Here is a 72,089-nt window from a genome sequence, read left to right on the forward strand (position 1 = left end):
GTTTTTGTGTGTGAGGGGCAGGGTTTGTGGGTGAGGGGCGGGATTTTGTGTGTAAGGGGCGGGGTTGAAGACGAGGGGCAGGGTTTTTGTGTGTGAGGGGCAGGGTTTGTGGGTGAGGGGCGGGATTTGTGGGTGAGGGGCGGGGTTTGTGAATGAAAGGCGGGGTTTGTGGATGAGGGGCGGGGTTTGTGGGTGAGGGACGGGGTTTGTAGGTGAGGGGCGGGGTTGGTGGGGGCGTGGCTAGTCGGGGTTGAGGACGAGGGGCGGGGTTTGTGGAGGGCGGGGCTGAGGACGAGGGGCGGGGTTACGGCGGCGTGGCTTGCGGTGGGCGGGGCTTGTCTGGCACCTGGGGGGCAGGGCGTCGTGGGAGCGGAGACTGTCCAAGATGGCGGGTGTGGAGCTGCGCTTCGTCAGCGACTGCTCCGATGCCGAGCCGCCCGCACGCCCACTACTCATCGTCGGGCAGCTGCCCAGCTTGCAGAATCTGCAATGGTCGGCGATTAGCGGCAAGCTCTTGCCGCAGGTGACGGAGGAGGTGAGAGGCCGGGGCGGGGATGTGGGCAGCTGGACCTCGCCCTGAGATTGAAGGGGGTGAGGGCGGCCGAGGAGGCACCGGCCCTGTCTCCACGGGCATCACGGCCCTGTCTCCCCGGGCATCACGGCCCTGTCTCCCCGGGCATCACGGCCCTGTCTCCCCGGTCACCACGGCCCTGTCTCCCCAAGCATCGCGGCCCTGTCTCCCGCCGATCCCAACCTCACGCCGCCTGGAGCCGAGCGCTGCTCCCCCTCCCCAGCCCCGACCCGACCCGTCCCCAGATCGGAATTCAGCTATTTTAGACGTAGAAGCTACTATATGTAAATGACAACCATTGCACAGTATAGAATGAAATAAACATTACATGGGCTATAAATGGCACCGAAACAATCCATTCTGCCCAAACATCCTGTGATGGCGTTTATTCCTAAATCATCTTCCGACTTCAGGAGCTGCTATCAGAGGCCTCGTCTCCTCCTGACTGCTCGTTGATCTTCGCTATTTCTTCTCCTGGGTACCCTTACCCAACGCCTGGGTACCCTTGCCCAAAGTGCACATGTTATTTGCTGCAACCACTCCCCCTTCTGCAGTCACACCTCACTACAGCTAAGAATGGTTACTTCTGAGTTCGCTATTGAATTTACTAAGACTATCTTCTAATTATGATATTACCCGCAAGTGAAAACATTTTCGCTTTATCCTCTCTTATCAAAACCTTTCAAATTATTAAAGATTAGATCACCCTCATCCAGCTTTTCTCAAGAAAAGAGACAGTCGTTTCACCCTTTCAGATATGCACACCTTTCTCTCTGGGATAATCCTTACAACCATTGCTTTAATATTCTTGCTTGGAATTGGAACTGCACGGTACTCCCAACTATAGTTTAGAAGAAAGCAAAAGAAAGCAGCTGGAGGAACAAAGCAGGTAAGGCAGCATAGGTGGAAGGAAATGGACAGTTGATAGCTGACAGTTGAAATTTCTGGTTGAGACCTTTCGTCTAGGCTGAAAGAATGGTATGGAACTAGCAGTAACAATAGTTAGCAAGTGATAAGTAAAGTCACAAGGAATTACAGATGTTGGTATCTTGAACAAAACACAGATTGCTGGAATAATTTAGCTGGTCAGCCAGCAGCTATGGAGGATGTGGATAGTTGACATTTCGGGTCAGCACCCTTCTTCAGACCAGTAGGTGGAAAAAGGTGGCGAGGGGTTGATTGGCAAATAATAGTTGGGTAGGGGAAGGATCATGAAAGAGGCTGGGAGCCATTGGTGGAGATCAAAATGCTGCAGATTCTGGAATCTGATAGGAAAGGAAGGTGAAGAATGGATCTGAATGCAGGATGGTGGCAGGTGGAAACAATGAGTGAGCGGTGGGGAGGGTGTCCAGTGGGAGGAGATTGTGGGAGAGGCTTGAAAGATGCAGGATGATAGGGAGTTAGGATGGAGGATTAGGGGAGAGATAAAGGGACAAAGAGATGCAGTTAGATCTGTGCTCAGTACATAGAAAAAAAAAAGGTGCAGTAGTAGGTAATTCGGCCCTTTGAGCCAGCACCACCATTCAATATGATCATGGCTGATCATCTAAAATCAGTACCCCATTCATGCTTTCTCCCCATATCCCTTGATTCCTTTAGCCCGGAGAGCTAAATCTAACTCTCTCTTGAAAACATCCAATGAATTGACCTCCACTGCCTTCAGTGGCAGAGAATTCCACAGATTCACAACTCGGTACATTTTTTTTTCATCGTCTCAGTCCTAAATACAATATAATACAATACAATATATCTTTATTATTGTACAGGGGTACAACGAGATTGGGAATGCGACTTCCATTCGATGCAATAAATTAATTAGCTAATCGGTATTAATTTAAACAACCCAATGAAACAAATTAGAACAGTTTTAAAACAGAATAAAGTGCAAGTAGATCTGTGCCGGTTCACTGTGCGATGTGACCATCCGGCACAGCAGGACCGGTTCATAGCAGCTATGGCCCTGGGGATGAAACTGTTCCTGAGTCAGGAGGTGCGGGCGTAGAAGGCCTTGTAGCGTCTGCCCGATGGTAGAAGTTCAAACAGACTTGCAGGGGTGTGAAGAGTCTTTGTGGATGCTGATTGCTTTTCTGAGGCATCGTGTGTTGTAGATGCCCTCCAAGGCAGGTAGCTGTGTTCCAATAGTCCTCTGAGCTCTATGGACTACCCGCTGAAGAACTTTCCTCTCTGCCTCCGTGCAGCTGAGATACCACACAGGGATGCAAATGGCCTACCCCTTATTCTTAAACTGTGACCTCTGGTTCTGGACTCCCCCAACATCGGAAATGTTTTTCCTGCATCTAGCCTGTCCAATCCTTTAAGAATTTTATATGTTTCGATAAGATCCCCTCTCATCCTTCTAAATTCCAGTGAAAACAAGCCCAGTCGACCCATTCTTTCATCATATGTCAGTCCCGCCATCCCGGGAATTAACCTGGTGAACCTACGCCACACTCCCTCAATAGCAGTAATGTCCTTCCTTAAATTAGGAGACCAAAATTGCACACAATATTCCAGGTAGAATAATCCATTCTACTAGTTACATCCTCAAAAGATTCCAGAAGATTAGTCAAACATGTTTACATAATTCCTTACTTTTCAATTATGTCCTTTTAGAAATAAACTCAAGTGCTTGATTTGTTTCATTAATGGCTTTGCCAACCTGTGGTATATAATTTTTTTAAATGATTGTTATCTGTCCGGAGACTCAGTAGTTTCTCTGCCTTACTTAGACTTGCACCTTCCAGGCAATAACCTCTCTATTCTTCATGCCAAAATGTACCATGTTGGCATTGTTTACCCATTCTGTGTAGTGGCCACTTGTAAATTTTCCTTATGTTGACATTGCGTTGGCTATCATTACTCATTCATCATCCACAGCATGTCTACCTTTTCTATATCCTTGGTGAGGAAAGCATAATTTAATATTTTTGGCAGCTCCCTGTCATTACTTGTGATGTTGTTCCTTATGGGTCTTTTTCCATTCATTTTAATTGATGTGTTTCTAAATTATTGTCCTATTTTGTTTTAAATTCCTTTAATTTAATTTCATAATTCGTCCTTGCCTTCCTGCTTGTTCTTTTGACTTATCTCATAGAGTCATAGAGTGATACAGTGTGGAAACAGGCCCTTCGGCCAAACTTGTCCACACCGGCCAACATGTCCCCGCTCCACTAGTCCCACCTGCCTGTGTTTGGTTCATATCCCTCCAAACTTGTCCTATCCATGTACATGTCTAACTTTCTTAAACGTTGGGATAGTCCCAGCCTCAACTACTTCCTCTGGCAGCTTGTTCCATACACCTACCACCCTTTGTGTGAAAAAGTTACCCCTGGGATTCCTATTAAATCTTTTCCACTTCACCTTGAACCTATGTCCTCTGGTCCTCGATTCCCCAACTCTGGGCAAGAGATTCTGTGCATCTACCCGATTTATTCCTCATGATTTTATACACCTCTATAAGATCACCCCTCATCCTCCTGCGCTCCTAGGAATAGAGACCCAGCCTACTCAACCTCTCCCTATAGCCCAGACCCTCTAGTCCTGGCAACATCCTCGTAAATCTTCTCTGAACCCTTTCAAGCTTGACAATATCTTTTCAATAACATGGTGCCCAGACTGATCACAATACTCTAAATGCGGTCTCACCAACGTCTTATACAACTGCAACATGACATCCCAACTTCTATACTCGTATATCTCCTAATCCTTTTGATTGCTTTCCTGTAAAGAAAATGGTTACGGGGAATAAGGAAATGGTATAGGAGTTAAACATATTTTTACACCAGTCTTTACTGTAGAAGATACTGCGATACATTCATGCAGAATAATGCCAGGGAGGAAGTAACACTCTCACTGGAGACGTAGTCAATTTAATGGGAGTAATGCCTGGTTAGCCCCCAGGATACTAAACAAAATATTGCTTCTTTAGCGCATCAATTACAATCGTCCAAAATCTATAGGTTCCGGAGAAATGCCAGCCATTGTGATGGCCCTAATCAAAAAGTAGGTAAAGGAAGATCAGCACAACTATATTGTTGGTTTAAAAAAAGAATTAGGGAAGTGATAGCAGCACACTTGGAAAGTCATGACCTAATCAAGCTGAAATCATGTTTGTGAAAGTTTTTGGAGTTGTTTGGAAAAGTTCTGACCAACGTAATAGAGGGAAAACAGTGAAGATATTTGGACTTCAGGAAAACATTTGATGAGATGCATCAAAAAAATCTATGACAAGGTTATAGCCCTTGGAGGTAATATATTGGCATGGATAGAGGATTGGCTAATAGGTGGGAGATAACAAATAGTAATAAAGTAGGCCTGAAGAAGGGTCTTGACCCAAAACGTCACCAATTCCTTCTCTCCAGAGATGCTGCCTGTTCCACTGAGTTACTCCAGCTTTTTGTGTTTATCTTCGTAATAAAGTAGTTAGTAAACTGGCAATGTGAGGGTACCACAAAGTACACAGACGATACCAGTGAGGGTTCCACAAAGATTAGTGCTGAGACCTGACCTAACATTAATGAATTACAGGAAGGAAATGTGTGCAACTTGGTCAGATTTGCTGATTGCACGAATAAGTGAGTAAGCCATTTGCGAGGAGGATATGAGCAGTTTTAAGTGAGTGGCCAAAAAGTTATAACATGTAACATTGTGTGAGACAATGCGAAGTTGTTCATTTTGGAAGAAGGGAACAGTAAATAGGAGAAAGTTGCAGCACAAAGGGGTCTGGGCATCCTTGTGCGTGGAACACAAAACCAGAGCACGTGCAGCAGCTGGCTATGGAACGTTGGCCTTGTTTCCATATAACCATATAACCATATAACAACTACAGCACGGAAACAGGCCCGTTCGGCCCTACCAGTCCACGCCGACCACTCTCTCTGACCTAGTCTCATCTACCTGCTCTCAGACCATAACCCTCCAATCCCCTCTCATCCATATACCTATCCAATTTACTCTTAAATAATAAAATCGAGCCTGCCTCCACCACTTCCACCGGAAGCCCATTCCATACAGCCACCACCCTCTGAGTAAAGAAATTACCCCTCATGTTACCCCTAAACTTTTGTCCCTCAATTCTAAAGTTATGTCCCCTTGTTGGAATCTTCCCCACTCTCAAGGGGAAAAGCCTACCCACGTCAACTCTGTCCGTCCCTCTTAAAATTTTAAAAACCTCTATCAAGTCCCCCCTCAACCTTCTACGCTCCAAAGAATAAAGACCCAACCTGTTCAACCTCTCTCTGTAGCTTAAGTGCTGAAACCCAGGCAACATTCTAGTAAATCTCCTCTGTACCCTCTCCATTTTGTCGACATCCTTCCTATAATTTGGCGACCAGAACTGCACACCATACTCCAGATTCGGCCTCACCAATGCCCTGTACAATTTTAACATTACATCCCAACTTCTATATTCGATGCTCTGATTTATAAAGGCAAGGGAATGGGCTATAAAAGGAGGGAAGTCTTACTGTGACTGCAAGGCACTAATGGGATGACATTAAGAATACTGCAGACATCTTTGGGACCATATTTAAGTAAAGACATTATTTCAGTGGAGCGGTTCACAGAGGTTCTGATGATACCAGGTTTGCAGAGATTGTTCTGCAAACAAAGTTTAAACAAGTTAAACTTTGCTCATTGGAGTTCAGACGTATGAGAGGTTCTCTTGAAATGTAAAAGGTTCTGACTGGGCTGGGTAAGTTAAACACTGAGAGGATGCTTTCTCTCCTGGGTGAGCCCAGAATCAGACTGAGATGAAAACTAATTTAATTGTGTCTTCAGAATTTGTTGCTACAGAGAGTGGTGAGAGCAGAGTGTTTCTGTGGATTTAAGGCAGTGTCCTTGTGTTTCCGCTAGGCTGAGATCGATGAATTTATCATCTATAAGGGAATGAAAGGTTATGGGGAAAGTTGACTGGTTCACCAAGAGATGAAAGCGGAGTCATTTTTTTTTGTGGCATTTGGTGTGGAATAATCATTGGCAAGGACATTACTGTAAAATAAATTGTTATGGGGATCAAGGAAGTGAAAGAGGAGTTGAGCAGGTATTTTGCAAGAAACAATTTTTTGCATTAGTCTTTAGTGCTGATTATCCTATTTATACTGAATAATGCTAAGGAGGAATTAAATTCTAACACTAAAGAAATAGACAATTCAATGGGACGTTTCCCTGATAAATCCCTCCCATAGCTTGCATTGTAGGATCTTAAAAGTGCAGTTGAGTTGGTGGATTAGTAGTAATCTTCCAATAATGAGTGGAAGTGAAGCAGCATCCCTCTTTGCAACGTTTCTTGTTATTATTGTCAATTCCTTTCTGAAAGCAAAGAATAAATAGGGGATCTTTCTCACACTCCTCCGCTACTTGCTGCTTCATTACCTTTCTAATTCCACTCTTTTCATGAAACATTAACAGACAAAGTTAATGTGTACTCTGCTGTAAAGTGAGGGTTATAGAGGGAAGCTGAAAGATTGCACTGGGTCTGAAGAACTTCCTTTGTCAACCGATCATGTTGTAATTTGGTTTATGATATTATTATCAGTTCATTTGGACAAAGTGCAGAGATTTGACACATTCAGCACATGTATTGTCAGCACTTTTTTATGAGTATGGATGATGAAATGCAAAGATTTGTGTAATACTCATTTGATGAAGAAAATGTTGACAATTCATTAACAATTGGTCTCCTTCAGTGGATCTACAATATACCTAGGTATAACAAGAGAGAGAAAATATGTAGAGACATAACTGCAGATGCTGGTTAATAGACAAAAGGACACAAAGTGCAGGGGTAACTCAGCAGGTCAGGTATTATCCCTGGAGAACATGGACAGGTGATGTTTCAGATCGAGACCCTTCTTCAGAAGCAAGCGTTGTAGTCATCTACCAAACATGTTCAACTTAATCAGATCTTGCATTATTTTATTCCAAGATATGAAATCAGTCAAAATCTATCTTTTCTTCAATGGAAAGAATCATTACTGATTACTACCACTTCCAAAGGAGGTTGTTCCACAGATTGACAATTTGTTCTTTTTAATATTGTCATGGTCTAAGTTATACAGTCTGATTAGAATCTTAAAAACAACAATCATCTCATTCGAGTGAGAATGACCCCAATGTATGTAATCAGCTGCCATAGCTCTCTCCCACCATCTCAAATTATTTGGATTATCTGCACAGTTTGGGTTAAGTCATTTGTAATGAACTCGTACTGATCCTAAACTAAGCAGGTTTCTGAGACATTGGTGCTGTTGATTTTGTTAAGTTTAGTTGTTGAGTCACAAGGTCACTGTTATTCTTACCACTCCAGAGACCTGGGCAAAAGATACCCATTGCTAATCCAGTGCAGTACTGATTGAGCACTGGAAGCTTTCTCATGGATGATCTCTTGGAATTATTGTTTCAAGAAAAGTTCTCTCTTGTGATCTTGGAAAGTTTATTATTGAATCTGGAAGGCTGCAGTGTGGCGTGATGGAAGATGAGGTAGTGTGCTTGCATTGGGCCTTGTTGCAACAGTGCAGGAGGCCATGGTGAATTAAAGTGACAAGCACCTTTCTCTAAAAACGTTCTTCATTCAGCATACCTTGTTGTGTGCATGACTTTGTTGTGCGCAAAGTGGCTGCTGCGTTTTCATGTTGTTTTCACCATCCTCCCTTGGTTATGAATATCTGACCTAGGCACAGCCCATACAAACAAAAGAGTTTTTATAGGACACCGGAGGGTTGGATTTGCCAGCTGCTGTGGGGCTGCAGCCATCCGTCATGTGATGATAGTTTGTTGCATTATCGTTGCATCTTTCAGAGAAAGCTGACTGGTTGAGTTCTGCAGCGTCTGCAGTTCCTTCGTACACGGTTGAGTTAAACATCCTGGTTTAACAACAGGTTGCCCTTGGTTGACAAACACTTTTATTTCAATATACCTTGACAACTGGCCACATTTCCAACTTGCAAACTCTTTGGGTTCTAAACTGTTCTTTAGAAAGGAGCCCTATCATAACCTGGGGATGAACTGCATATTCTTTCACGACCACAAAATACTGTTGGAAGCCCTCAGTTAGAGAAAGACACAGATAAATGCAATTTATTTTCCTTTTACAGGTCTGGAAAACAGCACTGAATAATCTCAACCCCAACCCCACGGATAACTGCTCCTTGTACCTGACCTATGCCACAGTGGCGGCCCTGCCCTCTCGAGTCAGTCGACACAACAGCCCATCGGCGCCAATGTTCCTCTCCCGCCTGGTTCGAAGCTGCTTGCCTGGAGGAGTCAACCGTTGTATTGTCGTGAGTACTGATCCCAGAATAACATGTGTAGGAAAGAACTGCAGATGCTGGTTTAAGTCAAAGGAATGACACAAAATGCTGGAGTAACTCAGCGGGACAGGCAGCATTTCTGGAGAAAAGGAATGGGTGACGTTTTGGGGTCGAGACTGAAGGGTCTTGACCCGAAACGTCACCCATGCCTTCGCTCCAGAGATGCTGCCTGTCCCGCTGAGTTACTCCAGCTTTTTGTGTCAACCCAGAATAACATGGCAGTGATTCAGGAACACCCAGAGAGAAAAGATGTCTTCTTGGTTAGTTATATGACACTATCCCCTATTCCCTACTATCACCAACTCTCAATTTCTCCATCTCTGCTGCATTTGCTCCCAAGATGAGGTTTTCCATTTTAGGACATCTAAGATGTCCTCTTTCTTTAGTAAATGTAGTTTATCCCCTGCTGTCATAGATGGACCCCTCAATCACATCTCCTCTGTGCCCAATGGTTCTGCTCTTGCCCCCCCTCCCCCCAAATAGAACAAGGAGAGAATTCCCCTGGTCCTTGTCTTTCATCCCACCAGCTCTGCATCCAACACATTGTTCTCTAAATTTCCACTACCTTCAACGTGATCCCATCACCAGTCATATATTCCCATCCCCATTCCTTTTCACTTTTCCCAGAAACCACTCCCTCCCTAACTCCTTGGTTCACTCATCCCATCCCATCCAAGCCGGTTCCTCCCCAGGTTCTTGCCCCAGCAACCACAAGAGATGTGTCACCTGTCCCAAGGTAGACACAAAGTGCTGGAGTAAATTAGCGGGACAGGCAGCATCTCTGGAGAGAAAGAATGGGTGACGTTTCTTCAGTTTGTCTGCTGTTACTTGTCCCTATATTTCCTCCCTTGCCTCCATCCAGGGAATAAGTGCTTCCAGGTGAGACAGGTTCATGTGCACCTCCTCTAACCTCATCTACTGCACTCAAAGTGTTCCAGATGTGGCCTTCTTAACATTAGCAAGACCAAGTGTAGACCGTTCCGCTAACCACGCAGTCTCACCCTATCCCTTTCTTCTATCCATCCTTCTCCTGCCTTTTCTGCTGCTGAAAATGACTTTTTTTGTTTCTATTCGCCAGTTCTGACGAGGGACCCGGAATGTTAACTGTAGACGCACAAAACTGCTGATGCTTGAGTAAAAAGCAAAATGGTGGAGGAACTTAGTAGGCCAAGCAGTATGTGTGGAGGGAAATAGACAGATGTTGACCATGTGTGTGTCAGGACCCTTCAGTCTGATGTTGCCTGGGTACCTGAATTTTCTGAGTTCCTTCAGCAGTTTTTTGCTGAAATGTTAACTGTTACTTTTTCCACAGATGCTTGCTGGCCCCCTGTGCATTTCCAGCATTTTCTGTCAGCTCAGTGATTAAATTCTAGATTCCATGACTGGATTTCCTCCTGAGCAAATTGTTTTGCACTTGTGATATAGTATTAAGGCTGGAATATAATGGTAGCATGCTGAGAGAAGAATTTTCTTAAGCAATTCCTGTCAGTCCTCTGGGGCCTCTCTCAGTGTCCCCCCCCCCTCCCCTCCCCACCTGCCCCTGCATGGTGGTGCAGTTGTTGGTGCTGCTGCTGCCTCATAGCACTAGGCACCCAGATTCAATTCGATCTGACCTGTGTAATTGTCTGTGTGGAGTTTGCACATTATACTTGTGACTGTATGGATTTCCCCCGAGTCCTCTGGTTTCCTGCCACATCACAAAGGTTAATTGGCTACTGTAAACAGCAGCATTGATGTACAATTAGGGTCCAAGTCCATAATTTCATGAAAATGGCAGATACTATCGTGGCATCTAAGAGGCTTTCGGATGGCACATGCAGGAAATGGAGGGATATGGAATATGTGCCAGTAGTTAAGAGTCTGTCTTGGCTGCACTATTCCTGGGCTGTAATGTTTATGTATTGTGTACAGATTTGGTCTTTTTTTTAAAGAAAGAGGTGCAAGTCCTGCCCTGGTTTGGTATACCAAAGTGCAGCACCTCACATTTGTCAGAATTAATTTCCATTTGACATTCCTTGACCCACCTTCCTAACTGATCGAGAACCTGTTGTAAAGTCAGATATCCTTCCTTATTGATAACATATTTTGGCGTTATCTTTCACAATAAAGTCATAGAGAAATACAGTGTGGAAACTCACCGGCCCAACTTGCCCACACTGGCCAACATGTCCAAGCTACACTAGTCCCACCTGCCAGCATTTGGTCCAAATACTTCCAGACCTGTCCTATCCATGTACCTATCTAACTGCTTCTTAAATATTGAGATAGTTTCTGCCTCCTCTGGCAGGTTGTTCCAACATCCACCATCCTTTGTGTGAAAAAGTTACCCCTCAGATTCCTATTAATTCTTTTCCCCTTCACCTTAAACCTATGTCCTCTGGTCCTCGATTCACGTACTCTGGGCAAGAGACTCAGTGCATCTACCCGATCTATTGCTCTCAAGGCGGTCCCCCCATGCCTGATCCCCATTGTCCATTGTTCTACTCACCCCCCCCCCCCCCCCACCCCCCCAAAGGTGGTCCTCCCATGCCGGGACCCCGTTGCTCTTCCCCCTCCCGCACGGCGGTCCCCCTTTATTCCTTCCCTTAGCAGCTGGCCCGCGAAGCACCACCTCCGATCAGCGAGGTTCCGGCCCTCGAAGTCCGGGCTCCGACTCACGAGGCACTGAAGTCTCCAGGGTTATCTTTGAGGTGGTGCCATTTTGCTCTTGTCCATTGTGTCTGTATTAACATTAACGTTGATGTGATAGCAGTGGTGAAGGAGATTTGAAGGATTATATGGACTGTCTCCTACATTGTTACCAGATGAATAATCCTGACAAAGGGATGAAACGTGGACTTTTCCCAAGACTTTCTTGCAATCCTTTTCAGGGAAAAGCAGAGTCGAAGAAAAAAGCAAAAGTGCTGGAGGAACTCAGCAGATCAAGTAGAATCTGTGGAGGGCAATGGACAGACAACATTTTGGGTCAGGATCCAGAGTTGACTTGACTTTTATTCACTGCTGGAGCACAAATCAGCATCTCGGGAAGGGATGGTTTTTTAGAGGTTGGCTGCTGCCTATGTGATATCTGCTATTGGGAGAAATTGAAATAAACACAAACTAAGTATAACAAGACATGACATCATGGCGATGCACTTTTCTAACCTGGTCTGTCCCATCCTTTCAGATGGTTTGTGAGTATTCTGACGTTTTTGCTTCTGGCTGTGCGATTGCAAGGGCATTTCCGCTCTTTTCCCGCCGATCTAGTGCCTCCAGACGCACAGATAAACGTGTGGTTTCTGTGCAGTTCCTGCTTGTTGGACAGAACAATGGCCCAGTTGATGCAACAGCACTAGAGGTAACCAGTCTGAACACACCCCTGTTGAACTTGGTATCATGAATATGTTGGTGTTAGACCAACCTTTACCGTTATGTATAAAAATTACAATCTGATATTCAATCCTCTTCATCCAAAGAGTACTCTTTGATGTTCACTTTGTATCTATATAGTATTCCTAAATACCCACATTATCTTGTATTATTTTCTTCCTCATGCCTTTAACTACTGTTAGAGTTTAACATTGGCTGCTGGTCATTTATGGCTTACAAGGTGATCTTGAATCCACTATAGAACCTTACAATAATAGGTTCAGACTTAATAATTGCATTTTGACTTGTTTCAACCTGTGAGATGCTGACAGTTGAGTGGCATTGATAATGTTTCATTGCTGATGCACTCCTGCTGTGAGGAAATGGAGACCAGCAAATCATGTGTGATTTTTAGTTATTTAGAAATTATCACATTGGAAACTGTAATTTGGCTTGACCTGTTCTTATTGGTGTGATCAGTAGTTGCAATAACACTACCTTGCTAATCACTAATAGGCCAAAGCCCTGATACTAGGATTCTTTGAAGATTGGCTCCCTAGCACACTTGCAACTATTGGCTGTATGAATCTTGTTCAGGTTCTACAGTTTTGAAGTAATCCTGGATGTTTGTTTGGAAGAATGTAAGTCACAAGCCCTTCCAAATAAGGGATTCTGTGTAAATTTATGTGTAAATTTGGAAATGAATATCTGCATTGAATGTGTAACCTCCGGAAATGTCGGATGGGGTTTTTGAAAAGAAGATGTTTTGTAAATATTTATTACTTGAATAAAGTATTTTTTGATATTAAAAAAAGTGCAGAGAGTTAAGCTGCGATATGTAGCTTTGATAAGTGAAGTTGAAGACTAAAGCGCGTTTTCCTTTCGTACAGTGTTTAAGGAGTGCTGCAGATGGAATCCGACTGTCAGCCCGAATTGTGGACACGCCCTGTAACGAAATGAACACTGATATTTTTCTTGAGGTGAGTTCCCATGGGTAAATTCCAATTGAATGGTTATCCAGCTGTAGATGAAGAATCATGGCTGGAATCCATGTTGATCATTGGACAGACGTAAGGCAGGTTCGAGGCATCAAGGAACCAACCAGTCCTGATCTGTTAAAATTGCAGAATGGTCTTGAGGATCTGACTGGTACCTTCCTGTTCCCATGTAGTCCATTCTGTGTAGAGGAGAGCATTCATTTCAGTTACTGAAAATGAGTTATTGTTGCGTTTCCAAGTCTTTCACCTGTGCACATCACGATTCCAGCTGTGCTCACACTCACTATATTACTTATGCTCATCCATGGCAGTGCACCTCCCACTTGTGTACCTTCTGCCTCCAAGCTGTCTCTAAATAATCTTCACTTACTGAACCCCTCCACAATTTCATTTGTCATACTTTCCTGCTGTTTACTCAGTTTTCCATCTTTACTAACCCAATGTGCCATCCAGTATCTGCGATTCCCCCACTTTGCTGCGGTCTCCCCGCTGTGTCATTTAGGCATCCACCTGCGCTCACTACTGTTTACCCCAATCTCTCTTGCTCAACTACTTACTGTCTCATCTGATTCTGCTTGCCTATTTACCCTGCAGGTTGTTTATGACTCTGATCTAGCTTTCACCTTCCGGCCACATTGCAGTCCCTGCATGCATCAATCAGTTGGTCCTTAGGACAGTTTTGCGAGGTTATTGGACACCAGATGATATTTCATAATAGCCCTGCCTCTATTTTAACTTGACATCCACATACACAATCAGTCTGACGAAAGGTCCTGATGAAATGTTGTCTGTCTATTCCTTTCACAGATGCTGCCTGACCAGCTGAGTTCCACCGGTGCTTTGCAAATGCAAATTCCTTCCCTTTTAAAGAAGCCTTGCTGATCAATCATGGAGTTGTACCCTGACACTTTAGTTTCCAGTTTATGTTGCGGAGTCTCTAAATCTTCACACAACAGGGATTGAATATTTTGGCTTCCGGCCATCATGACTGTTCCACATCAGGCTATGCATTTATGTACCATGCCATCAACAGAACCCTATATTGGGATTTTATTCACTCAAATATTTCATTTTGCAGGAAATTAAAATGGTTGGGAATGCACTTGGAATTGTTCCCACTATTATCCGGGGCGAGGAGTTGAACGAACAAGGATTTGGAGGCAGGTTTTTGTTTCTTTACCTTATGGGCTTTATTGCACAGGATGTGAAGGGGGCTCCAGGATGCGATGCTTCATAATGTGTAGCTGATTCTAGGAAAGAGCAGAACTGCTCCGAGTTCTCCAGATTTAGGGGTTGTTTCTCCCGAGCTGTTATCAGGTAATTGAACCATCCTATAACCAGCTAGAGAGCAGTCATTGGAGACCCTCGGACTCTCTTTAATCGACTGCACTGGACTTTATTTTGCACTAAACGTTATTCTGTTTATCCTGTATCTGTACACTGTGGACGGCTTGATATCATGTATAGTCTTTCCGCTGACTGGATAGCACGCAACAAAAAAGCCTTTCACTACCTCGGTACACATGACAATAAACTAAACGAACTAATTAACACAGTAAATAGTATTTTCAGTGTGCATCACATAACATCCACTTACAATAGATACAAACTAATCTGAATCAAATTTTGTTTCATCATTTCTAGGCATTTATGGTGTTGGAAAGGCAGCAATAAATCCTCCTGCACTTGCAGTTCTCAGCTATCTACCAGATGGCGCCACACAGACCATTGCCTGGGTTGGCAAAGGCATTGTGTATGACACTGGAGGCCTGAGCATTAAAGGAAAGGTAGGAATGTCATAATGACGGGACATGCAGGTATGAGGTTAATGTTTGTCACTGCTGGGTGGTATACCATTCCTAATCCAGTTATGTTTACATCTGGGAGAAATGGTAATCTCAAGCCTGAGCTGTGGCTTCCCTCAGGAAGGGCAGGGCCTTCATAACTCATGTTGCCTACTGTCTAATTCTTCTGAAGTTGACTCCTCACACAGTGGGGGTTGAATGTTGGACTTCTAGTTATCATTACTGTACCAGGTCAAGCTTTTACTGTCAACAGAGCCTTTAATTGGGATTTCATTCACCCACATGGAATTTTGAAGGAAATTTAAATGTTTGGGAATGTCCTGGTGCTGCGCACACATCTGCTAGTGTACTGCTGATTTCATTTCGCACACACATTGCCACAGACAGCTGTGGAGGCCAAGTCATTGGGTATTTTAAAAGCAGAGATTGATAGCTTCATGATTAGTAAGGGTGCCAAACATTATGGGGAGAAAGCAGAGAATATGGTTGAGAGAGAAGAATAGATCAGCTGGCAGATTGAATGGCAGAGCTGACTCGTTGGGTCGAATGGCCTAATTCTGCTCCTATGTCTTTATGGTCTTTAATAAGTACTTCAATATTTAAGACTATTCAAGAGTATGGTCATGTAGGAGAAAGATTAGAGAGATCTGGGTGAAAGGTTTTGAAATTAATGCTTTTTTTTGTACTGTGGGTAAATGACTAAATGGACATTGGCTGCATGACCTGTTTCCATGTTGTAATTTTATCTATTCCTACCTGTGACATGAATTCCACCGTAGACACAAAATGCTGGAGTAACTCAGCGGGACAGGCAGCATCTCTGGAGAGAAGGAATAAGTGACGTTTCGGATTGAGACCCATCTTCAGCCATAAATTGCACCTTCTGGTGACAGTAGCTCTGCGGGACCTCCAAGTAGCTCAGATGTTATTGTGTTGTGGCTACTTAGCATTCATAGTTGCTGTTGGAAATGGGGACACAAGAACAGGGTGCAATGTTCTGATTATGCACATTCTTTATTAGACCACCATGCCAGGAATGAAGAGAGATTGTGGAGGAGCTGCAGCTGTTCTTGGAGCTTTCAAAGCAGCTGTGAAACAAGTGAGTGCTCCATTGTTTACATTTTTTTCTGCATCTTTGTATTTAGCTAAAATTCCTAGAAGCCAGGGATGTTGTTCATATTCCCTCTGAAGTTTCCTCAAGGCTGCAACATTTTGCTGATGTGAAGAGATCAAAACAGAACTGATCTGACATTTTAGCCAACGTCCCTCATCACAGCCCATTGACAGGGACAATGTCCACCACGTATTTGATGTTTTGTGGTAGAATATGATGGTTTTCCACTGCAATAGCACCATCAGTGTAAAGCAATGTTGATATCTAAAGCAAGACCAGAGACAACAGTTGAAAAGAAAAGTTTTGCTGGACTCCTGTGTTGATTTGACCCCCCTAGACTCGTGCGAGTAAGTTTAGACTATCGCATCCAGCTTATTCCACACAATTACTTTAAAAATAAAGCAGTTAAAAACCAGGTCAATGTTGAGGGAAAAATCCAGGAAAATTCACCCCATTCCGTTAAGCATTATTCCGAGAGGTTACACTGGCCCTAATGAATACCATAGAATATACCATAGAATATATTTGTATGCATTCACGTGCTAGTCTTACGTGGTCTTAACATGATTTCCAGCCATGTCTTTGCTTGATTCCTGTCAGTAGCCATTGGAGAGTTGCCTTCATTGTAACAGATGCCTTACAGAAGTTACAGAACCAAAAAATTATTGAATCATTGACCTGAAATGTTAATTTGATTTCTCTGTTCATAATTACATGTTAAAAGTATTCAGCATTATGTGCTTTTATTCCAAAAATGGTCTGTGTCTAACAACAGTGTCCCTCCGTTTAATGATTATACACATGTCAAGATTTCAGCTGCCTTGCTGTCAGAATATGTTCATGTAAATGAGGCCGTGGCACTCCTGCCAGTTATCAGCTAGGATCATTTATCATCATTTTATCACCAAGTTGGCCGCTCAAACTGAATAAGATTGAAATGAGATGAGCTGAATGACTTGGAACTGCATATGCCTGTTTTGCTATCAAGTTCAATTATGCAGAAAATCCATTGGCTTCGTAAACATCAGGTCAAGATGGGAGAAAACAGCAATTAACAAGAATAGCAACATGTGCTGTAAATTGTAACCTAGGCATTAATTAACACCAATCATCATAACGCTGAGTCAAACAGACCTCGTGTTAGATCTCTGTGAAGAAGCATTCTGTTCAGAACTAATCACGCGGTCATTTCAGCCAAGTGGTCATCAGTTCGTAAGAAACAGAAGCAGGTGTAGCCTAATTGGCCTCTCGAATTTTCTCTGCCATTTAATAAAGGCATGGCAAATCCAGTTTTCGTCACAACTCCCCTCCGAAACTCCCTGGTCCACTCGTCCCTTCCTACCCAAACCACCCCCTCTACTGGTACTTTCCCCTGCAACTGTAGGAGTTGCAACACCTGTCCCTTTACCTCCCCCCTCGACTCCATCCAAGGACCCAAACAGTCTTTCCAGGTGAGGCAGAGGTTCACCTGCATCTCCTCCAACCTCGTGTACTGCATCTGCTGTTCCAGGTGTCAACTTCTCTACATCGGCGAGACCGAGCGCAGGCTCGGCGATCGTTTCGCTGAACACCTCCGCTCTGTCCATCTTAACCAACCTGATCTCCCGGTGGTTCAGCGCTTCAACTCCTGCTCCCATTCCCAATCTGACCTTTCTGTCCCGGGCCTCCTCCATTGTCAGAGTGAGGCCCAGCGCAAATTGGAGGTACAGCACCTCATATTTTGCTTGGGTAGCTTACACCCCAGCGGTATGAACCTTGACTTCTCTAACTTCAGATAGTCCCTGCTTTCCCTCTCTTTCCCCTCCCCTGCCCAGTTCTCCCACTAGTCTTCCTGTCTCCGACTACTTTCTATCTTTGTCCCGCCCCCTCCCCTGACATCAGTCTGAAGAAGGGTCTCGACCCGAAACATCACCCATTCCTTCTCTCCCGAGATGCTGCCTGACCCGCTGAGTTACTCCAGCAATTTGTATCTACCTTCGATTTTAACCAGCATCTGCAGTTTTTTTCCTAACCACTTTCCTGTTACCTCCTTGCACACCTTACTCTCTTGTATTTCGTATGTCAATGGTTGTTTAGTTTACATCATTTCATTCATCCAGAATACAGCAGTGCATTGATTTTCATTTATTGTTGGACTGTCGCCTTCACCACTCCACCAAGTAAGTTGTTAATAAATGTTAATCACACCTTGTGGGGCAAAACTTCTTGATCAGAGTCCATTTGTTTTCATTTTACTTGAGCTTGCAAGTTCACCAGGAGCAATTAACAATTTGCAATCTTGGATAAGATTACCTCTTGTTTGTCCAGTCTTGTCATTAATTAGATTTCTGACACTAAAAATGTGCTTTCCTCTGCACGTGCATGCCCCCCTTGTGTTCTCAGTGTGTACGTGGAACTCAAAGTTCAATTTCTGCAAGATGTAAAATTCAATAAGATCCCAAAATTTCCATAACGTGGGTGTGCAATCTAAACGTTGTCCATTTTTAGCCTCCCAATGTGTCGATACACACTGAGGTTATCATCTCAAATTCTGTTTTGGTGCATGCCAATGAGAAATGGTGCTCTCTGCACCGTACCCTACGGAACCCCATTCACGACGATTCCTCACTCTACAGTAAAACCTAGAACAGAAGTGCATGGCTTTGTAATCTCCATCCATTTACTTTACCCAAACCCCAAATTCCATTTGAATCCTTCAATCTTTCTTAAAATAAAATAACAGACAGACCTTTGTCAGACACTGTTCCTTAATTTCTTTGGCATTCCATTTCATTCCTTAAAATTTCTTTCTTGGGATATATTTGAATTAGTTTGATCTATTGAAAGTTTGCAATTGTGTGCTCATCAATTGTGGTCAGAGTGAGCAGAAGGCTGATGTTACATGACAGAAGTAATTAATAATTGTGCTTATCTATTTCACATAGCAGGATCTATAGCATAACCTTTGTACTAATGTAAACTAGTATTGGAGGTGGCTAATCATAGTATTGAACAATTGAAATAATTCCTTACTTGTCAAATAAATATGTTACACCATTTGTTTGTGCTGTCTACTTTATATGACATTGTATACTCTGAATCTTTCCACTCAATCTCATCCTTTGGAGTTTACTAAGTTTCTGGTATTTTAAACATTGTTCCTTGTAAAGACAATGGCGTTCTGTTCTCGCAAGTTACTTATAATGGTTGTAACATAATAGACATATACCATGTGGCCCCGACATGCTGCTTTCCATGGGGATAATGTGCAATGGCTGCCAGCATATCGGTCACCATTTACATTATGTGGCGCAGTGACAATAATGTTCTGTTTGTTGTTACAGGGTTTTAAGGACAATCTGCATGCTGTGTTTTGCCTGGCTGAGAATGCAATTGGACCCCTAGCGACCAGACCTGATGATATACATCGGATGTACTCTGGAAAGTAAGGCAGACTGTATGGGGCAAACCGTCACTGCAAACAGTGTGGTATAAATATATGCACTTAGTTCATTGTAATTGTTTGATAGATTTTATGAAATTAGTTATTTCTTAAAGAAAACTTTCAAAGGAAATGTCCTAGGCAGGGAAAGGCATTTTTAGATAGAAATTCATCGTGAATCCCACAAGCTTCTCAAAGAGCTCCCCGCGTGATAAATCGGTATGTAGTGATTTGTATCTGAAGGCAAGGATCAATGGCAAAGATGCTGTTAGCTTGGTTACAATTGGTATTGGTTAAGACAATATTGGACAACTTGTAAGAAATGTTGCTCTTTCATTTGTTTGATGGCAGCATTGATGGAATGGAGGCAGCACTCTGGGACGCGGTGACTTAGTGTGGGCAGTTTAGAAACAGATGTTTCTCCAGATTCAGAATTCTACATTCAAATTAATTTGCTGCTTGAAATATTTATTGATATCGTGGGCACAGCCATGAGTACTGGCCTCAGTAACCTTTTACTGGCAATATAGGGGGAAAATCGCCAGTGAAAGAGCTTTTGAATGAATAGCCTAGGTTTAAGAGCAACAGATGATGTGGGGTGTGCTTGGGTCAATGTTAGATAGAGGCATGCACATGTAATAATGTTAAGGCCAGAGGAGAATTTGTATGGTTCAGTGTGTGGGTTTGAGTGGGGATTGGCTAAGGTGGGGTGTGTGTCTGTATTAGATGAAGTGGGATATGTGTGACTCAGTAGGACAGAGGGGTGTGTGTGTGTTGTTTGGGGTGAGTTGTGCATGTTGGTCTGGGTGTGGCGTGTACGTATTGATTAAGCTGAGGTGGTGTGTGCGTGTTGGGTGGGACGAGGCATGTGCATATTGAGGACGAGGCACATGTGTGTTGGTCAGCATCGCAAGTGCTTATTGGTCGGGGTGAGGTGGGGTGTGTGTATACACGAGAGTTGGTTATGGTGAGGTGTGTGTGTGCACGCTGGTTGTGAATGTATCGAACATTATTGTAAAAAAATGGAATGGCTTCTGTTCATGAGATTATAAGCTGCAATTTTAACATCACTCAATTGTTTAATAGTGCGTGGAAGGAATTGAAACCGCACTTGGATCAACTTTTTTTTTGAGCTACTCTTTTTGCCAATACTGCTTTAACACTATTTACTGGTCACTTATGTGTTTGGTTAATGAATGAATTTTCTTTGTCCAGGACAGTGGAAATTAATAATACTGATGCTGAGGGCCGCTTGGTGCTGGCGGATGGAGTTGCCTACGCATCTAAAGATCTGGGGGCAGATATCATCCTCGACATGGCCACATTGACAGGAGCGCAGGTACGTGCAGATCTCCTGATATGTGCTGCTGATAATTCTTGTCTATCTATAATTGGAACAATCTAGTCATATAGCAGGGAAACAGGCCCAGCCTGCCCGTGCCGATCAAGATGCACTATCTACTCCCATCTGCCCACATCCTTCTAAACCTTTCCTATCCATGTACCTGTCCAAGTGTATTTTAAATATTGTTATAGTACCTGCCTTAACTATCTCCTCTGGCAACTTGTTACATACACCCACCACCCTCTATGTGAAAACGTCACCTTTCCCCGTGGAAGTTAGTGGAGTGACAATCTCTAAAGGGAAGATGCTTGGGAAACTGAAAGGTCTGAAGGTGGATCGGTTACCTGGACCAAATGGACTGCCCCCCAGGGTCTGAAAGAGGTGGCTTTAGAGATTATGGAGGCATTAATTGTGATATTTCAAGAATCACTAGTCAGGGGTGGTTCCAGATGATTGGAAAATTGCAAATATTACTCCACTGTTCAAGAAGGAAGTGTGGCAAAAGCGTGGAAACTGTAGGCTGGTTAGCCTGACTTCAGTGGTTGGTAAGACCTGAGTCCATTAGAAAGGATAAGCATTCTGAGTACCTAGAAGCCCATGATAAAACAGGCCAAAATCAACATGGTTCTGTGAAACGGAGATCTTGCCAGACGGACACTTCACTTGCATGTAGCCGTCTGACCTAGAACTCTTCCACACTCCCACAGAATATTGATTATTGACCCCTATATCACCCGGTACTGCTGTACTAGCTGACTCCCGTATGCACATGCACACATTAGCAGTATTTTGGGCCAACGATGCTGATGATGGGCGGTGTTTTTGATAGTAGCTGGGTCAGTGTACTTCATTTATCGGAGGATAGAATCGTGTCATTATAATTTCTGCTTTCTCTGCAGGGTATCTGCACAGGGAAATACCATGCTGCTGTCCTGTGCAACACTGAGGAGTGGGAGATGGCCTGTGTTAAAGCTGGACGGAGCAGTGGAGACCTTGCCCACCCTCTCGTGTACTGTCCCGAGCTCCACTTCAGTGAGTTCACCTCTGCTGTGGCTGATATGAAGAACTCTGTCGCTGTAAGTGTTGGGAGTTTTGTGTTGTTCATTCCCCATGGTTTTTATTTCTCTTGTTGACATTGGAGAGGCGGGGACAAAACCTTAATCTGACTCCCTTGCTGGGTTTTAAACAATTTGTTTCTTTGACCCTTCGAGGATCCTGAGGCATCCCACATTGTTTCACAACCAGCTTTTTGAACAATAATCAGTATAGTTATGTCGAAAATACAGGAGCCAATTTGTTTACCACAAACTCCCAAAAGTGGCAGTGTGGTACCAGAGACTGTGCTGAGAGATGCACACTGAGCAGAACTGCAGGAAGATTCAGTCCAATCTTGTGTCCTTCTGAGAGGGCATTGGGACCTTGGCTATCATCCTTCAGAGGAGACATTACACTGAGAATGGAGCAGTTCCACGCCAGAGTGTCTGTCTGTAGGCAATAGCCCAGATGGAAAATGGGAGCAGCATTTGCCTTGGGATTTGATTCCAACTTTTTCCTTTCTCTCCGTCAGGATCGTGACAATGCTCAAAGTTCCTGCGCAGGTCTTTTTATTGGTGCCCACATTGGATTTGACTGGCCTGGAGTGTGGGTCCATGTGGACATTGCATCTCCTGTACACACAGTAAGTACACAGACCAGCTTTTGTAACATATAGCGTCTAAGAAACTGTAGGGACAAATTTAGTTGTAAGGTGGAGTTTTGTGCTGGAAGGGGACAGCAGTATGGAAAAGGTTTTGGTCTCGGGGCTGAAAACCGCCAACAAGGCCAAATAATGTAAAACCTAAACTTGTGGCGAACCCAGAGTAACATAATGCACCGAATGCAGAGCTGCTCAGTGGAGACAACCTACCACCTCAGCTGTGTGTGAATGGTCCTTGAGGGCAAGTTGAAAATCAAAAGAATTTCAAGCATTATCATTTATAGAACTGCTGGAATTATGATTTATTTCACTAACTTGCATTTCTCTAGTGCTTCTGACCCCCTCATCAAAATTTGAAAAGCACTGTTGTTTTTAAGTTATATCTATGTCCCAATCTGTTACTCATCCCTATTTCTCGGATAACATTTTTGTGTGCATTGCCATATTTTCATTTTCTTTGCCCTCTGTGCTTTGCCTCTCTGCATATCTTTCTTTGCTTGTGACTCTCAGCACACTTTTTAACTCCCTAGACTTGCCCCGAGCCAATAGCTAAAGTGTGGACCGTGTGGAACAGTGACCTGTTTGTTCTCTCTGCAGGGCGAGCGAGCCACAGGCTTTGGTGTTGCCTTCCTACTGGCCCTGTTTGGCCGTGCCTCCAAAGACGCCTTGCTGAACCTCGTGTCTCCGCTGGGTGCCAGTGCAGACACACACCTGGTGCTGAATGATGGTGACGGCGGCTTGTCCAAGCGTAGACGGTTGGTGTAAGGGAAGTAGACATCTCTACGTGGTCATGTCAATGATGCATCTCCACAAACCCATTGGCAGCAGTCCATCCTTCCAGGTGCAATGGTTCTCCTGTGCACTGCTTGTCCTGCTCTTTTTAAGGAGCCTGCAGGCTGGTCATTACCAGGGAATTCACTAACACTATTAGCCAGAGGGACAAACCTCATCTTGGTGTCGCTCTGACGCCCAGTTAATGTTTCTTAATCTAAAGGCAACAACGTTTAAGACCTCCACTTGAGGCGGAGTCTGTTCAAAGTGCCTCTACTTTGCATAAACGTCTCCTCCCCACCACTTAACTGTGGCGAGGTTTGGTAACAAAGTAATGAAATCCATTTAAAGCAAGCTGCCATGAGCTAACCATGAGGGTAGGTACCTACTCTACTCTACCCCCCTACTGTAATGCAAATTCACTTCCAATGAAGCTGACAATTGCTGTACCAATTCATTGACTTCATTCTTTTATAAGACATTGTTTAATTGAAGACAGCGAACAAATTTAAATGTTTGATCTTATTAAACCATTTGCACAATTTTATTGTTGTTAGCTACTTCTTAAATGGTATGCGTGTCATTTTTACCGATATAATTTCTTTAATTTGGAGCATTTGTCCATCTTTTCTGCACAAAGCCTGCCCTCCATTCAGTCTCCTGGTTCTGAAGTGTAGAATGATCACTGAAGGATTTACTTGTCTTAAAGCTGCAACGTGTTCCTCAAACTCTCGCAGTGCGGACCCCACAGGGGGAAGAGATAAGAGGTAACCCGCCTTGTCCACCTCCTGATATATAGTTTTTCTTCAGACTAGGTAAAATGGGTAGGATGAAAAACAATTGTGCCTGTTCAGGATTCATTGCAAGCTTGTCACGTGTCCACTTTGCTATTGCAAACAGGGCTGAATGTTAAAAATCCAGCAGTAAGAGCAACACAGAACCCATTTTAAAGTAAGTCAAGTCTCCAGCTTTATTTGTAGAAATGCAAGTTGTGCTGCCAGCATAGAAACGGCAATGAAAGTTGATCCATTAGACATTCCCTTACCCTGGATCCCCAAATACTGACTGACCGTTAATGGAAATTTAATTGTCTTTTGCTGACCAGAAGTACCCTCTTTTGGCCCATCACTGAAATGACAATCTGCTCAAATGTTTTGTAAAATTCATTAACTGAACGGTGTCACTGCAGAATAAACAACATTGGGCAGTGCCCCTGAGAAGGAGAGAGGTATGGCTATGTTGTGTGTCTCGTGCTGCCACTGATGCAATGGCAGTTGCTGCAGGTTTCCTGATGTGCCAGCTGGTAAATCTGGTTCCCTTCCTCCGATCCCACGGTATTATCCACAGTTATAACGAGTAAAATACGTTTCTCCTGGAGATGCCGTCAGCTATTGAGCCTGCAGCTTGGTGAGGCAGGTAGGCAAGCTTTTCCAAAGTGTTTCCCTTTCATCACTAGGTCCAACACACCACATCCATCTGGTGCCAGTGCTTAGCAGCAAATGGTCCAGTCACTGATGGAGGAAGAGAAATGCTGAAACAGGAGTTAAGCATGATGAGTTACAGCTGGCGTTGAATCCAAACCATTACTCATTTGCAGCAGTGTCTTTTTCCCTTATTTCTGAAGGGTTGTTAGATTCTCAAAGCATAAGACAGCACCGGCTATAAAACTGTACAATGGCTGAGGCAGAAGGGGGCTTGAGAGGTGAATATTGCTTGACCAATAATATTAAGGCTAGTTCCTGCCCACTACAGAACAGTTGCCTTCCGGGACATATCTGAGAAATAATAGGTTCAATCCAATGCGTTCTGAAGCAAGCAAACATGCAAATCTTTTCTCTCCTTCATGGCAATGCAACAAAGGAGCCAAGGGCTGGTATAAAGCTTGCCCAGTGTATCGAAGTTATCAGTCCTTTTCTGTCTGTAAAAAACAGTTCAGTTCATCCGTAATCACTCTTCTTTATCCCTGGTCCACTTGATCATGGTCTCAGGAGATCGGTAAAGGAAAATGAGTTTGGCAAAGAGTTGTTCTTCCAGTTCTAACTCCCCCATCTCACGGACCAGGAAGATATCAGTGCACAGCTTCAAAATTCGATCAGGGTTGGGCAGTTCCTCAAACATAATGGAGCGCGAGATGCCATTGAAGAACTCACGGACAAACTTCCCAATGACGAGCACCACAGACATGTACAGGCCAACGATACTGAGAGAGGGAGAGAGAGGGCAGGAAGATTAGTCAGTACATTGTTGTACATCATTAAATCATTGTAATCCAAATTGTAGAATACTTGGTGTCATTCTCAAGTAAACCCCAACTGAAACTAAATCAGTTTCCTTCTCAGCCCGTGTTTTTTTTAGTTTATTTAGGTGAAAGCACACTGGCATTGTGAAGTAGTGGCTGTACTAGAAATGTCAGAGATCCAGGCTCAATCCTGATCTCAGGTGATATAGTGTGGAGTTTGCATCTTCCCTCCAAGACCACATAGATTTCTACAGGTACTTCAATTTCCTCCCACATTCAAGGGTTAATTGGCTGCTGTAGATGATGCCAATTGGAATGAAACGGTCGAGGAATCAAAAATGCGTGAGAGCAAATTAACGTGGAAATAGGTGGAATGTATAGAGGCTGATGAGACTCCAATGGGCTGAATGGCTTCCAATGTTATTAATTAGAATGAAAAAGTTCTTGACTAAAGATTCAGGGTCCTGAGGGGTAAGATCAGCAATCAGGCTAGATATGCAATCTTTGAGAGGCATTTAGATTTTTTAATTATTTGCATTTTGACACTAAATTTACCACCACTGCAATTAGATGGCATTTTAGAAACTTGTTTGAACTTTTAATAAAATAAAATGCTGATTTAGTAATGAGAATGCATGCACCAAAATAAAAGGGTTTGTCAGTTGGTGTGAAACACACCACTTGCAGAATAAAATGTTAAAAAAATTGCTGATTACACAGGTATACTGTAGTTATAATTTAAAGGCCTTTGTTCAGGCAATAGATGGGGAGGGCAGGGGCTCCAACAAACAGTGCATTGTACAACCAACAAAATCATTTTATTCAGAAAACAGCCTGTTTAGAGGTTGGAACAACATTTCTCAATTTTTAATATTCTGATATTTTTTCAGGACTGCTCGATATACTTTACAAATTCTGTGCATCGCGGCATCTTTTGTGTATTTAGATTTTTTAGCTCTGCTTGGCATCAACTACAGAAATGTACACTGCAGAGGGCATGCATTTCACCACAGTATCCACACGGGTCAAAAGACAGAGTGACTTAGACTCATTTATTTTTCCAGCTTGGGCTATAGCCTCATATGTAACTGTTCCAAGTTCTCTTTTCCAGCTACTTTTCGACATGATGCCCGTGCCTCTCGTTCAGGCAGAATGTTTCAGACCCACCACTCGTGCGGGGAAAATAAGTTTTCCCATTTTCCAAATCTCCAATGAAACACTAACACTGCAGATAGAGGAAGCCCAGAATAAAAGCAGAACATGCAGCAAACACTAAGCACGCTGGGCAACACCTGTGGATAGAGAAATATAATGAACTTTCAGGTCAAAACCCTTAAGAACAGACACACATCTTCAACCAGAAGCATGAATACTGTTTCATTCCTCATGCCAGCTGGCCTACTGAATGCAGCATCTTCTGTTTTTGGACATGATTAGAGTTTGTGACTTTGAAGGGTCCTGACCTGAAATGTTACCTATCCATTGTTCTCCAGAGATGCTGCCTGACCCGCTGAGGTACTCCAGCACTTTGTCTTTTTTTAAACCTATGTTTGCAGTTTCTTGCGTTTGATCCTCTGTTTTTATATGTCCTCTCTACCAATGCATCATCTCAACAATGATTCATACATTTGTATCAATGTAATTTAATCCAAGTTTGGCCTTGCACCCTTCCATGCTCCTGCCTGTCCCAACTATTGAACTTGCTGTTATTGACTTCTACATCGACTTCCAGCCTCTCAACTGCCTCACACATACATTGGCAGAGCTATGAAATCCAATCTGAATTAAACCCTCCCTAGTAGCACCTACAAAGCTACCTCCCAAGACACTTGTCCCCCTCCAGCTCAGGTGTTACCATTCCCTCTTGTACAGGCCACCTCTGCCCCAGAAGAGATGCCAATGGTCCAAATTTCTGACTCCTTGCCCCCTATACCAAATCCTCATTCACGTATTCACCTGTCCTATTGTCCTCTCTGTCTATTCATTTCCTAATGGTCATCCACCTACTTTCAGCCTACATTTTAGATGTGACTACCTCACTATAATCCCATCTATGACACTCTCATTCTCCCAGATGAAACTGAAGTCATCCAGTTGCAGCTCCAGTTCCCTCATGTACTTCCCACATGTGAAGTCCTCAGTGATACTGGGTTTCCCCGACTTCCCACACGCTGCAGGAGCAACATAACACTGCCATCCCAACTACACTAAGACTAAAAAAGGAACGTACCTTACCATCGTCCTCTGCTCATCCTACTTGAACTAAAACCTTAATATTTATCTTCAAACATAGCACTTGGATTTCCACACAACCTCTCCCAAAATGGCCGCCTCCAAAGCATGGCCAGAGGTGGTACCTCCTCCCAACTTGGGTGCCAGAATTACTACAGCCTTAACTGAAAGTCTACAAATGGAAATCATTTACCCATATCCAGCCAGGAATCCCAGACTGGTGGGGCTGACTTTATCGTTGAAGATGATGAGTTCCATGTTGCTGCAACCCTGGCTTGCACAACGAGGACTCCACTCCTTGATATTCCACCACTTGCCCTCGCGTGATATGCTGTCTTGTCCCGCCTCTTCTTCTAACTGCAAAGAGATGTTCCTGTAGAAAGCGAGGTTGTCCTGGTCATTTTTAGAAGCACGCGTACCTGTTTGAAAGCAGAGCACACAGAAGATCATGGTTATACAATAATATTCTGTGTAGTTGCTACTGGTTCTCTACTCTAGCAAAACCATTGCGTGGTTAACCTCTGCAGCTTTGTACACAGCCAGACAGACGGGCACTCAGTTGAAGAACTGACACCAATAAAGGTTATATTTACTTGAAGCTAAATGTGTGAAAGAGTGGCTGTGATACTACACACTGGCAACGAGACAAGCACATTTGGAAATTCCAGGTTCTGGGAGTAAGGCTGGGTGAATTTGCCGAGGTTGGACAATCTTGGATTGATTTCGTGGAGTGTCCGATGTAAAATTATGAGGGGCAAAGATAGGGAAGACAGAGGCTTTTTCCCCAGGGTGGAATTGTTAAATATTAGAGGGTGAAGGGTAGATTTTAAAGGCGATGTGCAGAGCAAGGTTTTTTTTACACAGAGTGGTGGGTGCCTGGAAACGCTGCCAGGGGTGGTGGTGGAGACAATAGATAATAGGTGCAGGAGGACCTTCGAGCCAGCACCACCATTCAATGTGATCATGGCTGATCATTCTCAATCAGTACTCCCCCTTCCTGCCTTCTCCCCATACCCCCTGACTCCGCTATCCTTAAGAGCTCTATCGAGTTCTCTCTTGAATACATTCAGAGACCTGGCTTCCACTGCCTTCTGAGGCAGTGAATTCCACAGATTCACAACTCTCTGACTGAAAATGTTTTTCATAATCTCCGTTCTAAATGGCCTACCCCTTATTCTTAAACTGTGGCCCCTGGTTCTGGACTCCCCCAACATTGGGAACATGTTTCCTGCCTCTAACGTGTCCAACCCCTTAATAATCTTATACGTTTCGATAAGATCCCCTCTCATCCTTCTAAATTCCAGTGTATACAAGCCTAGTCGCTCCAGTCTTTCAACATATGACAGTCCCGCCATTTCGGGAATTAACCTAGTAAACCTACGCTGCACACCCTCAATAGCAAGAATATCCTTCCTCAAATTTGGAGACCAAAACTGCACACAGTACTCCAGGTGCGGTCTCACTAGGACCCTGTGCAACTGCAGAAGGACCTCTTTGCTGCTATACTCAACTCCTCTTGTTATGAAGACCAACATTCCATTGGCTTTCTTCACTGCCTGCTGTACCTGCATGCTTCCTTTCAGTGACTGATGCACTAGGACACCCAGATCTCGTTGTACGTCCCCTTTTCCTAACTTGACACCATTCAGATAATACTCTGCCTTCCTATTCTTACCACCAAAGTGGATAACCTCACACTTTACCCACATTAAACTGCATGTGACAGACATGACATAGCATCTAAGAGGCTTTTAAGAGAGGCTCAAGGATATGGAGGGATATGGGTCATGTGCAGGCAGAGATTTATTGAACTTGGCAAGGACATTGTGGGCTAAAGAGCCTCTTCTTGTGCTGTATTGTTTTATGTTCACTGAAACTGACTAAGATTAGCGCTGTAAACATGGGGGCCTTGTTCAGTGACAGCAACTTTGGCCCAAATGAGGTACACAGTTAAAGCCTGATAATCTTTCAGAAACACCGATGGTTCGACATCACCAGGTAATGTTTGTCGTGTTCTTTTGTGACTGGCCGGACTCGTTTTAGTTTAATTTAGAGTAACAGCGCGGAAACAGGCTCTTTGGTCCACCGAGTCTGCACCGACCAGAGATCCCCGCACACTTACACTATCCTACACACACACACGAGACAATTTACAATAATACCAAAGCCAATTAACCCACAAACCTGTACGTCTTTGGAGTGTGGGTGGAAACCTGAGCACACGGAGAAACCCATGCAGGTCATGGGGAGAACGTACAAACTCCATAGAGGCAAACAAGCACCCGTGGTCAGGATCGAACCTGGGTCTCTGGCGCTGCAAGGCAACTCTACTGCTGTGCCACCGTGCCACACACACTCAACTGGCCAAGATTCCTTTTACTGTGTTCTCTTTAAAAGTACCTGGTTCACTGCAACATTTATTATGTTATTGTGTACTCATCTGAGAAAAGTGTATTAAAAATGTTCTTATTTATTGGAGCTTTAATGGGAATCACATCCTACAGTCCAGAAAATTGGCAAATCCGGCACTGCCAAAATCAATCCAACGCCAGATTATTGGAGTTTTACTGTTTGGCAGGATGGGGAAATACAAGAAGGATTTACACCAGCTGAACTAAAACACACTGCGTGGGAACTACTGCAACTGTGGGCCATTGTGAGCCTAGTCCACCAGCCCTCATATACCCGAAGCAATCAGACACATACACCACATTACTAGGCAAACTTACTGGTTCAGCAGGAGAGAAAGGGCAGAGGAAGGAGTGGGAAGAGGGTCACTACCCAAAACGTCACCTATCCATGTCCTCCAGAAACGCTGCCTGACCCACTGAGTTAATCCAGCACTTTGTGTTCAACACATGCACTTGCAGATTTAAGGTCCCTGGGGAAACTGCCATGCAGGGTTCGCCATCTTGGCACGTCGCTCACCTAATCGTAGCCGATAAGCTGGCTTGGCTTCAGTCCCGTGTGTCGCTCGGATGTATTTTGGGAATAACCCCTCGATAACCCTAATTTGAAAGAGAATGCTTGTCAGTACGAATCTTCAATGCTTCAGTGAACAAAAAAACGATCAAGTCCAAGATTTAAAAAACGGCCGAGTTACCAGCAAACTTACTGGTTTGTATGGGGAGGGGAATGGCGAAGAGGAAGAGGTAGGAGAAATGGAATGGTCAATGGGGTGAAGGAGCAAGTGGGAGGAGAAAATAGGAAGGTGAGGTTATTGGGAAAGAATGGAGGGAGGAGGGGATGTGGAAAAAAGGTGAAAAAGAGAGTAGAAGATGTCAGAATTGGAAAGGGTGTCATGTCTGAAAGGAAGGTAGGCATGGTATAGAAGAGTGCCATGAGCAGGAAAGGTGAGAGTCAGAGTCACAGCATGGAGACAGGCCCTTCAGCTCAACTTGCCCACACCGACCAACATGTCCCATCTGCACTGGTCCCACTTGCCTGCGTCTGCCCCATATCCCTCCAAACCTGTCCTATCCAATGTCTAATTGCTTCTTCAACATTGCGATAGTCCCTGCCTTAACTAGCAGCTTGTTCCATACTTAGTGTGAAAAAGTTATCACTCAGATTCCCATAAAATTGTTCCTCCTTCACCTTAAACCCATATCCTCCGGTTCTCGATCACCCAACTCTGGGAAAGAGACTCTGCATCTACCCGATCTATTCCTCTCATGATTTTATACACCTCTATAAGATCGCCCCTTGTCCTCCTGCTCTCCAAGGAATAGTCCCCGCCTGCTCAACCTCTCCATATTGCTCACACCCTCCAGTCCTGGCAACATCCTTATAAATCTTCTCTGCATCCTTTCCAATTTAACAACATATTCCCTATAACAAGGTGCCCAGAACTAATCACGATACTTTAAATGCGGCCGCACCAACGTCTTGTACAACTGCAACATGACCTCCCAACGTTTACACTCAATACACTAACTGATGAAGGCCAATGTGCCAAAAGCCTTTTTGACCATCCTTTCCACCTGTGACGCCACCTTCAAGGAACGATGTGCCTGCAAGTGGAGTGCAGAGGCTTGGTGCTTGAGGACCAGACCAAGAGGACACTGGTCCAGATGGGACCTTGACCAAGTCTGGTCAGCCATGGGTGCCAAACGTTGAGGGATAGTACACAGTTGGTGAGGGAGAAGGAATGGATGTCCTTAACTGCAATGTTATTTGCAGAGTCTCCTCAAACTGCACAGGATTGGCGAGATTCTCCAATTGCCCACTTTTAATTAACCAATCCATGTTTTGCTCTTTTGGTTCCAGTGTACAGATGATAACTCAGTTCCGGTATTTCTGTGAGAAAATGTCAGTTGACCTTTACACGTCCAAACCAGGCAGCAACCCATCTTGCTGCTTTCTAATGACACACAAGGGCAGCAAAGTGTACACCCCTCTTCCCTTCCATCACATTCCCCAGTTCTTCATCCTTGGGTTTGTAACCTTAATGGGTTACGGGCACGGGTTACTGATTGTGGATGATCAGCCATGATCACAATGAATGGCGGTGCTGGCTCAAAGGGCCAAATGACCTCCTCCTGCACCTATTTTCTGTGTATGTTTCTAACTCTGCATTCCCACAGTAACCTTGCTTATCATGAATCTATCTACCATTACATAATGAATATTCAAGGACTCTTTCCAAGCCTTTACAGGAAGAATTTAAAAGGCTCATGACCGTCTGAGAATGGAAAACTCTCCTCACCTCTATTTTATTTAAAAATAACGAGCCATTCTTAAATTCTCCCTCGCGGAAACTTCCTTTCCACCTCCATCTTCTCAGAACCCTTCAGCATCTTTCACGTTTCGATCATGGACTCTCTCACTCTGCACACTCCAGCAGATACAAACCTTGCCTGCACCACCCTTCCTCCTGAAGAGTGAAGAAGGCTCTCGACCCGAAACATCACCCATTCCTTCCATCCAGAAATGCTGCTTGTTCCCGTTGAGTTACTCCAGCATTTTGTGTCTACCTTCGGTGTAAACCAGCATCTGCAGTTCCTTCCCTCACACCCACCCTTCCTCCTAGTTCCCATTCCAGGTTCCAGGTCAGTCCAGTAAACCTTTCCTGAACTCTTCCAAAGCATTTAGTTGAGGAGACTCCAGTTCTGCTGATCCCACCCACACCCTTTACAACTACCTTTTTAATATTCAGAAACAAGGAACTGCAGATGCCGGTTTACAAAAATGACAGAAAGTACTGGAGTAACTCAATGGGCCAGGCAGCAATTCTGTAGAACCTGGATAGGTGATGTTTTGGATCAGGACTATTATTTAGACTGGTTGTGGTGGTGGTGGGGGGTGGGGGGAAGCTGGAGGAGAGAAAGGGCAGGACAAAACCTGGCAAGTAATAGGTGGATACAGTCAGGATAGTTTATTGACAGGTAGATGGGAGGACAAAGGCCAGAGATAAAAGGACAGAAAGTGTGAGACAAGAGGACTGAAGAGTTATGAACCGTGAAGCTAGAGGAAGGAATGTAGATGTAGAGGGAGAGGGAAGAAATAGGTGCGAGTCCTGGTGGGACACAGGGGTGAGTGGTGGAGAGGCAGGAGTGGTGGAGAGGCAGGAGTGGTGGGGAGGCAGGAGTGGTGGGGAGGCAGGAGTGGTGAGGGGAGGGGAGGCAGGAGTGGTGAGGGGAGGGGAGGCAGGAGTGGTGAGGGGAGGGGAGGCAGGAGTGGTGAGGGGAGGGGAGGCAGGAGTGGTGAGGGGAGGCAGGAGTGGTGAGGGGAGGGGAGGCAGGAGTGGTGAGGGGAGGGGAGGCAGGAGTGGTGAGTGGAGGGGAGGCAGGAGTGGTGAGGGGAGGGGAGGCAGGAGTGGTGGGGAGGCAGGAGTGGTGGAGAGGCAGGAGTGGTGAGGGGAGGGGAGGCAGGAGTGGTGAGGGGAGGGGAGGCAGGAGTGGTGGAGAGGCAGGAGTGGTGAGGGGAGGGGAGGCAGGAGAGGGGAGGGGAGGCAGGAGTGGTGAGGGGAGGGGAGGCAGGAGTGGTGAGGGGAGGGGAGGCAGGAGTGGTGAGGGGTGGGGAGGCAGGAGTGGTGAGGGGAGGGGAGGGGAGGCAGGAGTGGTGAGTTTGCTAGTTACTTAAAAAAAGAACAATTCAGCGTTATTACCGTTGGGTTATAAGCTTTCTAAGCAGAATATAAGGCCCTGTTCCTCTAGTTTGCGTGAGGCCTTGGAAGAGGCCCAGGACAGACAGGTCAGTATTGGAATGGGAAGAGGAGTTAAAATGGCTAGCAACCAGTAGGCCTTGGCGGATCGAGTGCAAGTGTTCAGTGAAATGGTCGTCGAGTCTACGGTTGGTCTTGCTGATGTACAGGAGGCCACATCAGTACCAGCAGGTGCAGTAGATGAGGTTAGAGGAGGTGCACGTGAACCTCTGCCTCACCTGGAAAGCGTGCTGGGGTACCTGGATGGGTGTAAGGGGCTGTGTTACATTTGCGGTTGCAGGGAAAAGTACCTGGGGAGGCGGTGGTTTGGGTGGGAAGAGTGAACCGAGGAATTGCGGAGGGAACAGTCTTTGCAGAAGACGGAAAGGGGTGGGAAGATATTACCGGTGGAGTCACATATTTTTCCCTTCCACTCTCTCCTGTGACCCGTGTGGCGGAGACGACACGGTCGGGGACGAGCTGTCTGTCCGTGGGCGTGGGGAAGAGAGTGGAAGTTTTGTTGCCTCCATCACAGTGAAGGGGTGTTTGGAGTCACTGTGATGGACGTTTGTGTTGGGGTCATGTGTCTTGTGTTCTTTTTTTTTGTGTGACTGCTATGTAATTTCGTTCGGTACCTTGGTACCGAATGACAAATAAAGCTCTGTATTCTGTATTCTATTTCTCACACCTATTTCTCCCCTTCCTCCTCCCCTCCAGCTACAAACCTTCCTCTGGCTTCACAATTCGCAACTCTTCAATCCTTTTGTCTCACACCTTGCCTTTTCCTCTCTGGCCCTTTTCCAACCATCTCACTATCAACCCCATCACCTATTAATTGCCAGGTTTGTCCTGCCCCTCCTCTCTCCCATCTTTCCTCTTCCCTCCGCCCCAATACAGTCTGAAGTAGGGTCCCGACCTGAAACATCACCCATCCATGTTCTCCAGAGATGCCTGCTGCTTCACCTGCTGAGTTACTCCAGCACTTTGTGCATCTTAATGATAACATTCAGTTAGGTTTTCTAATTACTTGTACACCCACCTCTCCACTCTCGAAACCCCTCTGTTCCCCCTGATGACCATTTCTCCATGGATCCAGAATACCCTCTCCATTTCTTGTTTCCCTACACCAAAGTCCAAGCAGTTCCAGGATGCAGAACACCAGTTAAAAGAAAAATTGACAATTGGTTCTTGCCGATTATACCAGACCTGTTTTGGAACTAATTTGGAAATTTGCATGTCCTCTGAATTACATATTTAATTATCAGGAATGAAATAGTCGAGGTTTTTAAGAGTTTAGTGAGCTGTAAGAAAGTGAGACAGAGACAAGAAATGAAACAAGAGTGATAAAGGAAGACGGGGCAAAAGAGAAATACTCTTAGAATGAAAGGTGAGCAAAGGGGTGAGCAAGTGGGAGAATGAAGGAGGTGGGCAAGGCAGATAGAGGAGGATGAGAGGGATGTGGAGAGATTGAAAGATTGGGGAAGGAGAATATGGAAAGGTAAAACAAAGTAGGGGTACATATTGTGTTAGATGGAATCAGCACAGAAGGGAAGTTAGCACACAATTAGTCTCAGAGAAATTATTTAGTTGGAAATGGGAACAATGTTAAAATGTTTTAATAATGAAAGCAGCATATTTGCAACTTACACCTTCTTATGGACTCCCTCCAACAGTTGAATCAACTCCATTCTGACTTTCTTGCCTGTGCAGAGCACGGTGTGTTTGCCAAAGGTCTCTGGATTCAGCAAGAGAGAAGCATTCCTGCAGGAACACGAGGCACAGGAATCAGAGCAACAGCAATGGGAACCGACTTGTGAGACAAGCTCCCCCAGGCGTGCAGTTCCACTGTCGGAACAGACATGTGAAAGACCCCAGCGTCCGCAAGATACAAAATAAACAACTGCAAATCCTGCCTTCTGCAAAAGCAAGTGACGTGGGATACCCTTCCATGGGCACTGGATGGATGAGATACAGAGTACAACTCCCTCCACAGTGCCTCAGAAATGTCCAGCAGGTGAAATACAGAAACAGAGTGACAGATCCTCTGCCCTGTTCCAACAAATATTCCCAGGACGGGTAGAGTAGGGGTGAGCTCCAGAGTGAAGGGCCCTCTGCACTGTCCAGTTACCACCTCCAGGACAGGTAGAGTAGAGGTGAGCTCCAGAGTGAAACTCCCTCTGCACTGTCCAGTTACCATCTCCAGGACAGGTAGAGTAGAGGTGAGCTCCAGAGTGAAACTCCCTCTACACTGTCCAGTTACCATCTCCAGGACAGGTAGAGTAGAGGTGAGCTCCAGAGTGAAACTCCCCCTGCACTGTCCATTAACCATCTCCAGGACGGGTAGAGCAGGGGTGAACTCCAGAGTGAAGGGCCCTCTACACTGTCCAGTTACAAGTGGACCACATAGTCTGGCCTTGATAAATTCACTCAGAGGGTGGCAGGTATAAGGAATGAGCCACTAGAGGAAGTAGTTGAAGCAGGTACAATAACAACATTTAAAAGATACTTGGACAGGTACATGGATAGGAAAGGTTTGGAAGGATACAGACCAAAATCGGGAAAATTGGACTAGTTTAGATGGGGCATCTCGGTCAGCATGGACAAGTTGAGCTGAAGGGCTTGTTTGTGTGCTCTGTGATTTACTTTACAGTGTTGATACCAGACACTCGTTCATGTAGGATTACTATTTGGATAGGGGATGTCTTGCCTACAGATCCAGCTCTGGCGAATGATTTTTTTTCTTGCAGCAACACCGTGAAAGCTACTAACGCCACACTATGTAACAGTGGCTTGTGCCAATAGTGCTCTTATTTAAGTTGGGAGAATGCTGGAAACCACAGGCAAGGACTCTTCACTTCTCCGTCCCCTCATTTCGCTTGTTTGGGTTTAGTTGGCAGCAGACTGTGCCAGTGCCAGTGGGCATTTCCCCAGCTGCTGCTCACCTCAGGATGGTCCAGTGCAGGTGGACATGAACCTGTGACGAGTTGATTATTTCCTCCTTCATCGCCCGGAGGCTGGCCGGACTGATGCTCCACAGCAAGTTGGCATCACTCTTCATGTGAGCTACTATTATGTCTTCTGGCGTGTAGGTCACTAAAAACTGCATAGCAGACTAGAGAAACCAGAAAGAGTGTTACAAAATGCGCAATAACTGACTCCTGCCACCTTCATTCTACCCACACTGCCCTGAACACCAGCTGTCATGTTTCTGTTAGCTTCACATCACATAGAGATCATCTTAATCTTCAACTTAGCCAAGTTTCCTGTCATCGGTAACACAATTTCCCACATCTGAGGAGAAGCAATGAGAACCAAAATGAATAATTGGCCAAACTTTACCCTGGGTTACAGCGCAATAAAAGACACCCAGTCTGTAGAACATCTGTGTATGAGGACTCACAGGCTCCTAATTCACACTAAACCTTGAGTCTGATTTCCCACATAGACCTCTTGTGTGGCTCTTGTGAAGACCATTTGAAAGCCCCTCTCCATCCACTGCTCCACTCTGATCATCTGCTTTACTTCAACAGAGCACTATCGAGCCACTCAGAAATAATTTGGCTCTTTTCTATTAAACAGACTGTTCTACACAAAAGCTCATCTTACTTTGTGAGTTATGGCATATATTGAAGGTGTGTGCACTGTGAAGAACATGCCCGACTTGTGTGTGGTGTTTGGTGCTCAGTTGTGCCGAACAATGCTGCTAGCTGAGTATTGTCTGCCTTCACTAAACGATGTGTTTGCTGCAGCCTTGTTCATTCACCTCCGCTGCCAACTGCAATACACAGGAGTCTGTGCATCCACACTGGCATGGATGGTTCAATGTTGCTTCAGGACTGAAGAGTGGGGGTGGTTCTCCCAAGGTGGAGCAGCAACGACATCAGGTGCTGATCGGGGAGCTCGAGTAGGTTCACCCATGACCCCAGGAGCCTGGAGCCACTGGAGATCTTCCTTGGCGATGAATGTCCTCACATTCCCCAGGGAAGGACAGAACGAAGGTTGAGCACTGATGACCGCAGGCAGTGTTTGTGATGTGGATATGGTGGGGAGCTCGAGAGACCCGAGCCGTTTCAGCCACTGCCCTGTTCATGGAGCCAGTGGAAATGTTCCTGAGGTGAAAGGATGTTGTCAAAATTCCAAGAGAAACAGAACAAAGAAATGCACTGAATATAGACACAAAATGCTGGCGTTGCATCAGTCTGAAGAAGGGTCTCGACCCGAAACGTCACCCATTCCTTCTCTCCAGAGATGCTGACTGTCCCGCTGAGTTACTCCAGCATCTTGTGTCTATCTTCGATTTAAATCAACATCTGCAGTTCCTTTCTACACAAAGAAATGCACTGTACGTGAAAGAGACACTTTCCCTGGCTGGAAAACATGAGGCATTGGTCAGTCTACCAGCACCGAGCACCATGGGTGAGGTCTCAGATGAGGGCACAGTGGAGGCTTTGAAAGAACTCGATAACCGAGTACCTTCAGAGATAAATGAGCATGACAAGTTCAGAATGTGCAGGACAGAAGGGACGGCTGGTTTAACGCTGTTGTCAGACAAAATACGCTGATCGTTCTGGATAAGGCACAGTGGGGTGGTCGAGTGTGGGCTGGTAAGTGAAAGCATTCAGCTGAGACTTGAGCAGAGGGGTCACCAGTATAGTGGTGCCAATCAGGAGTGCTTTGCTCATGACACGATTCCAAGATGGGTGGGATGGAACAAGCCCACGGGGCCTGTCGACCTTCTTCAAGTGAACCTAACACAGAGGTTCAGCGGGAGAGCACCTGTCCATGTGAATGTTACGGGTGGGAGGCTAGTTACGTGGGTGCACCCTGCCAGGGGTATCATGGCAACTGTTGAAGGGGTCTGGAGATTACGGGCGAGATGCACATTGGTTGACCAGATAGCTTCACCTCACTGTCGTACCGATGTCCCAAGATGTAGATCCCAGGATGTAGATCCAGCAATTGGCCAGATACAGTTGCTTGGACTGAGGGACAGAGTGAGGCAGGTGAAGAGATTCAGCTGTGGGGGATCACTGCCCTATCCCTTCTGTCCACCCCCCCCCTCCCCTCATGGACCACTGTTCAGATGGGCTGGAGGAGCTCAGACACAACATAACCTGGGTCACTTTCTTCACCCAAAGTCAATGGTACCTGGTCCACGTCCAGAGCAGGTGGTTGAAGGAGCAAGTTCGGAGATGAGGGCTCCCTCCACAGAGGTAGGTGCGGCAGGGAAGAGATGGGCAGTGACACACCAGCAGCGGTCGAGATGGGGTCTTGTGGTGACCCTTCTGGAGAAGAGTACGAAGCCCAGATGAAGCAACAATGCAGCAAACATGAGTGCGTTCACAAGAGGAGGCGAGAAAGAGCAGAGGCAACGACAGCAGTGGCTGTGGGCCACAGAGACTGCCTGGCCACAGCGTGAGACTGAGAACAGGGTTGAGTTGAGATCAGACAGGTTGATCTTCCACACCGTGCAGGTGTAGATGGAACAGGTAACAACAATGATGATCGCACCTGCCAGGGTATGAAGGGAAGATTAGCCGAGAGATGTGCGGAGTTGGACCGTTGGACTGTGGCACAGAAAGAGCCGCACAGGTTTGCAGTTCTGCAGGGCAGCCGGTGAAGGAGGTTCTGCAGCAATGTGGCACTTGGGGAGCTGTGGCCCATGGAGGATGCATCTCCAGAGGCCACCACTGGGGGGCAGGCAACGTTACAGCCAGTGCAGGAAGGGCAAGGTATTCTGGAGTGAGGAGCAGTTGGGGCCTGACCAGCAAGCCACTGAGGGAGCTGTGACCAGCACTCTGTTGCACCAACGGAAGCTCTTGCAGCACTCTGATGAAAGCAGTTTGGGAGAGGAGTCTGCCATTTGTTTGCATGAGTGGTGGCAGCTGGTCGCTCCACCAGCGTGAAACCAGCAGCTGTACAGGTGAAGAGTCCACGGATGGGGCAGAGATAAAGAACCCTTTTGTGAGGAGTTGTAACAACATGGGCAGAATTGTCAGACGAGTCTGGTGAATGAATGGGGTGCTCAATGGAATTCCAGATTGGGCAGAACAAGGCTCAGACTGAGATGGATTCCTGGAGGATACATTCTGGACACCCTCAACAATGTTGTGTTGAGCCTGGACAGATGTTCGTCCAGCTCAACGTGGACACAGTGCACCACAAGAGGCAGGGAACACTAAACCTAGGCGTGAGCGCTGGAAACAATAGACAATAGACAATAGGTGCAGGAGGAGGCCATTCGGCCCTTTGAGCCAGCACCGCCATTCAATGTGATCATGGCTGATCATTCTCAATCAGTACCCCGTTCCTGCTTTCTCCCCATACCCCCTGACTCCGCTATCCTTAAGAGCTCTATCTAGCTCTCTCTTGAATGTATTCAGAGAATTGGCCTCCACTGCCTTCTGAGGCAGAGAATTCCACAGATTCACAACTCTCTGACTAAAAAAGTTTTTCCTCATCTCTGTTCTAAATGGCCTTCCCGTTATTCTTAAACTGTGGCCCCTGGTTCTGGACTCCCCCAACATTGGGAACATGTTTCCTGCCTCTAACATGTCCAACCCCTTAATAATCTTATACGTTTCAATAAGATCCCCTCTCATCCTTCTAAATTCCAATGTATACAAACCTAGTCGCTCCAGTCTTTCAAAATATGACAGTCCCGCCATTCCGGGAATTAACCTAATAAACCTACACTGCACGCCCTCCATAGCAAGAATATCTTTGCTATAACAATGAGAGGCAAGGTCAGAAGTCAGGACCTTCTTCCCTTAAAGGGACAACAGTGCAAAGGTTTGACAATAGACAATAGGTGCAGGAGGAGGCCATTCGGCCCTTCGAGCCAGCACCGCCATTCAATGTGATCATGGCTGATCATCCACAATCAGTACCCCGTTCCTGCCCTCTCCCCATACCCCCTGACTCCACTATCATTATCTAACTCTCTCTTGAAAGCATCCAGAGAATCGGCCTCCACTGCCTTCTGAGGCAGAGAATTCTATAAATTTTGATGGGAAGCCAACCAAGAGTGTGGTGAGAGGCAGGCATGAAGATGGGGAATTTGATGAAGGATTTAGACTAGAAAATGTTGGGAATAGATGGGAAATAATAGCACAGAAATTATGATTGTACAATTGAAGGTTACATTGGTCTGTGTTAAGTTTTAAATAGATATGTGACAAAATGTTGCATGAATATGTAAAATCTGATCATAGAGAATCTCATTGGAGATGTCTGACACTCAGTTCTGCTAACCAATGTTATTAATCAATTGCCTGCCTTCAGCAAAGGATTCTCGGTAGCAACCTTGTTATTTGCATTAGAAGTCGGCATACTTTGTTTGGCATTTTCTAGCATCTTCCCCATTCACTATTCCTAGACGGGGTTATCTGTACCTGGTTTATCAGCCTCAGCCCTTACTAGAAGATGTGATACAATAACAGTGCCTGGAACAAAGGATGATGAAAGGGTGCTGTCCACGCCCTGTGCTGCTGCCTCCAGAAGTTACTCCTCTACCCTGTTAATTGTCCAACCGACTTCTCCCCACCGTACGTCTCCCCATGGGGTCCAGGCCCCACAGTGCGGGACTCACCGGGTACAGGCTGTATTGACTGGTGAGATGGTTATAGGCAGCGGTGGAGAACGGCTTGAGGTTCTGGTGCTGCGCGCTCATCGTGAACAGAGGCTGCGACAAGAAGACATCGTTTTAGAAACTCCATCTTGTGACAACAACTTCCACCCCCCCCCCCCCTCCCCCCCACACACACAGTCAGTCATGAACCTCCCAGTGCCCCAGAGCTCTCAAACAGACCATGACAGCAAACCACATGGAGATGTTACAGCGCGCACATCATCAGAGGCTGTGGGATAAAAGGGGAATGGGGTTAGGAGGGAGAGATAGATCAGCCATGATTGAATGCTGGAGTAGGCTTGACGGGCCGAATAGCCTAATTCTACGCTTATTCCTTCTTATGACCTTATGACTGGAATGTGGAGAGATTTGAAAGTAAAGGTGAGAATATTTTTTAAAGTCAAAGAAAAGCATTGTTATTTTATGATGAATGTTTTTTTCTGACACTTGTCCAGAAGTGTTGCCTTATTTTAAGTGATAAGTAAAGCCCTCTAACTCCTCCAGAGTTGAACACCAATTGTCAGAAAGTAAATGTGTTAAATTTCTTTATCAGTCAAGCCTCGCAGTGATCTGGTGAACATACAGCTGCTGAGTTCCTGTGCTTGGCCTTGCAAAGTTTTATTAGCCTGTTACTGCATGCTTATCACCTTCAAGCTTGACTGCTCTTCCGTCTCACCCTTCTGAGCCTCAGTCCTCCCAGGGTCCCTCTTCATCCTGCAGAGGACTTGGCCGTTGAACTCTCAGTTCTGCCAGCTTCACCTACTTTCACCAGGAGTCTTCTACAAAGCGGGTCCTTTGGAATGCGATTCCGTCTGAACCTTTCCCTCTCGTTTCTGACCCCTCTTGGCCTTTATATTGCAAATGTGACATTAACCATTATGGGTTTTCACTCTGCTCCTCCTGTTGGGAACTGCTATAACCAATGTCCAAAGTGGGTGATTTTCATTAAACTTGGGGACCGGGGAGGTGCTGTTATTTTGTGCCTGTGTGATAGTTCCCTTACCTCTTCTACTACTCTCCAACTGGTCAGCCCACTAGCCTCTGGTATGGTACATGCACTTCAGGGTCAATTGTCAGTGTTGCTTTAATGTTAGCCTGCTGGCTTCTACCTGAAGAAAGCTTGTCACGTGGTTGACTATTACAAGACTGAAGAAGGGTCTCGACCCGAAACGTCACCCATTCCTTCTCTCCTGAGATACTGCCTGTCCTGCTGAGTTACTCCAGCACTTTGTGAATAATTACAAGACTGAACATGCCTCTGGTTCAGCTGAGTGTTTAGGTTTCAGCAAGCAGCAACGTTTCCCTTTATAATCCTGGTCAGGGTTATGAGATACTACACTGTGCTTTGAAGCATCCTGATGCAGCAGTCAGGCTCCACTCCATTGACCTCTGCTCCTCCACTGACCCTTCTTTCCATTGCAAACCCCAGCCAGACATTGCCAGCTTCGACCACCATCCCAAGATCGACAGGTCAAACCAGCCCGGTTTCTGGCATACTCCTTCCCCACAAAACGTTTTCTTCTTAACTGTACTGTACTGTACTGTAAGTTGTACTGTTTCTTCCTTGCTTTCTTCAGTCTCCACTTACTGTAAGTAGCCCACACTTGTGGTTTTATCCCCCTCACCATTTCATCTTTGATACCCAAACTGTTCCACTTGTTACATTCTGGATGATGTGTTAAACTGACCTCCATTATCTCCGTCATGTGAATACAAACAATTCCTTGGCACCTGCTTGAACAGAGGAGGACTTTCTCTCTGATCCCTTGGTTGATATTGAGCCGACACCATTGGGCGGCACAGTGGGGTTTCTCCAAGACCTTTGATTTCCTCCCATGCTCCGACGTACAGGTTTATAGACAATAGGTGCAGGAGGAGGCCATTCGGCTCTTCGAGCCAGCACCGCCATTCAATGTGATCATGGCTGATCATTCTCAATCAGTACCCCGTTCCTGCCTTCTCCCCAGGTTAATTGGCTTGAGATAAAATGTAAACATTGTCCCAGATGTGTGTAGGATAGTGTTACTGTGCGGGGATCACTGGTCGGTGCGGACCCGGTGGGCCAAAGGGCCTGTTTCCGCGCGGTATCTCTAAACCAAACTAAACCACAAAAGGGATCCTCTAAAGGGACTTGCTGTGCCACACTGGTTGCTGTGCTTCGAACCTGCAACACTTATCTCAGTGTTTCATTGAATTGGTGTGTTGTGCAGCTGAGAAAGGTTGACTGTGACAGCGCTCACCTCATATCCGCCGATGCTGATCTTGATGGAGACGTCCAGGGGCTGGCTGGTCACTCCACCCACAGATTTGACCAGCGACATGAAGAGCAGTGGGAACCACACAATACAGATCAGCAAAGTGATGATCAGACCCCCCATCCCGTACTTCACCAACATGTTCTTCTTCTGGCCGACTGCCTGAGGGTACCTCTGTGGGGAACATGGGCACAGTTAGCAGGGAGCTCACAGAAGACCATTTAACCTGGGGAAGAGAGGGGTCTTCAGTTTCAGTTTAGTTTATTGTCACGTGTTTTTGATTTCCCTCGTGTAGGAAAAAGATTGTGACTATCTGCGCCTCTCACAATTTCATATACCTCTGTCAAGTCATCCCTCAGTCTCTGTTGTATAAGAAAATAACTGCAGACGCTGGTACAAATCGAAGGTATTTATTCACAAAATGCTGGAGTAACTCAGCAGGTCAGGCAGCATCTCGGGAGAGAAGGAAAGGGTGACGTTTCGGGTCGAGACCCTTCTTCAGACTGTCTGAAGAAGGGTCTCGACCCGAAACGTCGCCCATTCCTTCTCTCCCGAGATGCTGCCTGACCTGCTGAGTTACTCCAGCATTTTGTGAAGAAATATCTCAGTCTCTGTTGCTCCAGTGAACTATCCACCGGGTGGCGCCAGCAATGGCTGCCTCGACAACAGTCTGTCTGTCTGTCTCTTCCTTCTTTGTGTCTGTTTTGTATGTGTTAAGTGTGTGTGTTTTAGTGTTCTTTAGCTTGTTTTGTGCGTGTGTGTGTGTGTGTGTGTGTGTGGGGGGGGGGGGGGGGGGGGTTGCTGGGGGAAACCTTTTCTAATCTCTTACTTCAAGGAGATGCGATTTGTTCCGTATCGTATCTCCGTCCGCACTATGGCCTAACATCGTGGAGTTGGCGGCCTTTGCTGGAGATCGACCGGGAACTCCATCGCGGGAGCCTGCGGACTTAGCATCATGGAGCCTGCGATCCCTGTCGGGGATTGACTTTGGGGGCTCCAACCGTGGGAGTCTGCGAGACTTTAACCTCGCGGAGCCCGCGGTCTCTGGTAGAGACCAACATCGGGGAACTCCAAGCCACAGGAGCTTTCGACCGGTCCGACGCGGGAATTTCAATCGCCCGGACGCGGAAGCTTCGATCACCCCGACGGGGACTTCGACCGCCGGCAGTGGGAGCATCGACTGCCGGCTGTGGGAGCTTTGACCGCCGGCAGTGGGAGCATCGACTGCCGGCTGCGGATGGTTCGACTGCCCCGACCGCAGGGGAATAAAGAGGAAGGAGATTGGACTTTACTGCCTTCCATCACAGTGAGGAACGTGGGGAATCTGCTGTGGTGGATGTTTATGTTAACCTTTATGTAGTTGTGTGTCTTGTTGCTTTGTTTTAATATGACTATGGTAATCTGAATTTCACTGAACCTTAATTGGTACATGTGACAATAAACTGACCTTGAAACTTTGAAACCTTGAACACAAGACCAGTTTACCTAAGCTCTCTTTATAACTGAAGCTCTCTCTCCCCTTGTCACCCAACTAACACACTGCCCTGCATCTTATGGCATTGTGCCTGTAATCCAGCGAGGGAATCGTAGCAGGAAGAAGGAGGGGTTAATGTGAAGCTCACGGACTCAGTGAACAGTGATAGGGGAGGGGGGGGGGGCATCAGAATCTTATTTTACACCTGTGTTGGAAGGAACTGCAGATGCTGGTTTACACCAAAGATGGACACAAAATGCTGGAGTAACTCAGCGGGTCAGGCAGCATCCCTGGAGAATAGGGATACGTGGCGTTTCAGGTTGAGTCTGAAGAATGGTCTCGACCAAAACGTCTCTAAATAAGTTACACTGGCACTTTGTGTTTATCTTATTTCATACCTGCCTGGTTTTAAAGATCCAGTGTGCAGGAAAGAACTGCAGATGCTGGTTTAAATCGAAGATAGACACAAAATGCTGGAGTAACTCAGCGGGACAGGCAGCATCCCTGGAGAGAAGGAATGGGTGATGTTTCGGGTTGAGACCCTTCTTCAGACTGCTTGAAGATCCAGTGTTCCACCACTGTCATGGGGCAGATTGGGCTCATATCAGGCACGGTGCCACTGTGAGTGGGATGTGCAGTTTCACAGAGGAAGCAGAGGTTTCGGGCCACAAGCACCATTTTCCCCACTGTGGATCAGACAACTAATGGCAGTAAAGTCTTTCAACAAGTCAAGTCAAGTCAATTTTATTTGTACAGCACATTTAAAAACAACCCACGTTGACCAAAGTGCTGTACATCTGATTAGGTACTAAGGAAAAAAATGAAACATACAGTAGCACACAAACATAACAGCACATACAAAACAGTTCACAGCGCCTCCTCATCTAAACTCACAAAAGACAGGCATAACTAAACTCGCATCAATAAACTCATTGCATACTAAAGAAACGTACTCATGAATTTCTACACTCTGATTTTAATGCTGCTGCAAGAATTAAAAGCAAAACTTGGTTAAAATTGAATAAGGTGGAGATAAGCTGGGAAGGCAGGGGCATACAGTGGACATGGTGTGGCCAAAATAGCATGCCTTGGATTTCCATCCCGAGGTCGGAACACAGGAAACTACAATGTAAAGGGACCCAGAACTTTAAAAAATAAACGTGTTCAGTTTTGGGGATCTGGGTGTTGGTGACAGGATCGGCTGGAGTTTCTTGCTGAAGCACTGAAGCCCCTCGTGAAGAGCTTCCACAGTGCTGTTGAGGAGGGAGTTCTAACATGACGTGCCAGCAACAGTGAAGGAATATTGTCCAAGTTCAGATAGAGAGGACCTGCAGCTGCCCCTTGTCCTTCCAGGTGGCAGAGGTTGTGAGTTTGGGAGGCACTGCTGGAGGGGCCTGGGACTGTAACTACAGATTGTACGCGTCGCAGTGATGGAGGGAATAAACGCTCTGGACAGTAATGTGGGCAGTAATCCATCACAGACCAGACATGATGGTCCAGCTGCTTGGAAATGCCAGGAAGTGAGTCACTTGCTGCAGGATATCCAACCTCCAACCTGTTCTCGTAGCCACGGTTTAACGCGTAGGAAGAAACTGCAGATGTGTAGGAAAGAACTGCAGATGCTGGTTTAAATCGAAAGTAGACACAGAATGCTGGAGTAACTCAGCGGGTCAGGCAGCATCTCTGGAGAGAAGGAATGGGTGACGTTTCGGGTCGAGACAATCTGAAACATCACTCATTCCTTCTATCCAGAGATGCTGCCTGTCCTACTGAGTTACTCCAGCATTTTGTGTCTACCATGGTTTAATGTGGTCAGGTGAGTTTCTGGACAATGGTGATCCTACGGGGGATTTGTTGAATGTCAAGGGTGGGTGGTGGGACTACATGCTGTTGGAGATGTCAATGCTTGCCACTTTTGAGGTGAAATATTACTAGCCTTGGCCTGAACATCATCTGGTCCATGTTGACATGAGCTGCTTCATTTCCTGAGGAGTTCCATTGTGCATCAGTGAACAACCCCACTCCAGACCTTACGATAGATAGAAGGTCATTGTTGATACAACTGAAGATGGTTGGGCCTAGGACACGTCCCTAATCAACCAGCCTCATTTCTATGTTTCCTCATCTATTGCTGTCCTGTTACATGTTTTAATGAGCATTACAAAAATGTCAGCTTAACCGGGCTGCATTGTAAACCTTTCCAAACACACCCAGCATGAAGGGAACACACCCCGATAGGAGAGGCAGCCTGCACTTACCCTCTCTGACTCATTCCAGCATTTCAGGATGAAAATATTGGCGTAAATGTCCTCCACGCATATCCAGCTGGAGATGCTGAGGGTGGTGTCCGTCCAAACCCAGTCCATCACCGCTCTCAGCTCCATCAGAAAGGGCACCAAGCGGAACCTGCAACCATCCCCAGAAAGTGGTCAATGCAGGGACCCTGACCGACGGTAGGCGGGGATCGGAGATGCCCAAATGTAGGAGGGACCGTCAAGTCTTCATTCAGCACAGTCCCCTAGGCTTGCACATGTAGCACACCACAAATGGACAAAAATAATTAGAACATGCCCCTCACCATTATTGCCTAGTCTGGCATTCAAACTGAACCGTGTTTTATTTAAAAAGAAATAGACTCTGAAATTGGAAAGAAAAAGAGAAGTTACTGGAAGTGCTCAACAGGTTAGGCAGCTTGTCACCAACCTGAGAAGTTACCTCAGTTTCTCCCTCCACTGATTTGCCTCACGTGCTACTGAGTTGTGTCAACACTGTTTTGGGTTTCTGTAACAATGCAGACCCACTTCCACCTTTATAGCTGAACCAATGCTCTGCCCTAGACTGTACATGGACAGCTCTGTGATCTCCTCAGCCTGGTTCCAGGCTGTCCTCCCTAGTTTGGGCTTTATCAGCCCACAACCCCGACGAGCTGAGGAGTATTTCAGATCATTATTACACGAAGTGCAACGTCTGTGGCTCACCTTCACAGCTCCAGGTGAAGGGCCGATGCCGGAGCACGTTTGATGAGTGACCAAATCTATCAGCATCCTCCCATGTTGGCGGAAGATGGCTTTGATTTCTGTATTTCAACCATGCAACACAAATTTGTCACTCTGTGACAAAAAGACAGATCCTTATGATCTGTCTTTTTGTGGGAAAGTCGCTGAATTTCTGTGCAATCTGGCAACATAATCTGCATCAACGCAATCAATATTTCTGCCGTGGGATTTGCACGTATCTGGACGAGTGCTAATCACACAGGGTAAATCAATCTAGAAGCCAGACTTGACAACCAAAGAGTTCAAATTCATGTTTATAGATCAAGTCCACTGCTGTATGTGATTAGCATTGCCATTATGCCTCATCATTTGTCTGTAACTATCCTTTACTCACTGCGTTGCTCTTGGGAAAAAATACCCTGGCTTTTATCTGGAGAAGTTGTTGTAGTTTCTATTATGTTTAATTTCCTCTCTTGTTTAAGTGAATAATTTAAAGTTACTTTGTAAATTGACAAGCAGAAAAAAAAGCTGTCTTGGGGAAATAACAGTCCAGGGGAGGGAAGACTGCTTCCATCGACCAACCCACAGTAATCAGATACCATTGTCTTTCAAGAACACAGCGGCTACTTTCACTGTGGAGGCCATTGAGATTAGAACGTCGAACAGTACAATCGACAAGCAATTGCTTCCACTGACACTTATGCAATCACACCCTGTTAAAATATGTAACATATTTAGCCTTTAGTAATTTTTAGTTTGCAGTAACAAAAATAAATATAGTTATTAAAAAAATCTTTGTTGTTTTAAACCACGCAGGGAAAAATGTACCTTTGTTATTGCAAGTCTGAAATCTACGTCAAACTATTTTTCATCGGCCATGGCATTCAACACCATCACACCCTCTAAACCTATCATCAGACTCACGAACTGTGGCTCTGCTTGTGCCTGCGCAATTGGATCCTTGACTTCCTTGTCCACGGACCACAATCAGTATGAATTAGCAACAACATTTTCACTGTGACGATCAACACTGGACACCTCAGGGCCGTGTTCTCAGGGCCCTACTCAACCTTCTCTCCACCCATGGCAGGGCAGCCACAGCCAGCTCCAACATCATCTCTACATTCACCAACGACACACCATTGCTGGATGAATGACAGGTACCAATGAGTCAGAGTGCAGGAGGGGGGAATGTTATTCCGAATGAATGGTGCCAGAACACAAATCTTGCTCTCAATGTTAGTTCATAAGGTCACAAGTGATAGGAGCAGAATTAGGCCATTCGGCCCATCAAGTCTAATCCACCATTCAATCATGGCTGATCTCTCCCTCCCAACTGCATTCTCCTGCCTTCACCCCATGACCTTTGACACCCGTACTAATCAAGAATCTATCTATCTCTGCCTTAAAAATATCAATTGACTTGGCCTCCACAGCCTTCTGTGGCAATGAATTCCACAGATTCACCACCCTCTGACTGAGGAAATTCCTCCTCATCTCCTTCCTAAAGGAACGTCCTTTTATTCTGAGGCTTTGACCTCTGGTCCTAGACTCTCCCACTAGTAAAACATCCTCTCCACATCTACAAGTTGGCAAGTTTCAATGAGGTCCCCCCCTCATCCTTCTAAACTCCAGTGAGTACAGGGCCACATGACTAAGGACTTGATTGTTAACTTTGCACAGGGGAAGCCGAGGATCCATGAACCTATCTTTACCAGATGGTGATGGGATGGTGGCAAAGAGAGTCCAACAGCTTCAAGTTCCTAAGACGTACAGGTATGTAGGTTAATTGGCTGGGTAAAATGTAAAAATTGTCCCTAGTGGGTGTAGGATAGTGTTAATGTACGGGGATCGCTGGGCGGCGCGGACTTGGTGGGCCGAAAAGGCCTGTTTCCGGCTGTATATATATGATATATATCTCTGAAGATGTGTGCCGGGCCCAGCACATTGCATCAATCACAAAGAAAGCTAATCAACACCTCTACTCCTTTGGAAGACTGAGGAGATTTGGTATGTCGCCGAATACACGATCGAACTTCCATAGACAATCCCGACTGCTTTCATCACAGCCTGGTTCGGTTACGTGAACGTCCGGGAACCAAGGAGGCTGCAGTAAGTGGTAGACATGACCCAGTCCATTACAGGCACTGACCTCCCCAACAGTGATGGGATATTGGCTGCCTCAAACAGACAAATAATGTCAAAACTCGCACCACCCAGGCTGCACACTCATCTCGTTCCTACCATTGCAAAGAAAGCACAGCAGCCTGAGAACTGTGACCTCTGGGTTCAAGAACAGCTTCTTCCCTGCAACCATCAGGGACTTGAACCTATGGTTCAACCTATGGACCACAACACTATATATGGTATAGTTGCCTCAGCAACTATAATCTACAATGGACTTTCTTTTGGTTGCACTATGGACTTTGGTTGTGATCATCATACTCTGATTACCTAGTATTACTGACTATTATTATTTTCAATTGCATGAGGTTTCTTTGGAACACTACTATGATGTTACAGCAGAACCACTTGTAGATAGTTTTGTTTGCTGTGTATTTAACCGCTTGCTGTTAACACAGGCATCAGCCACTGTCTGCCTTATCCGATCATCAAACTCCAACTGTTCACCAATGCTCTTTAGGGAAGAAAATCGTGTGGGACTCCAGAATTAACGGGGTTGACCACTGCAGTAAAGCTGGGAATAAGCAAAAGCATCCGCCTTGCCAGCAACATTCACATCCTGAGACCACATCACTTGCCAAAATAAAACAAGGATAAATGATTCACCGAGATGCAAAGGAGAGGATGCAACTGCTTGGTATTGACTCATTGAGTTCTACCTCTGCAGAGTGCTGCTGGGTTGTCTACTATGTAACGGTGCCGGGGTAGAATTAACAAGACTTTTAGCCCCAATTTGCCAACACGCCACCACTACTTTGCAAATCGGGGCAGTCAGCTACTGTGTGGTCAGGCACGGTGATGCTCCAGTCCCCCAGTTGGGACATCTTGTTAACTCTGGTTTGCATCATTTCCCTCGTGTTGCTAAAATGCTGCTAATTAGTTCCCTTCCCGCAAGGCTGTGATGGACTTTACTCACCCCTGAAATAGGAGGAGGTTGAAATAGTTGTAGCTCTTGGTCAGGAAGTTGCCCAGTACTCTGTTCGGGTAGCCACATTTGATTTGGTATGCTGACAGGCCAAAGTAAACGCACTTCACAAAATACCAAAGCTGGGCGATTTGATTTTGGTTAAATCTCCTGCAAATAGAAAGTAGAAAGACTTTTCAGAAAATACGATATGATGAAGCATTAGATTCAGACAGTTGCCAGGGAGATGAAGAGAGACAATGACAGAGCGAGCATTAATGTGGGGTTGAAAACTAGTGGCTTCTGTTTAGTTTAGTTTAGAGATACAGCGCGGAAACAGGCCCTTCTGCCCACCGTGTCCATGCCGACCAGCGCTCCCCGCACATTAACGCTATCCGACACATACAAGGGGCAATTTGCACTTACACCAAATATACAAACAACTCTACCGCTGCACCACCGTGCTCCCATTTTTATTTTTAACAATTTTTTTTTTTTTAGTTTTTAAAAATGTGTTCATTTTTACATGAGCTGGCATTTAGTGCCCATCCAAATTGCCCTTGGGAAGGTGATGGAGAGCTGCCATCCTGAACCAACACAGCCCTCTGCTGAAGCTGATCCCACAATGGTGGAGAGAAACATAGAAACATAGAAAATAGGTGCAGGAGTAGGCCATTCGGCCATTGAATATGATCATGGCTGATCATCCAGCTCAGTAACCTGTACCTGCCTTCTCTCCATACCCCCTGATCCCTTTAGCCACAAGGGCCACATCTAACTCCCTCTTAAATATTGCCAATGAACTGGCCTCAACTACCTTCTGTGGCAGAGAATTCCACAGACTCACCACTCTCTGTGTGAAGAAATGTTTTCTCATCTCGGTCCTAAAAGACTTCCCCCTTATCCTTAAGCTGTGACCCCTGGTTCTGGACTTCCCCAACATCGGGAACAATCTTCCCGCATCTAGCCTCTCCAACCCCTTAAGAATTTTATATGTTTCAATAAGATCCCCCCTCAGTCTTCTAAATTCCAGCGAGTATAAGCCTAGTCTATCCAGTCTTTCTTCATATGAAAGTCCTGCCATCCCAGGGATCAATCTGGTGAACCTTCTCTGTACTCCCTCTAAGGCTAGAACGTCTTTCCTCAGATTAGGAGACCAAAACTGCACACAATACTCCAGGTGCGGTCTCACCAGGAGAGGAGGGAGATCCTGGATTCAGACCTAGTGGCAAGGTCACTCCAGCTGTCTGCAGTTCAGAGACAATGGAGTGGCCGAGAGAGAGGCGACGGTGAAGTGGAGCAGGGTATGGTCAGTGCTCATCCTTCAACAATGTTGGGCCTAAATGGTGAATCACCCCAACCCCCCCTCCCCACCCACAGCCGGTGAATCTTCCTCACACACACCACATTGTTTAGGGGATGTGTAGGAACTGTAGATGCTAGTTATGCACCAAATAAAGATACAAAACACAAAAGATAGACACAAAATCTGTGGGAAGAAGGAATGGGCAAATGGAAGAGAAGGAGAGTCCTTCTCTCCAGAGATGCTGCCTGTCCTCTAATTTACTCCAGCATTTTGTGTCCATCTACTTTGATCAGGGGATGGTTCAGGGGGAAGATTTAAAGAGGACCCGAGAGGCAAATGTTTCCACATCGAGGGCAGTTATGTGCAACGAGCTGCCAGAGAAAGTTGTAGAGGTGGGTACAAGTACAACGTTTGAAAGGTATTTTGACTGGTACATGGATGGGATAGGTGTAGAGGCATATGGCCCACATGCAGACAATGGCACAAGCTCAAGAAGGGAATTTGGTCAGCATGGGCCAGTAGGGCTGAAGGGCCGGTTTCTGTGCTGGACAACTCAATGACATCTTACAGCCACCTAGCCAAGGGCAATTGGTCAAGGGCAACACATGTTGGCTCTTCCAGTGACATCCACATCTGGTGAAAGATTCCAGGATAGTCAGAGGAGGAGCAAAGCTGGCTAACATAACGAACAGAAAAACATTTACAATCTTCTCAAGATGGAATCTTCTCTGTGGAATTCTCTGCCACAGAAGGTAGTTGAGGCCAGTTCATTGGCTATATTTAAGAGGGAGTTAGATGTGGCCCTTGTGGCTAAAGGGATCGGGGGGTATGGAGAGAAGGCAGGTACGGGATACTGAGCTGGATGATCAGCCATGATCATATTGAATGGCGGTGCAGGCTCGAAGGGCCGAATGGCCTACTCCTGCACCTATTTTCTATGTTTCTATTTAAAGAAACTGTGTGTGAAAAGGTCCAGTTGAACTGACAGCAGTGAGCCCTTCCTGCAGACCTTCAACACAGTGCCACTTCTACACTGTGAGTCTCCATCAACGCTTCCTGGTCCAACACTTCACCTTCTCCCAGCCTCCCAGAGGCAGGCAGGCTGAGGGCGAGGTTGAATACCTCCACACTCCAGCACATTTGGAGCATATTCTGTGCAGACTTGAGGCCGACAACGCCAACTCCTTACTGTTCTCTATGTCTTAGTGTGACACATCCAAACACAAGCCGTTAACTCTCAACCAAACACAATGCAGTGAGAATCGGTTTACCTCACCTCTCAGTCATCCCAGGGAGAAGAAAGAACATCCAGAAATGGATCCCAAGCACCAGAACAATCTGAAAGACAACCTTGCCCAGGACGGTCTTGCGGAGGTAGAGTGCACGGTCGACCACCATGCTAGCAAACTGAACCAGCACCATCACCAGGAACACATGGGGCACGTGGTCCTCCGAGATGGACTCCGTGATATCGGCAGCGGCTGAGTGTTTCTGTTGAAGGGGGAAGACAACAAACCCAGCAATAGTTAACTCGAAGGGTTCCGACCTGAAACGTTACCCACTCCTTTTCCCCAGAGATGCTGAGTTACTCCAGCACTTTGTGTCTATCTTCAGCAATAATTCACGGTTGTTTACTAATTCCCCTCAGGACATGGGGAGTGATTTAAACGTTACCACTTTTGGGGGACTTTACACACATGTATACAATGTACAGACAAGTATACTTCCATTTAATAAGGTGAACGGGTGTAGCCTTGCCAACATCACACTGAAGAGGTCCAACTACCCCGTATTACAGATAGGCCATGGGTTTTAATGGACAATGTGGGCAAAGGCAGGCATGGCACTGCCTGAATATTTTGGAAGCAGAGACCATAACTTAATTAGATTTAACTTAAGGTGTAAGAAAATAACTGCAGATGCTGGTACAAATCGCAGGTATTTATTTCACAAAATGCTGGAGTAACTCAGCAGGTCTGGCAGCATCTCAGGAGAGAAGGAATGGGTGACGTTTCGGGTCGAGACTTAATAATGGGGAGGGAAAAATATAGACCAAGAGTAAAAGTTATCAAAAGTGCAAAGTCCAACTTGACTCGAGCAAAAACTTCAAGCTGCTCAAGCAACAAAATAAATCAAACTGCTGGAGGTCAGACAGCAGCAAAGGGAATTTTAAAATTAAATGGCAACATTACACAGCTGGTAAGTTTAATGCTAAACCTGATCAATATTTATGATAAATATATAATTTAGTCAAAAAAGGATGATCTTACCTTACACTATAGCATTTCAGGTGAAAACCTCCTGCCATTTTCCAACCACTTTTCACAAATACCACAGCTAATCTTATTAAATACCCTTCATTCACGCTGAGGCTGTGTAAGGATCACTTTTTCTTTCCACACAATCTCCGCAGTTAGCACGCAAGCTGAATGTGCACTCAAACATTAAAACAATATTGTAACCAGTTCCATCCAAAAATTAAAGCCTCTCCTGTGAGATGCTCACATTTTAAAGTTAAGGGCTTCATTTTGCCCATCACCACAATAGGTCAGCAACAGAAGCTACCTCACTGGCTCTCCGCTCAGCCCTGGACCATGTGAATAACAGGTACACATACACCAGGCTGCTGATCATTGACTGCTGCTCAACGATCAACAATCATCTCATCCAAACTCATCACCGTGTTCCGATCTCTGGGCCTCTGCGCCTCCCTTTACAATCAGATCCTTGACTTCCTCATCAGCAGACCTTAACCAGTGAGGATCAGTAGCAACATCTCCTCCTCACTTACCATCAACACAGATACAACTCAGGGCTGTATGCTCCACTGCTCTACTCTCTTTACACCCTCACTGTGTGGCAACGCATGGATCCAATGGCATTTCTAAATTCATCAACGACACAAACTGCTATTGGTGGTGATTCACTGTGCAGGGTATAGAGACAGGTCGCCTGGCGGAGTGGTGCCCCAATAACAGCCTCTCGCCCGACATCAGCAAAACCGTGGAATTAGTCATTGACCAGAAGGGAGAAGTCAGGAGACCATGTGCAACTTTTCATTGGGATATTGGCAGTGGAGGGAGTATGGAGCTTCACATTCCCAGCCATCAGCATCTCAGATGACCTGCCCTGTACACAGCTTGGATGCAATTATGAAGAAGGCATGCTGGAGTCTCTAGTTTATTAAAAGTTTAAAGAGATTAAATTGTAAAAATTGTAAAAACCTTTATTGTCACTACACAAAGTACAGCGAAATTAAAGCAGTCCAGATGATGCAATCACACACAGCAGACAGTACAAAGGATAAACCTTTATCCATAACAAGCTAAACCTAATCTACTGAATTAAACAAACTGACCTCTAATACAATATAGACAAAACAATTACAATACGGTCGAGGCAGTGTACAGTGCAATCAAGACAGCAAGTTATTGCACAGCAATGAGAGCTAACATATTGCAAGTGCCGTTTAAAAAAAAAAAAAAAAAAAAAAATGTAATTAAATATAAGGTGCGGTCGGTTGTAACATGTAATAAGTTTAGCAAATGTTAACAATATAAGTGCAGTAGAATGTAAACTTGTATTAAATTGAGGCTTATGTTTTCTGACAAGTAACTGACAGTGTTCCGATCAGTTCCGTTCCTTCCATTCAGTTTTATGTGAGTGTCTGGCAGTGTTCAGCTCACGTATGACACTGGGGTAGAAACTGTTCTTGAGTCTATTAGTCCGTGATGTAATGGACCTGAACCGTCTACCAGAGGGCAGCAGTTGGAGCAGCTGATGACCAGGGTGGGAAGGATCCCTCAGGATGTTGGCTGCTCTGCTGAGGCAGCGGAGGGAGTAAAGTTCCTCTAGAGAGGGCAGTGGGCAACCAATGATTTTCTTTGCAGAGTTGATGACCCTCTGAAGGGCTTTCTTGTCTGCCTCTGAGCTGCTGGTGTACCACATAGAAATACAGTACGTCAGCACACTCTCGATGGTGCAACGGTAGAAAGTCACTAGCAGCTACTCTTGCAGGTTGTTCTTCCTGAGGATCCTCAGAAAGTAGAGCCGCTGCTGTGCCTTTTTGACTGCCGCTATGGTGTTTGTGGTCCAGGAGAGATCCTCAGCAATATGCGTGCCCAGGAACTTGAAGGCAGGGACCCTTTCCACACAAACCCCGCTGATATGCAGTGGTGTGTAGCCCATATTGTGTCTTCGGAAGTCTATTATGAGTTATTTTGTCTTGGAAGGATTCAGAGCCAGATTGTTTTCCGCACACCATCCTATCAGTTTTTGGACTTCATCTCTGTAGGCTGTCTCGTCATCTCCTGAGACAAGTCCAACCACAGTCGTGTCATCCGCAAACTTGATGATGGCGTTGGTAGGATGAGTGGGGGTGCAGTCATGGGTGTAAAGGGCGTAGAGAAGAGGGCTCAACACGCATCCTTGTGGGCAGCCGGTGCTGATTGTGAGAGTGGAGGATGTGTGAGGGCCTAATCTGACCATCTGGGGCCGATTGGTCAGGAAGTCCTTAATCCAGTTACAGATAGATTGGGAGAGTCCTAAATCAGTTCGTTTAGAAACCAGTCTGTCCGTGATGACCGTGTTAAATGCTGAACTATAATCTATGAAGAGCATCCTCACGTAACTGCCCTGCCGCTCAAGATGGGTCAGTGCGGTGTGTAGGGCAGTAGTAATGGCGTCCTCTGTAGACCTGTTTGATCTGTAAGCGAATTGGTGTGGGTCGATAGTGGCTGAGAGGCTGGCTTTGATGTGCTGCTGGACCAGCTTCTCAAAGCACTTCATAATGACTGGGGTTAGTGCAACAGGACGGTAGTCGTTGAGATCACGGATGACTGGTTTCTTTGGCAGTGGGATTATTGTTGCGGATTTCAGGCAGGATGGGATGATGGCTTTGGACAGGGACAGGTTGAAGATCTTCGTGAAGACCACTGAGAGCTGGTCTGCACATTCTTTCAACACCCTTCCCGTCACTCCATCCGGGCCTGCAGCCTTCCTTGTGTTGACAGCCCTGAGCACACGCCTCACCTCATGCTCCTGTACCGTGAGCGTGTGGCTGTTGAAGGCAGGTGTAGATGGTGTAACTAACTTTGCCGCTCTCACCTCAAAGCGGGTAAAGAAGCCATTAAGTTCCTCTGCCATCGAGGCGTTTGCATCAGCGATCTTGTAGTTGCTGGTTTTGTAATTTGTGAGGTGCTGGATTCCCTGCCAAAGTCGTCGTGGGTCCTTGTGGGTGAAGTGGTCCTCAATCTCCTTTTTGTGTTTTCCTTTTGCTCTTTTGATGGCTCTCTTAAGGTTGGCTCTAGGCACGTCGCCGAATATTGGAAGACAAATTTCTACAGATGCCTTGTAGAAAGTAGCCGGACATTTTGCTTCACGGCCTGGTCTAGCAACTCCAGTGCAAGGATGGAGATGGCGACAGAGGTGTCAAACCAATGAGAGACTTTCTCAGAGAAAATGATCAGGACTCAGATCCAATACGTTCTCACTAATCAAAGACAAACTCCGACATCGACACAAAAAGCTGGAGTAACTCAACGGGACAGGCAGCATCTCTGGAGAGAAGGAATTCGAGACCCGAAACATCACCCATTCCTTCTCTCCAGAGATGCTGCCTGTCCCGCTGAGTTACTCCAGCTTTGTGTGTCTATTTTCGATTTAAACCATCATCTGCAGTTCCTTCCCACACAAACTCCGATATTCCCAGTCCAGTTTAGTTTAGTTTATTGTCTTATAGCTTCTAGGCAGCCTTGCGTGTTGAGGAGCAAAGAGGATATGGTCAGGCCGAGAGAAAAGATAAACATGACAGATACAAAGAGATCAATATTGCAGAAAGGCAGGTGCAGTTCTGAAAGTCCAGGGGTGAGATTATAAAGTGAAATTACTTTGGCGCAAAGAGTTCATGGAATATTTACACTTAAAGGTACAGATTTGCTTTATAAATCTGTAAAAGAAAGATCAATGATAAAACAGGACCAATTAGGGAAAAGGAAGCAAAAGGTAATGGCAAAGTTTAAAATGAATACCTTTTACCTGTATTTGCAACAGAGGAGGATAATACAATCACTAGATTTGGGCGAATCAATATAAGATATTGGTAAAGGTAGAGAGAGTGTGAGAGAGAATATGAGAGTGTCCGTGAGAGGAACAGCAAGGAGAGAAAGAGTACGAAAGAGAGAAAATTGAGATTGCAATTAAGTGGAGAGAATCAGAAAGAGAGAGTGAGATGGAACAGGAGAATGAAAATATTAAACCGTTATACATCCTTATACAAAGTTAAATCACTGGTAAATCACAGCTAACAAAAAGGAAACACTCGGAGGAACACTTGGCTCCCAGTTTCTAATTATCTTTGGTCGTCTGGAACTCTGCTGATGTTCTATAGAGTGATGTAGTGTGGAAACAGGCCCTTTGGCCCAACTTGCCCACACCGGCCAACATGTCCCAGCTACACTAGTTCCACCTGCCCGCGCTTGGCCCATATCCCTTTAAACCTGTCCTATCATGTACCTGTCTAAGTGTTTCTTAAACGTTGAGATAGTCCCAACCTCAACTACCTCCTCAGGCAGCTTGTTCCATACACCTACCACCCTTTGTGTGAAAAGGTCGCCCCTCAGATTCCTATTAAATTCCTATAGTTGTATTAAAAAGCTGATCCAGTGACGAAATACAGATCAATCAGCCGAAAGACAGATGTGTGTAATTATTGAAAAAATACAGAGGCACGGTATAAATCACCATTTACAAATCCAGATAGCCACAATAGGAAGCCAGCATAGGTTTGTCAACAGTTATGTCTGACTGCATGTTTTGAGGTAACAAGGAGCATTTGAATTGAATTGAATAGAATTGAATAAATGTTATTAGCCAAGTATGAATACATACAAGGAATTTGCCTTGGTGCTTTGCTCGCAAGTAACAACATGACATACAGTAAACAATTACGAATAAAACATTATAATTTATACATGTGAAGAATGAAATAAAATGAGCCCAGTTATGAACTGGAAATATGAAAGAAATGCCGGAAGTGGCAAATGAAACATAATCCAGGAAAATGGATTTGGGAAGAACAAGCAAGCAAGAGAATAGGGTGGGGGGGGGGGGGGGGGGGGTGGGGACGGGACTGAGGAGTGAAGGGGACAGTCACGGATCCTGAAGGTATTTGCTTTTATAGGCTGTGGATTAGAATTTCATATAAAAGAGGTGAGACTTTGTTGCAACCAAATAAAATAATTAGATGATGCCCATTAACTCCTCCTCCCTTGCACCCGGTCTGATTATTCACCCATTGCCCACCTATACTGGGGTTCATTTACTCCCTTACACCCGGTCTGATTATTCACCCATTGCCCACCTATACTGGGGTTCATTTACTCCCTTGCACCCGGTCTGATTATTCACCCATTGCCCACCTATACTGGGGTTCATTTACAGCAGCCAATTAATCTACCAGCCGCATGTCTGGGTTTTGTCGAGGAAACCGGAGCTCCTGGGGGAAACCCACACAGCCACAGGGAATGTGCAAACTCCACACAGACAGCACCCAGGCTGGGGATTAAATCTGGGCTGCTGGAGCTATGAGGCAGCAGCTCGACCAGCTGCATCATGGCCCTCCGTGTGTCCTGGTTCGAGAGTGGATCAGTCCGTGGCTCACAGTGCAGCAAGAAACAGGCAGAGGTTGAAGCCGATAAATGGAAATGTAAGAGCAGATTCCTCCACTTACACCAAATGCCCAATATCCAAATACGATGATGGTGAAGTTGATGACATCGATCAGGAACATTAGTGCGTAGACGTCACACACTGCATTGTACTCAGGGTGGATGATGTCGTGGAAGAACTGCTTCACAGGCAGGAAGATCTGGAGAGCTCTGCAGAATCCAAGACAATTAAATCAATATTTCCCACCAGCTTTAACCGAAGCTATGTCCACAATGTATTTTACTGGAGTCACTCAGACGAGTGAATCCTTCTACACTGGGTGGCACAGTGTACATATGCTCATCCTTCAACCCAGACAGGGTCCCCAGCTGGTCAATAACTGTCCAGAACCAGGAACTCCCAAAATTCATTCTGTCGGCTATCAGGCCCAGCTTGCCCATGCTCGCCAAGAAGTCCCAGCTACACTAGTCCAACCTGCTTGTATTTTGCCCATATCCCTCTAAACCTTTCCTCTCCATGTCACTGTCCAAATATTCTTTCAAACGTTGCTATTGTACCTGCCTCAACTACCTCCTCTGGCAGCTTGTTCCATGTACTTATCACCCGCTGTGTAAAAAAGTTGTCTCTCAGGTTCCTATTAAATCATTACCCCTCTCACCTTAAACCTATGCCCTGTGGTTCTTGTTCCCTCCACTCTGGGTAAAAGACTGTGCATCTATCCTACCTCTAACCCTCGTGATTTTGTACACCTCTATCAGATCAGCCTTCATCCTTCTGCAATGCAAGGAATAAGATCCTCGCTTGCCCAACCTCTCCTGATAGCTCACACCCTCAAGTCCTGGCAACAACCTCGTAAATCTTCCCTGCACTCTTTCCAGCTTAATAACATCCTATTGCGGGTGACCAAAACTGAGCACAATTCTCAAGATGTGACCTCGCCAACATCTTGGACAACTGGAACGTAACATCCCAACTTCTATACTCAATACTCTGACTGATGAAACATAGAAAATAGGTGCAGGAGGAGGCCATTTGGCCCTTCGAGCCAGCACCGCCATTCATTGTGATCATGGCTGATAATCCACATTCATTAACCTGTGCCTGCCTTCTCCCCATATCCCTTGATTCTGCTAGCCCCTAGAGCTCTATCTAACGAATGAAGGACAATGTGCTGAAAGCTTCTTCACCACCCTATCTACCTGTGATGCCACTTTCAAGGAACTATGTACCTGCACTCCTAGATCCCTCTGCTCTACAACACTCCCCAGAGCCCTGTCATTGTTGTGGTTTGACGTTTCCAAATGCAACACCTTGCACCTATCTGTATTAAACTCCATTAACCATTCCTCAGCCCACTTGCCCAACTGATCAAGATCCTGCAGTAATCTTTGATAACCATCTTTGCTATTGACAATACCACCCACTTTAGTGTCATCCGCAAAGTTATTAATCATGCCTTGTTCATTCTCATCCAACTCGTTGATATGCATCACAGACAGCAATGGGCCCAGCACCGAACCCTGAGGCACACGGCTAATCATTCAGTCAGGCCTTCAGTCTGGACAAACAAACTTCCACCATGACCCTCTGCTTCCTTCCAGGAAGTCAATTTTCTATCTAGTCGGCTGGATTCCGTGCGATCCAACCTTCTGCCCTCCTCCCCGGCCTCCTGTCCAATCTCTCAACATCTCCTGCACTGAAACGCCAGCATGCGGTCCCAACATTGTGTGGGCACTTTGAGCTTCGATAGAATCTTGAACAGTGCTTCAGAGACGGGCAGAACGTTGCTTACATGATGACGATGTATCTTTTCACTCTGCGCCCTTTTTCACTGATCTTTTCCTTGATGGTTTCCCTTAACCTTGCGCGTGTTCTTGGTAGTTGTCTTTTCTTCTTTTTTGACCTCTTTGAAGCTTTTGTTCTTTCTGTAGAAATAAAAAAACTCCATGTTCGTGTCCAGAGACTCCACTCTGCAGTAAGTAATACTCCAGTAGCGCACTGACCGACACCCTCCCTTCCCACACATGCCGAGGAGCAGGTGTAACCAAAATACCGACTCATGCCTCCTCTTCAATCAGCCTCGTCTGCTCCCTCACTCCTGGTGTCCCACCTGCCTCCTCCCCCCACCAATACGCTGCCTGCCCCCTGTGCCCCTCCCCCCCTCTGCCCTTCACGTGCCCCACCTACCTTCTGCTCCCCCTCCAGTGCCCTGACACCCTCTGTTCTCTTCCCTCCCACCCCCTATGCTCTACCTGCCATCTGCCACACTTGGTGCCCCACCCACCACACCACCCCCCCTGCCCCATCTGCCCTCTGGTGCCCTGACAGCTCTGCTGCACCCCCCCCCCCCCACCCCACCCTCCCTCGTTGGCTTGTCTACCCTCTGCCCACACCTAGCGCCATGTCTACCCTTGCCCACCCCATGCCCCTGCCCTCCATCAACCCAGTCTGCTGTCCGCTCCAACTGCCTTTCACATCCACTCTGCCATTTCCTACCACCGGGCAGAACTCCAGCTAATGTCCCTCTGGCCGTTTGACATTCTAGATCCTGAATTGTTGCCTGGAGATGTAGGCTTGTGAACTTAGAACCGAGATGGGTGTTGATGTTCTGTGCACTGTTTCAGAGGGTTTTGGGTGTTTGTGTGGAGTTTGTTCAAGGCAGGGATTAATAGGGAAACAAGAGGTGGGCATTGTGCCAGAAAGTGGATATCAGATCATCCAAGACTTTATCGATTGCTGGAGCAGTCCAAGAGCCTGTTTGATCTGCATTCGCACATTAACCCCATGTGCTTACATATCTGACCTCCATTACTGAGCCTTTGATCTGTTACCTGATATCCTGAGGTAAATGTGCATCTCTAAAAACTTCCATTATCCCTAAATCAATTCACAGCTAATGAGCTGTTTTCAAGATGCAGTCAATATTATATTGTAGGAAACTTTCAATTGGAGCAAGGCAAGACTCAACAAAGTGCGACCCGAACTAAATGAACAATGAATCTATTTGATCAGGTTGCGGGGTGAAGGTTGGCTCGAGCCCTGGAAAGCCTCATGCTCTACACCGACACAAGAAGGTTCGTGTGTGCTGCTGTTGTGTGAGATAGTGGGTGATCAGGTGGAGATGTGGAGGGAGAGCAGGCCAGCAAGTGTGCTTGGGTGCAGGAGCTGTTATCAGGCAACTGAATCATCCCACCACAACCAGAGGGCAATGCTGAACTACTATCTACCTTTTTGATGACCCTCGGCCATTCCTTGATCGAACCTTGTTTGCTTTACTTTGCAGTATACATTATTCCCTTATCACGCATCGATACACTGTAAATGGATCGATTGTAGGAACTGCAGATGCTGGTTTAAAATGAAGATAGACACAAAATGTTAGAGCAACTCAGGCAGCATCTCTGGAGAGAAGGAACGGGTGACGTTTCTGGGGTCGAGACCCTTCTTCAGACTGAACATTGGTTCGGGCCCTTGGAAGCATCTTGCTCCACACAGACACAAGAAGGTTCGTGTGTGCTGCTGTTGTGTGAGAGAGTGGGTGACCAGATGGACAATAGACAATAGACAATAGGTGCAGGAGCAGGCCATTTGGCCCTTCGAGCCAGCACCACCATTCAATGTGATCATGGCTGATCATTCTCAATCAGTACCCCGTTCCTGCCTTCTCCCCATACCCCCATGGAGATTCAGTCTGACCAGATTACGTCTGAAGAAGGGTCTCGACCCAAAACGTCACCCATTCCTTCTCTCCAGAGATGCTGCCTGACCCGCTGAGTTGCTCCAGCCTTTTGTGTCTATCTTCGATTGCAATCATGTACTGTCTTTCTGCTGACTGGACAGCACGCAGCAAACGCTTTTCACTGTACCTCGGTACACGTGACAATAAACTAAACTGAAACTGGACTGAGGGGTTTTTCTGGACATGCCTTGCCGAGTTGCCGGTGTACAGAGTATACACACTGTGTGTGTGCAGAGAGCAGTGCACAGTGAGTGTGTGCTGAGTGTACGTGCAGGGTGCGGGCGCAGGGAGTACACCCAGAGTGACACTGGTTTGATTCATCACTCCTCCGACCCAAGCCCATCTTCTCACCTCCCCTTTTCAGCCGCGCTGATGATCGCCTGGACGACCCCCTCCTTCCCGCGGGCCTCGCCGCGTCTGGGCAATCCGCCGTCTGCAGGGTCTCCGCGCTGCCGTTCTCTCCCTCCGCCTCTCCCGCGTCTTGGCCCTTCCTCAGCCGCTGCTCCTTCACTGCATCATGCGAGTCCCACAGACCGTGACCCTGCCAGAGAACAAGAGATCTGGACCATCGTCAATCACACTTTGCTGAAGGGAAAGATCACGCCCGTTCAGATCCAGTCTGCCCAGGCGAGACGAGAATGCGTCCACCATCCCAAAGCGAAATGCACGCGATGAACCTCTGTTAAACTTCAACGGTCAATCAGGGCAGACACAAAATGCTGGAGTAACTCATCGGGTCAGGCAGCATCTCGGGAGAGAAGGAATGGGTGACGTTTCGGGTCGAAACGTCACCCATTCCTTCTCTCCCGAGATGCTGCCTGTCCCGCTGAGTTACTCCAGCATTTCGTGTCTACCTTTGATTTAAACCAGCATCTGCAGTTTTTTTTCCTACATAGGGAGTCTTTTCACCCTGGTAAAGGTTGAAAACATTACTCAGCCCGAAAGCATCAGTCCGCCTGGAATCACTGAGCACCTTCGTTCAGTCCGCCTGGACCTACCTGATCACACGGTTGCTAAACACTTTAATTCTCCTACCCATTCCCACCCTCCCACCCTGACCTTTCTGTCCTAGGACTCCTCCATTGTCAGAGTGAAGCTAAACGCAAATTGGAGAAACAGCATCTCATATTTTACTTGGGCAGCTTACAGCCCAGTGGTATCAATATTGATTTATTCACAAAATGCTGGAGTAACTCAGCAGGTCAGGCAGCATCTCGGGAGAGAAGGAATGGGTGACGTTTCAGGTCGAGACCCTTCTTCAGACTGATGTCAGGGGGGCGGGACAAAGGAAGGATATAGGTGGAGACAGGAAGATAGAGGGAGATCTGGGAAGGAGGAGGGGAAGGGAGGGACAGAGGAACTATCTAAATCAATCAATATTGATTTTTCTAACTTCAAGTAACCCCTGCATTCCCTCTCTCTCCATCCCTCCCCCACCCAGGTCGCACCAGCTTCTCGTTCTCACCCAACAAACAGCTAACAATAGAAGATAGGCACAAAAAGCTGGCGTAACTCAACGGGGCAGGGAAGCATTTCTGGAGAGAAGGAATGGGAGACGTTTCGGGTCCAGACCCTTCTTCAGACTGGTTAGGGATGAGGGAAACGAGAGATATAGATGGTGATGTGGAGAGATAAAGAACAATGAATGAAAAAAAGTAACGATGATAAAGGAAACAGGCCATTGTAAGCTGTTTGTAGGGTGAAACTGAGAAGCTGGTGCGACTTGGGTGGGGGAGGGATACAGAGAGAGGGAATGCCCTGTTTCCTTTATCATCGTTACTTTTTTGCACGTCTTTCATCCCTTGTTCTATATCTCTCTACATCATCGTCTATATCTCTCGGTTCACTTTGCTGTGACTTTCAGCCTGAAGAAGAGTCCCGGCCCGAAACGTCACCCATTTCTTCTCTCCAGAGATGGTCCCTGTCCCACTGAGTGTCCAGCTTTTTGTGTCTATCTTCGGTTTAAAACCAGCATCTGCAGTTCCTTGCAATAAATGAATGGATTTATAGTCCAGCAAAATTACCTTGAGGACTGACCGATGCAAGAACAGAGCCAGCAGCTGGATGAGGTCGTAGTGTACATAACCATCCTTCTTCTCAATGCCGATGATGTTGGGCAAGTAGAAAGGCCGATCAAAGTAGAGCAATCGATGGGAAGACGTGGTCCAAGGGAAGAATCCAAACTGAAAGCAATATTTCACAACCACTGTAATCTGTAGGGGGACACAGTTGTAAATATTCGGTTCACTTGTTAGCACCAGTTCTGGGGCAAGGGAGAAGGACAGATATGAAATTTATGTGGCAGTGGCATTCTCAGTATAGTAGTGAGGATAAGTGATTTATTTACAAGGGCAGAGGAGAATAATGCATTCCATATCTTGATTAATAACAGAGCAATCTACACATGTAGGTGGGCTTGTAAGGCGGGTCAGAACAATGAACCGTGCCAGGCTGTGCATGGTTACACAGCACACCTGGTCTTAGTATTTATAGCAGTTACAAACTGCTAGAGTATGGATATTCATGATTAATAAGGTGCATAAGATATAGGAGAAGAATGAGTCCATTCAGCCCATCATGTCTGCTCCGCCATTCGATTATGGCTGATATATTTTTCCCTCTCAACCCCATTCTCCTGCTTTTTCCTGTAATCGTTGCCCCTCTTTACCAATCAAGAACCTATCAATCTCTACTTTAAAAATACCCAACGACTTGGCTTCTATGGCTATGAATTCCACAGATTCACCACCCTCTGGCTAAAGAAATTCCACCTCATCTCCATTCTAAAGGAACGTCCCTTTATTCTGAGGCTGTACCTTCTGGTCCTAGTCTCTCCCACTACTGGAACATCCTCTCCACATCCATTCTATCTAGGCGCTTTGTTAGTTGGTAGGTTTCAATGAGATTCCTCCCTCCATACTGTTGCAAGCAATAGTAACATGATACAAGAAATACATCAACGTGAGATAGAGTCACAGAGTGGTACAGTGTGGAAACAGGCCCTTCGGCTCAACTTGCCCACACCGGCAAACATGTCCCAGCTACACTAGTCCCACCTGCCTGTGCTTGGTCCATATCCCTCCAAACAAAGATCGGTGGCAAGAATATCTTAAAGAGAAGGGGACAGATTTAGCGAGGGGAATTTCTGAAGCTATCTGAAGAAGGGTCTCGACCCGAAACGTCACCCATTCCTTCTCTCCAGAGATGCTGCCCGTCCCGCTGAGTTACTCCAGCTTTTTGTGTCTATCTTGGGTTTACCCGGCATCTGCAGTTCCTTCCTACTCTCAGGACTCAACTTCCCATGTTCCCACTTCAGCAACACTAGTATGGATTCCATGCCACAAATTAAGGCACGCTCCATTTCAGTCTTTCACTATCCCTCAGCATGTTCTGAAACAACCTGCTTTGTCAGACATTGCAATAAACCTATTTATATAGTGAGTAGAATCTCAAGCAAAGACCATTCAGCCCAATGGACCTACATCCCACAGATGTCTCCTATTGGTCGACTTCACACAATCCTGTGGGAATTTCCTTCCGTTCCTCTCTCCCTCTTGTACTTAGCAAGCTTCTGCCCCATCACATCTGTACCATTGTCACTGCACAGTAGCTGATTCCACACCATAGTCAGTAGCTGGGTAGCAACATTACTCCTGAACTCCTTTTAGATTTTACTGGTGATAATTGTGTGGTTACGGCCACTGATTTTAGGGCAAAATCTTTTCCATATCTACTCCATTATAATGTTAACAATATCTAACAGTATCTTCCAGAGAGATGAAAAAAACATTCCCCCCCTGATGTATTGCAACATAGTTTGACACAAGAATAATCTGTCATTGAGTCACAGAGCCATACAATAGGCCCTTTGACCCAACTTGTCCTTGCTCACCAACATACCATCTATGCTAGTCCCATTCGGTTTAGTTTAGTCTATCCTGTGTTTGCCTGTGCTTGACCATCTATACACTAAAACTCTCATTTGTTTGTTCCTGAACTACAGCCAAAACGGTACACGACAGCGCGACAATTTTAGGCCCAACTTACTCACCGTCGTCCCTTTGGTGCTAAAGGGAGAAGTTTCATTGAAATCGGTGTTATCGGAGAGGGGGGGAGTGGGGGCAGAGGGGAGGAGAGGGTGCTGCACCAATGCAGGAGAGGTTTGGGCCCAACAGGTCCAAGGTAGAGGCTCAAGATAGAGCTCTTAAGGATAGCGGAGTCAGGGGGTATGGGGAGAAGGCAGGAACGGGGTACTGATTGAGAATGATCAGCCATGATCACATTGAATGGTGGTGCTGGCTCGAAGGGCTGAATGGCCTCCTCCTGCACCTATTGTCTATTGCGTCCACTCGGTCTCGTATCCCTCTAAATCTTTCCTACCCATGCCCATGTCCAAATGTCTTTTAAATGTTGTTTTTGTATCTGCAATAACCAATTACTCTGGTTGCTCGTCCCATGTACCAACCAACCACTATGTGAAAAAGTTGCTCCTCAGGTCTTTCCCCTCTAACCTTTAACCTTCGCTCTCTAGTTCTTGATTCCCCAACCATGGTAAAAACGTCTGTGTGCATTCGCAGGAGGAGCTATGCTCCGCATGATTTTGCACACCTCTAGATGATAACCCCATAGTCTGCAAACAGTCTAACCTCCCCCTGTAACTCAGGCCCTGAAGTCCTGGCAACACCCTTGTAAATCTTTTCTTTACTCTTTCCAGATTAATGACACTGTGACTCGGTGATGCAGAGGGGCGGCACAGTGGCGCAGCAATAGAGTTGCTGCCTTACAGCTCAAGGGACCTGGGTTCGATTCTGACTGCGGGCGCTGTCTGTACGGAGTTTGCACGTTTTCCTCGTGATCTGCATGGGCTTTCTCTGGGTGCTCTGGTTTCCTCCCACACTCCAAAGACATAAAGCTTTGTAGGCTAATTGGCTTGGTAAAATTGTAAATTGTTCCTAGTGTGTAGGATAGTGTGTTCCTAGTGTGCGGGGATCGCTGGTCGGTGTGGGCTCGGTGGGCCGAGGTGCCTGTTTCTGGGCTGTATCTCTAAACGTCTTTCCTATGGCTGGGTGACAAGAACTGAACACAATACTTGCCCCACACAATGAACCAAAGCCTTGTTCAAAGTTTCAAGTTTCATCTTCATACCTCAGTGTACAGGATGGCAAACATCCAGAACCGTTTCTTTGGCCTTGGCATGGAAAGCATTGCCCAGAGGAAGACGAGGATGGGTAGAACCAAGGTGAGCAATGAGGCCGAGACCATGTGGTTGAGGATCATTACAAAGTAGCACAGCATGTCCGACTGAGACATCATCGTGTAGTACAAGGCGAACAGCAGCTTCAAAAGGCAAGGCAAATTTCTGTAGAATTTGTCCGACTCTTCCAGTTCAGTGTCATGAAACATCCTGGAGCAGGACAGAAAGTTTGGCAACAAAGGATGGTTGACATAGGTACGAATAAAATACACACATATTTTCTGCAATTAATTTGGGTGTCTGTAGATATATGCATTCATATTCCATGGATAGGACAAATCAATAATAATCATTAAGAGATGGGAATAAAAACTGGTACTAAAGAAATATACATCATCTATAATTCTGCCCTTATATTTCTATTATAAAATCTGTCTTCTTCTTTTATTTTACAGTTACAGTTTAGTTTATTGTCACATGTACTGAGTTACAGAGAAAAGCTTTTGTTGCGGTGCTATCCAGTCAGTGGAAAGACAATACATGATTACAATCGAGCCATTTACAGGGTATGTTAAGGGAATAACGTTTCGTGCAAGGTAAAGCCAGCAACGTCCGATCAAGGATAGTCCGAGAGTCACCAATGAGGTCGACTATGAGCGTGCTCTTCTGCCTCTGCTACTACACTAGTTTTTTAAAATTTAATTTAATTTAATTTATATTTATTTATTTATTTATTTATTTAAGAGATACAGCACGGAAACAGGCCCTTCGGCCCACCGGGTCCGCGCCGCCCAGCGATCCCCGCACATTAACACTATCCTACACACACTGGGGACATTTTTTTTTACATTTGCCCAGCCAATTAACCTACATACCTGTACGTCTTTGGAGTTCATTACATTGTGATAATCTGTTAGCGTTTTCACTGGGAACACAGACATGGGAATGTGCATTGGGAAAGTTGACCTGCAATGGCCATCCATCCCATTCGGCCTATGCTCCACACATACAGGCTGGAACTGGCCCTTCGGCCCACTGTGTCCATGCCGACCATCGAGTAACCATCTTTATTAATCCCACTTTACAGCACTTGGTCCACAGCTTTCTAAACTCGAGTGCTCCTCCAGATACTTCTTAACTGTTGTGAGATTACCTGCCTCCAACCGCTCTCTCGGTGAAAATAAATCTTCCTTCTATCCCCTTAAAACCTCTTACTCCTTACCTTAAACCCATGTCTTCTGGTTATAACACCCCTGCTCTGGCGAATGGTTTGTTACCATCCATCCTGTCATGGCCTCTCCTACTTCTGCAATTCTCTATCAGGTCCCCCCCTCAGCCTTCTCTGCTCTAAGAAAAACAAACCCGGCCTTTCCAGCATCTCCTCATAACTGAAACACTGCATCGCAGGTACCATCCTGGTCAATCTCCTGTGCACCTGTCTCCAGAGGATTCATGTCCTTTCTACGACCTCACAAGAAACTACAGATGCTGGGATCTTGCGTAAAGCACAAAGTGCAGGATCGGCGGGTCAGGCAACATCTCTGAAGGGAAGGGAAAGGCGATGTTCTGGATAGGGACAAGTCTGAAGAAGTCTATTCATTCCCTTCATAGATGCTGCCTGACCCGTTGAGTTGCTCCAGTCCTTTGTTTTACTCAAGTCCTTTCTGTACTGTGGAAACCAAAACTACATTCAATGTTCTAGATATAGCCTCACTAATTATTTTATAAAGCTCTACCATAACCCCCGTGCTCCCAAGGGCAGCACAGTGGCGCAGTGGTAGAGTTGCTGCCTTACAGCGCCAGAGACCCTGTTCTATCCTGACCACGGGTGCTGTCCGTACTCTGTGTCCTTGTGGGTTTTCTCCGGGTGCTCTGGTTTCCTCCCACATTCCAAAGACGTGCAGGTTTATTGGTTAATTGGCCTCTGTAAATTGTCCCTAGTGTGTAGAAGAGAACTAATGTACAAGTCGAAGGTATTTATTTCACAAAATGCTGGAGTAACTCAGCAGGTCAGGCAGCATCTCAGGAGAGAAGAAATGGGTGACGTTTCGGGTCGAGACCATTCTTCAGTCTGAAGAAGGGTCTTGACCCGAAACGTCACCCATTCCTTCTCTCATGAGATGCTGCCTGACCTGCTGAGTTACTCCAGCATTTTGTGAAATAAATACCTTCGATTTGTACCAGCATCTGCAGTTATTTTCTTACACTAGTGTAGAAGTCATCTCTTGTCAACGCGGACTCGGTGGGCCGAACGGCCTGTTTCTACACTGTATCTCTAAAACGAAATCTAAAAAAACGATTCTCTTTGCCTGATTATCGAATACCTTCTTCAACAACCTGTCTACCTGTGCTGCCACCTTGAAGGATCGTTGGACATGTACACCAAGGTGTGTTTATTCCGCAATATTCGACATGGCCTTGCTATTTATTCTGTATGTCCGACCCTTAATGTGCATCATTTTTGATCACTCTTAATAGATCTCTCAAAATGCAGCACTTCAGAGTAAAAGCATCACCCTTAAAAGACCTCTCAAAAGTCCCATCTGCAAGTGATCAATATCTTCCTGCGGCCTGAGATTATCCTCACTATCCACAGCATCACCGATTTTTGTTCCATCTTCGAACTTACTGATGAAACCTCTTGCATTCGATGTGTATGTGACAAGGTGCCAGCACTGATTCCTGTGGCGTGCAGCTTCTCACAGGCTCCCAATCACAAATGTAGCCCACCGCCAACACTCTTCC

General features: G+C 45.9%; 1 protein-coding gene across 1 annotated transcript; it reads left to right on the top strand.

Annotated features, from left to right (window-relative positions):
- Positions 1-352: 352 nt before the first annotated feature.
- Positions 353-23,923, top strand: npepl1 (aminopeptidase like 1). Its single transcript, XM_078418665.1, has 12 exons — positions 353-535; positions 8,665-8,850; positions 12,047-12,217; positions 13,119-13,208; positions 14,305-14,386; positions 14,871-15,013; positions 16,053-16,130; positions 19,469-19,569; positions 20,782-20,905; positions 21,811-21,987; positions 22,479-22,589; positions 23,205-23,923. The coding sequence occupies exons 1-12, from the start codon at positions 386-388 to the stop codon at positions 23,370-23,372; spliced, it is 1,581 nt and encodes a 526-aa protein (XP_078274791.1). The 5' UTR covers positions 353-385; the 3' UTR covers positions 23,373-23,923.
- Positions 23,924-72,089: the final 48,166 nt, after the last annotated feature.

This window comes from Rhinoraja longicauda, chromosome 22 (assembly GCF_053455715.1).
Source record: "Rhinoraja longicauda isolate Sanriku21f chromosome 22, sRhiLon1.1, whole genome shotgun sequence".
NCBI classification, from domain to species: Eukaryota; Metazoa; Chordata; class Chondrichthyes; order Rajiformes; family Arhynchobatidae; genus Rhinoraja; species Rhinoraja longicauda.

What these genes read in the sequence shown, in the direction of transcription:
- npepl1 (XM_078418665.1), top strand. Translation starts at nt 386, where the DNA reads ATGGCGGGTGTGGAGCTGCGCTTCGTCAGCGACTGCTCCGATGCCGAG. An exon ending in ACACTGATATTTTTCTTGAG is followed by an intron (nt 13,209 to 14,304) that starts GTGAGTTCCCAT and finishes TTCATTTTGCAG; the next exon opens with GAAATTAAAATGGTTGGGAA. An exon ending in GAACGAACAAGGATTTGGAG is followed by an intron (nt 14,387 to 14,870) that starts GCAGGTTTTTGT and finishes CATCATTTCTAG; the next exon opens with GCATTTATGGTGTTGGAAAG.